Source organism: Gossypium arboreum, chromosome 13, assembly GCF_025698485.1.
Source record: "Gossypium arboreum isolate Shixiya-1 chromosome 13, ASM2569848v2, whole genome shotgun sequence".
Lineage (NCBI taxonomy): Eukaryota > Viridiplantae > Streptophyta > Magnoliopsida > Malvales > Malvaceae > Gossypium > Gossypium arboreum.
Genome location: NC_069082.1, coordinates 121,268,868 through 121,340,956, shown reverse-complemented (window position 1 = coordinate 121,340,956; position 72,089 = coordinate 121,268,868). Strand labels below are relative to the sequence as shown.

Here is a 72,089-nt window from a genome sequence, read left to right as displayed (position 1 = left end):
AATAACCAATCGGTTTTCTTTGAAGGAATTCGGTTCCCTCCATGATTTTCTAGGTGTTGAGGTTTTCCCTTATTCAGGTGGCCTTCTATTGTCCCAACAAAAATGTATTGAAGGTCTTCTTCATACTGTCAATACGCAAGATAGTGAATGCGTTCCCACTCATATCCTCCACTGCACTTCTCAGACTCTAACCTACTAGTCCTATAATTGATGCCTTCTACTACTGGCAAGTTATTGGATAATTGTAGTGTCTATCATTTTCTCTTCTTGACTTCGCCTTTACAATTAACAAGCTCTCTCAATTTATGCACAGCCTGCTTGGCGGTCATTGGAAAGCGCAATGGAATTTCCACCCATGGCCTTCATTTCACATCAGAAGATGAGCCACGACTTCTTGTTTATTCTAACTCAGACTGGGGCGGTGGTTCTGTTGACAATGCCTCCACCATTAGCTACATTGTTTAGCTTGGCAACACGCCCATCTCATGGTTTTCCAAGAAACAGCGCTGTCTCTCACTCCTTTACTGAAACGAAATATAGAACGGTTGCTATTCCCTTGCTGAAACCAATTGGTCACTTATCTACTAAGAGAACATCACTTTCCGCTTTGTTTTTGTTCTTGGATTCTTTCTGATAATGCTGGCACTACATACCTTTGTGAGAATCCGGTGTTCCGTAGTAGGAAGAAACATATTGCTCCATTTGGTTGATATTTTTAGGTGCAAAACAAGGTCTATTCAACGGATCAAGTGGTTGATTTACTTACCAAACCAAGCCACTGCATCATACTCCATTTGGTCGCTTATTTTGGTTGTTGACACCACTGCCAACTTCTAGGGGCCTAAAAGAGATTTTTGAGGGATTTATTTTATATATCTTTCTGTATATTTTCAGCTATCATTTTGTGTGTAATTATTTTAAGGGACCAAGCTGCTCCACGGCGGGCATTGTTTAGTATTATATTATTTTCTTATCATAATCGTCCCCTTCTTTTTAATCTTAATCAAAATTCATGCAATGATTCGTATTATGTTTCATGATATAAAGAGAATATCAGATGAAAACAAGTTATTGGATGCATTAGCATCAACAACTCAAACTACATATAAAGATACGTAACAATGTAAACTTACAAAACATATACATTTCACATTAATGCAAACCACTTAATAAACAAGTCCCTACTAAAAATGAAACCACCTAGTTATACTCAGTTTCAGGACATCCATATGGCATGGCAGTGCGGGAATTCAAGATTATTTCCCAGCTTAATAGTTAGTAAAAAAAAAAAAAAAAAACTAGATGTTCATGATTGAACAGTGATGTTAGCATTACTCGGCTCAATGATTTTAGTAGGTGCAGCTTTCGTTGCCTCTTTTACCTGTTTTGCTCGCTCTTTTGCCTTGCCAGCTCCATTACTGGTCTGTCCACTAACCCGACCTTTACTTTTGAACTCATTTGCTGTAGTGGATCGTTCGGTATGGTTACCTAAGCTGCGGCGGTGAGTCTGACAGCAAGCTTTTGCCTTTTCGTCTTGAGATGAGCGGACTGCATCACCGCAGCTCTTTCTCCGGGTAAAATTTGGTGACTTTGGCCGAGTCAACGGCAGCTGAAATGAAATAAAAGCAAGAATGAAATGTTCAATTATCCACCAAAGCTGCATGAAACATATATAGCCAAAAGGGTATATTTGATCTGTACTATGAAGGAGATACAACAGGTAAATATTTTCCTGGATAACGACTTTGAGGACTCGAAACAAACGAGAAAAGATTAGAAAGAATACCTTCTTCAATTCAACCTTTCGTGGAGGTCCTTCATAGTAGAAATCTGGTACTGGATTTGCTTTGACAACCATGCTCTTTCTAAGCTGCTTAAGTGCTGCTTCTTGCTCTTCCTGGAAAAAAGCAAGGAGGCCTGATTTTGTTAAAACTAACCAAGTCTAGCATAAATATAAGGATGAGAAATTTTAAGTGCCATGGACCTTGGTCCGGGCCTCAAACTGGCTTCTCTCCGCCTCCAAAGCTCGGTGTTTTTCCTCCAACTTTTGGTAAAACTGGATTGAAAAAAACAATATTATAATTTGGATAGTTTGAAAATGAAATGAAGAAAACATCAATGACTGAAAAAAGCATCTAAACTGTTTGGACTAAGAACGTACCTCCCTCCGTTTCTCAGCACGTTCAGCACTTCTAAAAGTAGGAGCACTTCCAATAGTTACCCTCGATCTAGCAGTTCGAACAGATGCAGCTGTACTAGATACCGCTAAGGAAGAAATATGGTATAGAGTTCGGGTAGGGAAGTTCCACAATATAATTAAAAGAAAAGGAAAAAAAACCGACAAGCTCATAGCATTACATATTAACTTCTTAACACCAAAGAGAAGGATATGAGGAAGTGAGGGACCAGTTATCTTCATCATCAGGATGCTTCCGGTCATAAGGTTGCAGTGGCTTCCTCAAGATCAAAGGAGTTATTGGAGAGTTTGGCTGAAAACAATGGTAAAATCTAAAAGATTAGCACCTTGCATGTATGAGCAAATAAGCAACATCACTGATATTAAACCAAACAATTTTACTAATTTAGAGTTGGAGTTACCTCTGATCCCTTTGTGGTAACAGGGGAGAGTGCAGAGTTAACATTTGCGGTGCCATTTGCGCCAGTTTTAGAGGTAGCATGGTGAGCTTGTCCAGCACCAATGGTTTTTGATGCAGTTGCGCTAAACTCGTCATTGTCCATGCACTTCTGATCTTCAGGGATGGCAGTACCAAAATTGGTGCTTTTAACACCCAGCGCTTCTTGCTTCTCATGACCGTTGTCCACTACCGAGTTTTTTGCAGTGCATTCCTTGACCTCATAGTTATTAGACTCGGAGCCTTCTGAAACTATCAGGTTGCCATTTGAATTCACCACACCATTTGCCTTACCGTCCATGTCCACATCCGTGAGTTCCCTCCCCATTCCGCTACATAAAGAGAAAAAATCTATGTCGATATATGCATAAGATCTTAAACAAAGAAACCATTGCCGACCATATTAGGCTTAGCAAGTACACTGAGAATGACAAGTACTGTAAGATAATAAAAGATCTGAAACAAGTTTCATATATAATTCATGGCTTTTTTCACATAAAACTGATTTTTCAAGCAGATCCGTGAATGATCTGCACTCTGAATTCCAAATCTAAGCTAAAACATGCAATCCTAGCTAAGATTAAATAAGAATTGCATTACATTCAGTGTTATCCAACTAAGTCTCCTCTTAATAGGTGGAGTACACCATGCACATCAAGTCATTAAAATATATTTCCAAGCAATGCTTTCACTTTATTTCAACCTTGGAAGACAAAAAGGTGACTAGGGTATGCCCCCAAAGAAGAATCTAGAAGAGGATTTATGGAATTTCCAATGAAATGGTACCTTCAAATACAAATGTTAAGCAATTTATGAATCTAATTGTAACAAGTAAAAAAAGAAAAGAAAAGGAAAACATATCTAAGAAAAAGAAACAAAAACTCTCCTTTTGAAAGAAATCAAAAAATGAAGATGTTTAGTTAGCTTATAAATGATTGGACAAGCAGAGGACTAAAAAAGAAAAAAAAATGTTCATTTAATTTAGAAACAATAAATCAAAGAACCCAAAAATTTAAAGAAGAATCTTGCACGACCCAAATATTTATAAACTCATATTAGGAAAAAAAAAAAAAGCTTTAGAAAGGCTTCTCATTTATTAGCAAAATTAACACAATAAAGAAAAAAAAAACTTTAGATTTAACTTAAGAGAGTAAAAAAAAAAAACGATTTCCCACAAATCCAACACATTAAGACAAAACTGAGAAAACCCAGAATATAAGTATCCCAGATGGATAAATAGAAAAGCAGAAATTCACCAAATACTCTTCATTTCTTTAGCAAAACACTCACATAAAACCTTACAAAAGACAGCAACAAGAAAAACCAGTTAAACATATGAACCGCATTGCTCATTTTAAAACCAAAAACCCAAAACAAAAACAAAAAGACAAAGAAACTTTATACAAACAATATATATATGTATCTTACAGGTTTATGTAGCTTGACTTGATCTGACCAGATCTTGAAACCCTCTTGTTCTTCTTCTTCTTGGGTTTTCTTTTTTTACAGTTTCTCTCTCTTCTATCTTGTTTGTGTCTTAATAGCAGACAAAGTGTTGTGTGTGATTTTTCTTTTCTTTAGCTCTCTCACTGAAACTCTGTTTTCTTTATTTTATTGAATTGCTGGTTATTTATAGGGACTGTTTATTTGTTTATTTTCATTTTTCCATTTTAACAAAACCAATTAACTGGGCTATTGATTTTACGTTGATTTATATATAAAATTTCATTTTATAAATTACTAATAATATTATCTAATTAGTATTGTTTTAGATTGATATATTATATATCAAGTAAAAATTAATTTTTAATAATGTTAGCTGTGTAGTTCACGTAATAGTCCATATGTATTTTATATTAATATGATACTATTTATTTTATATGTCACTTTAATAATAATTTTAAAAATAAAAAATAGATTGTCATTTCTGCTGTCCGTGTTTAAAATTATACATGATCTTGATTTAATGTGCAATGTTTATACATGTATTTTAATTTTGTGTAATTTTACACATAAAATTTTAATTTAATTTAATTTTCACAAATCACGAACAATATTAGTGAATTAGCACAGTTTTACATTGATATATTACATTTACAAATAATTATATTAACCCAATATGACATTTCTTTAAATATATATAAGGGAATCAAAATTAATATTTCATATATACATATAAATTTAAATTTTATGTGTATAATTACAATAAATCAAAGTTAGATATATAAAATTGATATATACCCAAAAGTATAAAAATATTGCTTGAATAACAATGACTTGTGCTCATTGATTCTAGTCTAGTTAACAAATTTGTAGAAGAATAAGTAAGATGGCAGTACATTATTAAGATTAATTAATGTACCATTTGAATTAATTTATCAAAACATAGTTAGCACTAAGATATGTTCTAAATAAGTGAAAAGCCAAAAATAAATTAGATCATGCAATTCATCAATGCTTCGATATTTAATGTTTTTCATATTATAAAAATACATCATCATTATTATAAAACACAACACAATCTCATCTTTTATTTTACTTTGGTAACCTTCTGGAGTCTAAACAAGGTGGGGCTTAACGGTGGTTGACACCGTCATGAAAATTGTCTGGTCTTTGTTCAGCCTGAATCTCCCCCATCTTTCTCTTGATGACTATTTGTCGGAGAGACTCACATAAAGTGACAATTCAATTTAAAAATAATATTGAATACACAAATAATCGTATATGCTTTTTTAAGTTTTTTTTTCCTCTTTTTACTTTTCTAGGAAATATTTTTTAGCTTTATGTTTTTTTTTTTTAAATTTCCATCAATAGTATAACACATATATTGTGTTGAGTATGAATTTGTGAGTGAATTCGAGATCGACAAAATTTTAATTAAAGTGACAATAAACATTATTTAATGTGGTTCGATCCTTTTAATCTATGTTCATATTGTGATTTCATTACAACTTTTTTAGATGAATGTTGTATTATAAATTGCAAGTAAAAATTTTAAAATCGATTGTAGATGCATATACCATAGATAATTTATTTACAATGTTTTTTACTTTTGAAAAGAAAAGAAAAAAAGGACTAACTTAAATTATACGAGAGTATTCTGAGAAAGAATCAATTTCCTTTAATATATCCGAATCAAAAAAATCTTAACTCTCCATTGGGGGAGAGTCAAAAATTCGCAACTCCTCTTTTATTTACTAAAGCCAACTTTGTTAAGCAATATGTGACCTGATTTTTCTTTATGAGAATGTAACGTAGAATCCATTAATCTTCTTAGAATAAAATGTGCTATATCTTCTTATCAGAGCAGAATTTGAAAGAATAGCAAAACTTCCTTGAATGGCTTTCACAACTTCTAAGTTTTCTGATTAGATAATCACCTGTTTACAATGTATATTTAGAATTCAACAAACTCTTCTATTTGGAGGAAGAACAAAGCTAAAATTTTAATACTCAACAAGAAATGTTCAAAAGATGAGCTTTTGATGTGTGTGTGGGTGGAGAAAACTACCAGTGAAAGGTATGTATAACTATCCAAGTTAAAGCTAGTAAATAAATCATTATGATTTATGATTTAGCTAAATACCTTTCATTTCCAACAACAACAATAATGTGTAATTCTTGAAACCCTCTTTTCCTTATTCTAAAAGCTAAACCCTACTACTTGAGTATAAAAAAACTGTATACTGTTCATTCAGATTTTCTACCTATTAACGACATCTATTTTAATCATCAAATAATCCCTTAACCATTAAATCTTTTCAAATAAAAAGTAGGGTTAATATTTAACATAAAATAGACTTTGATGGCAGATTCTTTTTGGTGGGTGATTTGAAAATAAATTTGACAGTAGCAGGAAGTGCTTGGAAGGTGGGGGAAAAAAGGTTATAAAGCGGTAGATTTTGAATTTAAGATGAGAAAGTGAAAGTGGGAGGGAATTATGGAGGTTGGTTTCCTAGTAAAAGTGGGAAGGTGGCCATCCAAATGATTAATAAATAGTGAAATATAAATCTACCACATAAGTATAAATTCCCAAACATTAGAAAGATGAGATGATTTTGTTTTCTTTTATGAATTTTACTAATCAATGCCCTGAGATTATATATATTAATCATTTCCACCAGCACATTCTAAACCATTAATAAACTTATTCTAAATAATATATTAATCAACTTTCGTAACTTTATCTCGAAGTGAATCCTCTTATAAAATTATAAAATTAAATTTATTCTCATTGAATTTTGTAAATCTCTCAATGTTTTGCCACTTTCAAGTATTCAGTTGAATATTTAAATTCACATCCCAACACATATAAATATATTTTCTCACCATTAATAAGAGCGTATTTGTTTAATTTTATATTCAATTTATCACACACAATCTCAAGTTTGGGTCGGTTTGAGAAAGTTAATAGATAATATTATTAATTAATTATAAATTTTCATCAAATTAACATTAAAATTTAAATTGAATGCTAAAATATTGACACTATTACGTTCAAATATTAAAATATATAATTTTATCAAATCAGATACCATGTTAAAAAATTATCAAACTCAAATACTCTTATTGCAAGAATTTTCTTTTATTATAGGTGTTTGTTAATAAATGTACCAATACTATTTATTAAGGTTTTATTTCAACTTTATACATAAATTTTCGTTAGGTATGTTATAGGGACGGAAAAGGCTCGAGTATTTTTGTTAGATCTCATATAATACATGCTTAAATAATATTTCATACTTAAATTTAATATTTTTTCTTAATTTAGTATTTAAATTTGACCATTTTTAATTTAGTACATGAACTTGACACATTTTCTTATCAAAAGGAAAACCATAATTTTAGGTATATTATAGGGATGGAGAAAAGTCTTGAATCTAGTATAATATAGACTTAAATAATATTTGATACTTGAACTTAATATTTTTTCTTAATTTGGTATTTGAAATTTTATTCAATTTGATACTTAGACTTGACATATTTTCTTAATTTGGTACATGAACTTGACACAATTTCTTAATTTGATATTTTTAAACATGAATTTCCTCTAATACTAATGATATTTTTGTAGCATAACATGACTTTTTTAACATTGCTAGTTTAAGTACTAAATTAGGAAAAAGTATTAAGTTTAGATATTAAATTAGGAAAAAAATTCAAGTTCAAGTAATAAATTGGGCCAAAAAATTTAGGTATCAAAAAAAAAAAACTTGTCAAATTCAAGCAACAAATGTTATATTAATCCGTAATATATTATAAAATTTTATTCAAACTCAAATAAATAAATAAAACTATAAAATATTTTTATTATCTTGATTTGAGATATTATTTAATAAATAAAATATTTATTAAAATTTAATCACACAATAATAATATTTTAATATATTTTAAATAGTAAAATGAGTTTTAGAGTCTTAATTTATAAATTTATAGATGGCCCGATGTACACTAGCCTAAAGAACTAATGAAGTAAATTTTATATATTTTTTAAGGAAAAACGGTAAAAGGTTATGAAAGTTTTTGTATTAAGAGTTAAATTATATTTATTTTTATATTAAAAAGGTAAATTAGTCCCTATCGTTATATTAAAGAGTAAATTGATCATTATGTTAAAAATTCATCCATTATTATTATTAAAAACTGGTCCTTATATGCCACGTGCAATTTTTTGATTATTTTGTCAGCTATGCTAGTTTTTAATAGTAAAAATTGTTAAAGTTTTTAATAGAAATGATCAATTTACTTTTTGATCTAAAGTACAAAGAATAATTTATTCATTTTTTAATAAAAATGACAAAATGTAATCTAACTCTTACTACAGAAAAACTGTTTTAAATGGTAGTAACAGTACACTTCCATAGCTGCAGGAGTTAGATGATATGCAAACAATTTAATTTATCATAGGAACAATGTTGAGGTGCTGGGGATAAACACCTCAACAAAATGTTTTGAGTTGGGAGGTGATTCTCTCTCTCTCACATTATTGCTTCTTCGGTTGATATAAATTATTGTGTCATTATTTACCTTAACAGTGCATATATGATAGGCAGCCTCTATGAGTTCTAAGCTTTTGTAGGTAGAAAATTATGAAGTTCGTGAGGAATTGAATATGGTGGTATCGATTTCGTGAGTGTAGTAAAAGTTTTCCATATGTTATAAATGCAAGAGTGGGGCTTTAGACGTGTGGGAAAAGCATCTAATTTAATGACTCAAAATTAGACTAGTTATGATGGATCTAAATAAAGGCTTGAATGGAAAGAAAAAATTCTAATCAATTCAGTCTTCAAGAAAAAGATATTACCCAACCAAGCTATTAATTCAAGATTAACACTTATTTTAACCTTCCAAATTGTGTTTTTCACTAAAAAATTTGAAGTTTAGAAATTATTTTACGGACTTTTCTCTCTACATTATTTATGGTCATTTTTAAATTATTTAATAATATTTTAATATTTTTTCTCTATTATTTACACATAATTTTGGTAATCTTTTTTACTCTAAACCATGAACTTTGAATCCTAATCTTAAATTTAGAACCCCGAATCTTGAGCTTAAGATTCATGGCTTACACATGGGTTTACCCTAAACCCATGTGTACATAATTTGGGGTTTCAAGTTTGGCTTGGAGTTTAGGGTTCGAGTTCGGGCTTTGGGGTTCAAGTTTTAGGGTTTGAGATTCGATGTTCAAAGTTAAAAAAATTACCAAAATTATGTGTCAATGAGATGAAAAACATTTGTTGACATGTCATTATATAATTGGAAAGGGACTATTGATGATGTGTTGACAATGGTCCATAAAATAATTTCTCCTTGACGTCATTAACTTTTTGCTGATTGGACTGATAACAGTTAAGTAGAAAAATACATGGGGTTAGAAATTTAATTAATCATCAAGAAATGAGTCTTAGTCTTGATTGTTAATAGTAGATGATACTTCTTAGAGAACCACTATTTAAACCCCTACTCTACCCATTTTCTTCTATTTTATTTTAGCAACCAAGAAACCAAGGTCAACTACGATATATAATAAATATGGTAAAAATAAATCTAGAGTGGGTAACATTTCAATGGTCTAGCACTATCCTTCTTCCTTGCACTCAAGTTTAAGTCATGCTAAATTCATTTCCTTTATTTCTTTTTCTTCATTTTCGACAAAAGGGGTATTTTACCATTCAACCCCTCAAATTGAAACCATAACTACTTAATCTCTCTTTCTAATTAAACGTGAATTTCTACTTCTTTTTCAACCCTAACTAGAATTTTTCCCTCTCTTCTCTTTAAGTACATCTTTTTCAATTATTCCGTTTCTTCTTTTCATAAAAAAATTTACATTCTTTTCTAGAAACTAATCTTTTGAAATCTCAAATCAAAATCGATTCATGATTTAGCCAGTTCTCCCTCCGAGCATCGAATCTATCATCGATCATCTTCGAAATCCCATCAAAGATTGGTGTATTCTTGTTTCCAATTAGGTAGAACCCGAAAATTCTAGAATAACATCGTTCTTGTCAAATCTTTCAAATCAATTACGAATCTTTTACGAGTTTTCTCGAAAATCTTGATAATTTTGATAAATCTTGAAAATCGATATTAATTTTCGTGTAATTTTCGATTGAAAGACTCGTTGTAGGTATCTCGGATCAGACTTGGACGTAAGGACTGTTGTTCGAAACTTCAGAAGTCAGGTGTGTGTTCTTTTATGAGAAAATCGAGGTAAAATCGAGCCTAAGTTAGAACACACGGACGACCACATGGTCCTACTGGGCCACCCGTGTGGACCACACGACTATGTCCCCCCTAAATCCCTATGTTTTCGCTTCTCACATGACCTAGGACTCCTTACATGGCCTGCCACACGACTGTGTCTCCTTTATAGGTTGAATTTTTGAATGCTACACAACCACAACCTCTCACATGGCCTAGCCACATGACTGTGTAACTCCTCCGTATGATCTAGGGCTTCCCACATAGTCCAATCACACAATTGTATGTCCCTTGTAACTCAGAATCTATAGTTTTGACCTAGAATTTTATGTTTTGGATAGATTATTCCCTGAATATGTTTTGACCTGCTTTTAGTAAATTAAAATATGCAATTAGGTTTTTGATGATAAAAAAAAATGCTAGAATTTAGGATTAATCGACTTATTATAGTATTTATTTATATTTATGAATAATTTCATGAATTATGAATAGTTTATGTTACTTCTATATCTATACTTGTGATTGTATGAAATGACATGCCTATGATACTGAAAACAGAATACATGAAAAATCATGACTATGCTACTGATTTGCCTTGTGTTAGTATTGCATAGGTTGTGACGATATGTACGGAAGAAAAACAAGCAGTCTAACTGCAAGAAAAATAGTGGTGCAAAGTGACAACCATGCGACAATTCTTACCTGCAAACTGCTGTGTACCCATAGCCAAAGGCCGATTCTAATGGCGGGTTTATGCTATAAAATCTACAGCCAAAAATTAGGTTTCATCTGCAGGACTTTTGCTGTAAACCTATAGCCAAAGGTGGATTCCAACCGCGAGGACTTGTTGTGTGTTTATAGCCTAATGGTAATTATTATCTATGAACCAGTAGTGGTTTGTCCATATCCAGATGTGTAGCGGTGGGGTAGGATTTATTCTGTTTAAATCTGAAGTTATACGACATCATTTAAATCATGTGCATACAAATATGAAAAATTATGTTATGATACATATGTGCGTGAATATGATTACTATGGAAAATTTGAGAATTTTGGTAAAAATATGGTAAAAATAAATCTAGAGTGGATAATAGTTCAATGGTCTAGCACAATCCTTCTTCCTTGCACTCAAGTTTAAGTCATGCTAAATTTATTTCCTTTATTTCTTTTTCTTCATTTTCGACAAAAGAGGTATTTTACCATTCAACCCCTCAAATTGAAACCATAACTCCTTAATCTCTCTTCCTAATTAAACGTGAATTTCTACTTCTTTTTCAACCCTAACTAGAATTTTTCCCTCTCTTCTCTTTAAGTACATCTTTTTCTCTTATTCCATTTTTTCTTTTCATAAAAAAATTACATTCTTTTCTAGAAACTAATCTTTTGAAATCTCAAATCACAATCAATTCATGATTTAGCCTGTCTCTTTCCGCCCATCGAATCTATCACCGATAATCTTTGAAATCACATCAAAGATTGGTGTATTCTTGTTTCCAATTAGGTAAAATCCGAAAATTCTAGAATAACATCGTTCTTGTTAAATCTTTAAAATTAATTATGAATCTTTTTCAAATCTTGATAAGTTTGATAAATCTTAAAAATTGATATTAATTCTCGTGTAATTTTCGATTGAAAGACTCATTGTAGGTATCTCGGATCAAACTTGGATGTGAGGATTGTTGTTCGAAACTTCGAAAGTCAGGTGAGTATTCTTTTATGAGAAAATCAAGGTAAAATCGAGCCTAGGTTAGACCACACGACCAACCACATGGTCCTACGGGGCCACCCGTGTGGACCACACCACCATGTCCCCCTAAATCCCTATGTTTTCGCTTCTCACATGACCTAGGACTCCATACATGGCCTGCCACACGACCGTGTCTCCCTTACAAGTTGAATTTTTGAATGCCACTGTAGAGGCCCAATTTAGCCCGGGGCCCATAAACCAGAAACCAAAATAAAGATAATAAACAGTCCATTTTTACAACGGCCCAATAGGCCCAAAAACCTAAAACCCAAGCCCAAAGTAGATAGCCCAAAATTACAACAGCCCATAGCTTCAGCAAAAAGAGGAAGGCAGAAACCCTAGCTCCCATGTGCGCCGCTCCTCCTCGGGCGCACCGCCTGCGCCTCGTCCCGAGGCCTGACCCCTTTGCTCAGCCTTGCACCGAAATGGCAAGGTCTCTTCTCCATTGACCAAGCAAAACCTGCAAAGAACACAAAAGCAGAAACAAAGCAAAGAAATGGCAGCAAGCAAATAAAAGCAACAAAGTAGTAAAAATAGGCAGTGTAGTTGGTTATAAAGCCACCAAAAACTGAATGTAAAATGAGACGATTTTGAATATAAAAAAACATTGTATTTTCACACGCACATCATAAATCAAAAGCAAAAAAAAGGTTGATTTTAATTTCTTGTATTCCCTTTGTTCATTTTTCATTTTTGTTTTTTTATTTTTTTTATAAATCTATTTCAAACAAAAAGGGAGAAGAAGAACTTACCGGAACCTCGTGGCCGTGTCGTCGGGGGTCTCCTCCGTCATTAGATCTGGATCCAGACCTGAAATGGGGTTGAGGCCCTTTGCTTTCTTGCTTTCTTGTTTGATAGAACTCTCCCTCCTATTTTCTAAAGCAAAATAGGATTTCAAGTTGTGTCATCTAGTTTTTTTTTTTCTTTTTATTGGTGTATGAAAATAAAGAAATAAAAAAAAGGGAGCTCACTTACCAGGCCTTCAAAGTCATGATCTCAGGCCATTTTCTTCCCGCACCGTCGGCTACCAGATATGGTGGTGGTCCGGCGTCATGTTAGGGTGAAAACCTAGCAGAGAGGAACTTTGGGATTTTGTTTAGAAAAGGGATTTGTAAGCTTAAAAAAATATAAAGGTTTCAATAAAATTTAAAAAGCGCCATTAAAAAGGGAGAGGGGGGAATCTGCGAGTGGCTTGATCCACAGGCTAAATCCAGCATTCTCACTTTAAGTGGGTAATTTGCGTGGCTAGTCCCTTCCATTTGTGCTGCCTTTTAATTAAACCCTATTTTGTTTTTTTCATTTTTACCCTGAAATTTGTGCATCATCTCAATTCGGTCCGCGCTAGAGTGCTGCATTTTGGTATTTGGGATAATTTTGTTTTTAATCCCCATTGGTTGGCGTGCATCGTATTTTGGTAGTATTGTTTTCATAATTTTATTTGTTTGTAAACCGTTCCTGCGATTTTATTTTTATTTCAATGGAGTATTTTTATTTTTTATTTTTTTTCCTTTCTCTTGTAATTCTTTTATTTTCTTTAAAATTTATTTATTATTCATCTTTATCTTGAGATTATTTTACTGATTTTGCATTGTTCTATTTTGTCATTTTATACTTTTGTTTATATGTATATATTATTTATTTTTTAAAAGAGATTGTTTTATTTTATAATTTGTCCATCTTAAAATTCTCTTCTATATGATTCTATGTTTTAAAGATTAATATGATATTTATTTTCATACACTGATATTTATATATATATATACATAATTTAATTGAATTACTTATTTAAATTCCCTTGCAAACATGTTTATATTTTTCCCTTTAAATCTATTTATGTATACCATTTGTTTCCCAATTTTAAATTATACTTTGTTTATTTCAAACACTTGCTTATATTATTATTATTATTTTTATACAATGTTTATATTAAGTTTTATGCTTTATGTATCTTATTAATTGTTGGTAAATAAATCTTGTTTCAAATTATTTTGTATAATCATTGATTTTATATTATATAGAATGTCATTTGTATATTCTTTTGTATATTCTTATATGGTTGCATTTATATAATTCATATATGTTACAACTTGCTAATATGTGCATTATTCATTTTAAAATTTTATATAGGTACACATTATTAGTTTTATGTACATAATTTATATTATATATATATATATTTTAAATATTGGTTTTAAATTATTTTGCATAGCACTAACTTTAAATTTCCTCTTATCATACTTATTTTGAAGTTCATTTATATGTTAAACTTTATATTTTATGTATTATTTATTTTATTTATATTTATTTTACGATCTATTGTAAATTTTTGTATGTATTATCTGCTTATATATATATATATAATTTAATTACTTTTAAATTGTTTGTTTTACTAATGTAGATTTCAAGTTTATTTGTTTTAACATTGCTTATTACCTTTTAAAAGTTTTTCTTAAAATAGATTTTTATTTAATCATTATTTAGAAACGTTGAATAGTGTATGTGGTAAGATTATTATCATTGGGCGTATTTTGATTTTCATGTTTGTATTTCTCAATAATTTGTATAATATGTTATTCATGCATGTTTTCAAAATTTGTTACTTTGTTTTACATCTCCATGTATTGTATTATGATTGAGGTTGGCAACCTATTTGCCTGAAATTATTCATTTCATTTTCTTTGCTTCAAACAAATCGAATAAATACATTTCAAGTCTGCTTTCGTAATTGCTCATTTTTAAAATTTATTTTCGCAAAGCGAGGTAATATTTCGTGTTTGGTAATTCGAGAAATCGTGCCCTAACGTGTTGGGTTTTGATTTTCTGTTTGACCAAATAACTAAATATTCTCTCGAGATTTCGTCCATGTTTTCTTAAATTAAAAACGAGACAATATTTCGTGTTTGGAAATTTCAAGAAATCGTGCCCTACGTGCTGGGTTTTGATTTACCGTTTGACTAAACAACCGAATATCCTTTTTAAAATTAAAACACGTGAGTTTTGAAAATCAAAAGACCAACTTATTCTCAAGGGTTTGAAATGTTGTGTCCTAACGTACTGGATGTGGCATTTTATTACTTCGGGACAAGAAGGTCTTTAGAATTCATTTCGATTTACTCAAGCAAATTCTTCGTATAGATCAACAAAAAAAGGATCATATTCTAAATTCTTTTCGAGTTTTTAAATTTCGACATTAAGACATTAATTGATCAATTAGGTGCCAATTTTGGGCGTTATGAGGGTGCTAATCCTTCCTCGTACGTAACCGACTCCTGAAACCCGTTTTCTCAAATTTCATAGACCAAAATCGTTGTTTTAGTAAATCAAAATGTTTTATTAAAATGACTAAATTTCTAGGTGATCCGATCACACCTAAACAAAAAGGATTGGTGGGGACTCCCAATTTTTGTTTTCTTTTCAAAACTAAAGTCGATCTCCGTTTTTTCAAAAAATAGTTTCGACAGCTTGGCGACTTCACTGGGGAATTTGAGAGTCGAGCCATAAATTGATTAATTTTTGTCTTTTGTCTAAAATTGAAAATTCATTTTTCGTTTTAAATTTACGATCCTTTCATTGCATTTCATCCGTTTTTCTTTCGGTTTTCATTATTTTATTCATATTTTACTTCAAGTTTTTTTTATATATATCCTCGCACATTGTATTGCATGACCGTTGTGGTCTCACCTTTTAAGTGGGAGTGAGAAACTATTCCTTCGTGAGGTTTTCACCTCCGTGCAGGATAGTGGATCACTTTCGGGATACATCCGTACCTATGTCTTCGTGAGATTTTTGTCTCTGTGCAGCCATAGGGAATTGTATTCCCCTGAACTGAACTCGGTCTATATGAGCCTGTAATAGGTGAGGATCGAGGAATCTGCTGGTTCGGGTACCTTTTCTTTTAGAACCAAACCCCATATAGCGAGCCTTAGGAGCCCATCCTAGGTAGAGCCACTCCGAACCCTTAGTGGTCACCCGGATAGGTACTCTATTTTGCTTATTTCTCCTGTGCTAACATGTTTTCTTTTGTTTTGATTGCATTACATTTTCATCATAGAAATTAGGTGTTGATTCATATTTGATTGCTAAATAAAATAGCTTCTCATAAGAAAATGGATTTCTTGATAAAGTGGATTATAATACGGTTGTCTTAATATGGTCCGAGCAAACAACAAGAGAAGGCTAATAGTTCATGAAGGAATACACGACTTTGCTTCATTACCTGAGGATTTAAGCTAAAAAAGATTATTCGAGAGCCGTCATGTCTTAAAGAAGCTAACGAGCATCGCGGGGATAAGTGAGCAATGGGCCGCAATCCAGATCGAGCAGAAAGAAAATAATAGAGACATCTTTTGGAAAATTTGCAAGACTCGACCATAACATCAGGATATTAAGAGGAAGATAGGTGTCTTCGCCTGGAATATGAGGGTAAGGCTGCATATTTCATAGAGTAATACAAAACTTTGTTTCATTGCCCAACGATTCAAGCAGACTAAGATTATTCGAGAGCCGTCACGTCTCGACTTTCTTAAAGAATCTGACGAGTATTGCGGGGATAAGTGATCAATGAGTAGTGACCTGGATCAAGCAAAAAGGAGTTAACAGGGACATCTTTTAGAGAATTCATAACATCTGGATATGAAGAGGAAGATAGGTGTCTTCGCTTGGAATATGAGAGAAAGGCCGCATATGTAATCTGTTTTATGTAAAGGAATTTGTTTTCTAGAAAAGTTGTTCTAATAGAATTGAATTCAGAATCAACGCATTTCTTTCATTTGCATTCATTCCATGCATTTGCATTGCATTGCATCATTTGCATTAGATTTTCACAAAAAGACCCTAATTAGGTAAAATTATTTCAATTAACTTAGGAACCGACAAAGGTCAAACGATTAGGCATTATTACGGTACTTGTACAATGGATGGAGAGAATAGAGCAAATGCAAATACAGATGCAAGAGCAATTGACCAAGATTCAACAAGATATGTGGGAACAAATGCTAGAATTCCAAAGAAATATGATGGGTCAGTTAACCCAGTTACTAGTCAGAAAACTTGAAAAACAGAGTGGCCTAGTGATCAATGGTGGGGATGATATTGAAGACATCACCTATTCTCCAGGTTTTACCCCAATAAGTATCTTAACCCAACCAGACATGCAAGGGGTACCCGTCATTATCGAACCCCAATATCAGGCTGATACCTCGGCACTGTTGAACTTCCCGATGGGTTCAGGTTTTAACTCGGAAGATGATTGAGCCAAACCGGTTGTTCTGGCAGAAACAAAGAAAATGTGAGAGTGGATTTTAAAGGCCCCGAAGAAGAAGGAAAAAGAAACGTGTAAGAACCCAAATTTACCCGAGCCCAACAAGCCCAAATGAGACACAAAAACAAAAACAAAAGAAAACCAATTAAAATTACAGCCCACAAAAAATAAATCAAAATAAATTAAAGGCCTAGTGGCCCAAAAATTAACCCAAAGCCTAACCCTAGGGTTTCCTAGTGCGCCGCTGCTTCCACATGCTGGGTCAACGCGCTCGTCGCCCGAAAACCACCGCCCCTGGTACTGCTTGCACCAAAATAGCAGCTCCTGCCTCGTTGATTTTGCCTGTAAAAAAAGAAGAAACAGAAACAAGAACAAAAAGAGCAACAAAGAAACAACAGCAGAAAAAGAAATAGTAGCAGAGAAATATCAAATTAGAGCAGTATGAATAGTGGTTAAACAATAGAAAAGTAATGACTTGTAAATCGGCTATATAAGACCGAGAAAAAAATGATTGTTCACACAGACGATTAAGCAATCAAAAAGCAAAAAACAAAAAAGGTTGATTTTAAATCCCATTTACTTGTGCTTTTTTTCGTTCTGTTTTCCTCCTTTTTTATTTATTTTTCTATTTTTAATTTATTTTTTGATAAAAATATAAAGAAGAGGAGAAGAGGAAATTTACCCGAACCCCGGGGGTCACGTCGTCGGAGCCCATCTCCGTATTCGAAATCAGACTCAAAAGGGGAGGAGAGACCTTCTTCTCTTGATATTTTTTGGGTTAAGGAGATGGCCTTCAATGGTGTTCCAAAACTGGGGTAAAAAAACCCCCTTTCTTCAGGACAGCGGCGCAAAGCTAGGGTTCAAACCCTAGCAGAAAAAGAGAAAGGCATAGGGAGAAAGCAAAAGGGCTCTCTGTTGTTTTTTTTAAAAAAATAAGTGCAGAAATGAAGTTTTAAAAAAAATTATTTTTATAGGAGAATGAAATGGTGCCGTTTTGCACCTAGGTCACCAACGCCAAAACGGCGTCGTTTAAGGTGACCCACGCGCGACCCGACCTGCTCCAGGGAGATCCGCGTGTTTCACTCATTTGGGTTTATCGCGCTGGGTCCTTCCATTTTCAGGGCGCTATAATCTGGTCTTCATTGGTTTTTTTCTATTTCTTTTAAATTTCACCGCACATTTTGTGTCTATTTCAGTTTAGTCCATCTTGAAACGCAGCGCATAGGGGTTAGGGATAATTTCCTAATCGACCCTTCATGTGTTTCAGCGTGTTTCACCTAGGTCCCCGATGGTCTATTTTCGTTATTTATAATTTTTCCCTAGAATTTTAACTTGATCTCAGCCTAGTCCTAACCTATTAATTTATCTACTTGTTTATTTATTCAGTTTTTAGAACTGTTTTAGTTTCATTTGTTAAGTTATTTTATTTTAAATCACTTCATCATTATTATGTATATTGAAATCAATTTCGCATATTCATTTATTATTATTATTATTATTATTATTATTATTATTATTATTATTATTATTATTATTATTATTATTTATTTTAAACTATCATACATATTTTTATTTGGAGATTATACATGTATTTTACGTTTAAATTTCCTATATGTCATTTAATTACATTTTACATGCTAATTATTTTAAATTCTTTTATTAGATATTATAAATTTATTTGTCATTATTTGTTCTAAGAATTCATATATTACCTATATTAAATTGTTTATATATATATATATATATATATATGCATCTTTATATATATTATTCACTTTAAATCTACTTTTCACATATTATTTTTGTTAAACACCTTCATGCCATCTTCAAATATTTTATAAATTATTTATTTTAGATTGCCCTATATATTATTTTGTTACCTTGAATATTAATGGTTTCTAATTATTTTATACCATTTACTTTAAATCATTTTTATAGTATCTATTCTAAACTTGTTTTCCATACCTATTATCTATTTAGAATTGTCTCATTGTTTATTTAAATTGTCTTATTGTTCATTTTATTTCTTTTCGATTATCAATGTGGGTGCCCAAATTACTTGTGTTGTATGATTATTGCCATTATGTATCGAAGTTCTTTATTCATATTTTCATGCATTCGTGATTCATTATTATGACATTCATTCATAAATTATTATGTCATGCTCGATATTGTCATTTATTTTCATTTCCTTAAAGTCATTTCAAAGACCATATCAATGGTACATTCGTTTTATTCAAAACAAGGTAATATTTCGTGTTTGAAAATTTCGAGAGATTGTGCCCTACGTGTTGGGTTTTGATTTGTCGTTTGACTGAACAACCAAATATCTTTTTTAAAATTTCAATACATGAGTTTCAGAAATTATGAGATGATTTTGGTATCGAAGGTTTGAAATATCGTGTCCTACGTGTTGGATGTGATATTTTATTTCTTCGAAACAAGAGAATCTTAATCGCTTCATACTATTACATTTTTATTCAAGATTTTTGTAAACAAGGCAATATTTCGTGTTCGAAAATTTCGAGAAATTGTGCCCTATGTGTTGGGTTTCGATTTATCGTTTGACCGAACGACCAAGTATCCTTTTTAAATTTTGAATGCATAAATTCTGGGAATTATGAGATGATTTTGATATCGAAGGTTTGAAATGTTGTGTCCTACGTGCTGGATGTGATGTTTCATTTCTTCGAAATAAGAGAATCTCAATATTCACTTCAAGTTATCTAAACATGCATAAAAAAGGGATCGTGTTTAAAAATTTATTTTAAAATTTTCAACTTTTGACATTAGGACATTAATTAATCGATTAGGTACCAATTTTGGGTGTGACAAGGGTGCTAACCCTTCCTCGCACGTAACTGACCCCCGAACTCGTTTTCTCAACTTTCGTAGACCAAAATCGTTGTTTTAGTAAACCAAAATATTTTATTAAAATGACCAAACTCCTTGGTGATCCGATCACACCTAAACAAAAAAAGATTGGTGGCGACTCCCAATTTTCGTTTTTTGCTTTCAAAAGCAAAGTCGATCCCCGTTTTTTCAAAAAATGGTTTCGACAAAGCAAATAGTACGAGTAAATATAACAAGGGCCACTCAAAGCTAATTACAGTAAGCCAGCCAAGGACGATAACTACCAGCCATCAGGTCTCCCCAAGGCAAGAACCCAATGAAAGATCGAACTCTGAAAAACCCCAATTCACGCCTATCCCGATCACGTATAGGGAGTTGTACCACATTTTGTTCGACGCACATATTGCATCCCTTTTTTACATAGAACCAATACAACCTCCATACCCTAAATGGTACGATGCAAACGGCCAAGGTGAATATCATGCGGGAATCACGGGGCATTCCATCGAAAACTGTACCTCCTTTAAAAAGTTAATCGAAAGACTTATCAAATTAGCTATCGTGAAATTTGATGATCTCTCTGAGGCAGAAAACCCGTTACCCAACCTTTCTGTTAAATCGGTGAATATTATGAGTTCCATGATGGATATTGGCATGAGATCTAAGGGTACATCAAACTCAGGACTCTAATGTAAGACCTGATATTGGGGAATCTGAACATTAACGACGTATCAGAAGAGGGAATCTGGGAATAAAATTTTTCGAGCATCTGCCCTTACGTACTTGGAGTGTTTTGAACAATGAGACTGTGGAAGAGATCCATTTATTTTTAGAGCTAATCTAGAGTAATATTCAAAACATGCTTGTTACTTTCAGCCTAGAAGCAACAAGAACCTTTTTGTTGAAATAGGCTTGTATCCAAAATCTTTATTTCAATAAAATGCATGTTTGTTATCATTTTGAGTAAATATTCTTTTATTCTTTCTGTTTCATACTGTACAAACAATTATTCTTAGATTCTTTCAGTTTTTGGACATTCATTCGAATATTCTTTATTCGTGATCATACCATACAAATAATCATTCTTAGATTCATTTTTTCTTTGAAATCCTCCTTCGTACCTACACTAGGTTCCCAGATATCAATGACATGAGCAATGTTGCTATTGACCCAGAATCTCCTTTTGAGCGAGATATGTGTCTAAAGTGATCTCAGGACCTTGAAGATGATAGAGATTGTAGCCTATCTCCTGATTTTTCAAGGATGGTAGAACAATATGAGAAATAGATCCTACCTTACAAAGGGGCAATAGACATCGCGAACTTAAGAGAAGAGAAAGAGGTAAAGATTAGAGTGTATACCACCACAGAGACAAAGCGAGATGTCAAGAATACAAAGATATTTTCGCATGATCGTATCAAGATATGCCTGGGCTACTAAGGCCTGTGGATGCTAAAAATAGTCTATACGAGTATCAGAAGGACACATGCTAATAGTTTTACATTAGCCAGGCTAATTATGAGGTTCGGGTGCTGCTGATCCACCATGGAATGGGATTGTATCAGTCAAGCCGTGAATGCCAAACGAAAGAAGAACAAGACTTTTATGCTTCCTCAATTTCTTCACAGATTTTTTTTATGTGGGGCATGGATATTATAAGGCTGATCTCGTCAAAAGCTTCTAACCGATACTGATTCATCTTTGGGGTCGTCAATTACTTCGCGAAAAGGGTTAAAGTCATTTCATATGCCAATGTTACTAAGTCGACAGTCATCAAATTTAAAAAAAAAAAAGATACCAACAAAGAATGCCAGAAAGGATCATGTCTAACACAATTGCACAATGTCAAAATTTTACAGTATGTTCAAAAATTAGGCGCTATATTATAGTGCAGTAAAGGCAATAAAAAAAACAACTATATAAGGATCATACGAAAAATGACTGAGACTTGTAAAGATCGGCGTAAAGAAGTTACCATCAAACGCTGGCTAGGACCTTCGTCAGGGCAACACATTTCTCATGGGTTTATGGGATAGAATCGGTTTTGAAGACAATATTCCTTTTCTCTGAGTCTTGTCCGAGCTGAAGTTGGATAAGACAGAATGGACCCAACCCTGATAGGATCAGTTGAATTTGAAGAGAGAGGGTTGAAAGCAATCTGTCGAGGTCCAACACACCATAAATGACTTATACGAGCTTACAATAAAGATGTTCATCCTAGAAGATTCCACGAGGGGGACCTGGTGTTGAAAAAGATCCTTTTTATATATAAGGACTTTAGAGAAAAGTGGACGCCAAACTGGGAAGGACCTTATGTAGTGAAGAAGACCTGTTCTAGAGGAGAATCAATTCTAGTCAAAATGGATGGTAAAAACTTACCCAATCTTATGAGTTCGGATTCCGTCAAGAAGCATTTCACCTAGAAAGTGAGAGGCCAAAGCGTAAACCCGCAAAGGGTGCCTTGAGACAAAAAAAGAAGAAGAAGAAGAAAAAGAAGAGGCCAAGACAAAAACCCGCAAAGGGTGCTTTGAGACCGAAGGGGATTTGAGTTGAAAGCCTAAAAAGGGTGACTCAAATTTAGATCAAAGTGGGACATACAGTAGTCTTGCTATGCCTGAATTAACAATGAAGAAGTATGCTACGTCTTGGGGCATCAACAAACTGTTCTGGATCTCCTAAACACAGATTGAGCTCCAAATGGTCTTCAAAAAGTTGGGATAGAGATGTTTAAGCTGTGATATCTGAGGCACCTAGCTTCCATTTTACTCATTTTGAATTTGTTATCTTTAATTACCTTATTCTTTTAAAGATATGTCCCAATAAATTTCCTTCTTATTACATTGTTATATTTGATTAACTTATTCATTTTGAGTTAATTTCCTTCTTATTGCATTTGTAATCTTTGATTAATTTATTCATTTCAAGCTATGCTCCCAATAAATTTCCTTCTTGTCCATTGTTTTGATCTTTTTCAAGCATTTTGTATTGAAATAATGATTAGTGGACCAATAATACTTTCACACAAGAAGTTTTGCATATTACTCTGGAAGCTTCTAAATAGTATAGGAACCTAAAACAGGACCATTATTTAGAACTCACCAAGCCTAAGGGTTGGAAATATTTGAGAGAAAGGAGTCTAAAATTGTGGCTATCTCTTCAAATTCTTTGTTAAAAGATATCAGTTGCACTAAAAAATAAGATATTGTGTCGGTGACGCAACCTTGATGAATAACAAGAAATGTCGACTCAAGTGTAAAAAGGGTCGCTATCGGGAAAAGAAAAATGATACTCTGCATTCATGTAAATATCAGACATATACAACTGGTCATTACACCCATGGAATGGTGTAACAGATCAAATTTATTGAAGATGAAACAAATCTTATACCTTGAGTTGCAGTACGTTGAAAAAAAAACTCTCTAAAGTTCCAGTGGGGCAAGCTTGCTGAGCAGATTGTGATTGTTTTTTTTTTGGGTTTTCTGTCAAGAATGCCAGTTGAACAAAATGGCAGCGTAATACGTCAATATAAGGCCCTAATGAACAATGAGCAATGAACAAAGCCTTTTAAAAAGGATCATTTTCATTTCTGCATTCATATATCATTCATAACACATCTAGTTAGGAGCATTTGATTCATTTCGATCATAGCATCCTAATTATTTGGCATAAGCTACAGCTCATGTCTCTAGAGGACGGCGTAGCAACATCGGTGAATTCACAGCCTTATTTCTCTGAGGTAGCAAGAGAGCAGGTTGAAGATTAAAGTATTATCCTCCTGAGGTAGCAAGGAAGCAGACTGAGGATTGACCATCCTATCTCCCTAAGCAGTAGTGGAGTAGGCTGAAGATTACAGATCTTGTCTCCCTGAAGTTGCAGTGGAATAGATCGAAGACGACGAATCTTGTCTCCCTAATCAGTAATGGGGCAGATTTAAGTCACCATCCTATCTTCCTAAGCAGTAGTGGAATAGGCTGAAGATTGCAGATCTTGTCTCCTTGAAGTTGCAGTGGAACAGATCGAAGACGGCGAATCCTATCTCCCTAACCAGTAGTGGAGCAGATTTAAGTCACCATCCTATCTCCCTAAGCAGTAGTGGAGTAGGCTAAGATTGCAGATCTTGTCTCCCTGAAGTTGCAGTGAAACAGATCGAAGACGACGAATCTTGCCTTCCTAACCAGTAGTGGAGCAGATTTAAGCCACCATCCTATCTCCCTAAGTAGTAGTGGAGTAGGCTGAAGATTACAGATCTTGTTTTCCTGAAGTTGTAGTGGAACAGATCGAATACGGTGAGCCTTAACCCCCTAAGCAGTAGGGTTACAGGCTGAAAATTACAGATCTTATCTCCCTAAGCAGCAGTGGAGCAGATCAAAGACGATGAGCCTTAACCACCTAAGCAGTAGGATAACAGGCTAGAAATTGTAGAGCTTATCTCCCTAAGCAGTAGTAGAGCAGATCAAAGATAACAAATCTTGTCTCTCTAAGCAATAGTGGAGCAGATTTAAGCCATCATCCTATCTCCCTAAGCAGTAGTGGAGCAAGTTGAAATCAACAATTCGTATCTCCTTAAAGTTTCAGCGAAGTATATCGAGGCTATAAATCTCTTCTCCCTGAAATGACATTAGAGCAGACTAAAGATACCAATTTTATTTACCTAAAGTTACAGTGGAGCAGATCGAAGCCACTAACATTATCTCCCTGAAGTTGTAGTGGAGCATGTATTTACAAGTTTTCTCTCCTTGAAGTTGCAGTGGAGTAGACTGAGAATAGCGAATCATATCTCTCTGAAGTTACAGTAGAGCAGAGTAAAGCTATAAATCATATTTCCCTAAAGTTGCAGTGGAGCGGATCGAAGATAGTAAATATTATCTCTCTGAAATTGCAGTAGAGCAGAGTTAAAGCTATAAACCTTATCCCCTTGATGTTGCAGTGGGGCAGGTTGAAGTTACATGTCTTATTTCCCTGAAGTTGCAGTAGAGCGGATAGAAGATGGTGAATCTTATCTCCCTGAAGTTGTAGAGGAGTAGATTGAAGCCACAAACCTTATCCCTCTGAAATTACAGTGGGGTAAGTTGAAGTTACAAGTTTTATCTCCCTGAAGTTGCAGTAGAGCAGACTGAAGAAAGCAGATTTTATCTCATTGAAATTGCAATAAAGCAGATCAAGTATAATTTAATACCACAAACCTCATCTCCCTGAAGTTGTAGTGGAACAGGTTAAAGCTACGGGCAGTCACAGTGGAGTGGATCAAAGCAACAGGTCCTCTAGGGATACAGTGGATTAGAATAAGGTTACTTGAAGAAGAGAAACACCGAAGAAGTCAAGATTCTACAAGACCAGGCAAAATTGGCCCTCTTTAAAGTCTTTGCTCCATTTTCGTTACACGACAATGAGTAAAGAGGGGTAGCTGTAGAGGCCCAATTTAGCCCGGGGCCCATAAACCAGAAACCAAAATAAAGATAATAAAAAATCCATTTTTACAAAGACTCAGCAGGCCCAAAAACCTAAAACCCAAGCCCAAAGTAGATAGCCCAAAATTACAACAGCCCATAGCTTCAGCAAAAAGAGGAAGGTAGAAACCTTAGCTCCCATGTGCGCCGCTCCTCCTCGGGCGCAGCTTCCGCGCCTTGTCACGAGGCCTGACCCCTTTGCTCAGCCTTGCACCGAAATAGCAAGGTCTCTTCTCCATTGACCAAGCAAAACCTGCAAAGAACACAAAAGCAGAAACAAAGCAGAGAAATGGCAGCAATCAAATAGAAGCAACAAAGCAGTAAAAATAGGCAGTGTAGTCGGCTATAAAGCCACCAAAAACTGAATGTAAAATGAGGGGATTTTGAATACAAAAAACATTGTATTTTCACACACACATCATAAATCAAAAGCAAAAAAAAAGGTTGATTTTAATTTCTTGTGTTCCCTTTGTTCATTTTTCATTTTTGTTTTTTTTTATTTTTTTATAAATCTATTTCAAATAAAAAGGGAGAAGAAGAACTTACCCGGAACCTCGTGGCCGTGTCATCGACTGTCTCCTCCGTCATTAGATCCGGACCCGAAATGGGGTTGAAGCCCTTTGCTTTCTTGCTTTCTTGTTTGATAGAACTCTCCCTCCTATTTTCTAAAGCAAAATAAGATTTCAAGTTGTTTCATCTAGTTTTTTTTTCTTTTTATTGGTGTATGAAAATAAAGAAAGAAAAGAAAGGGAGCTCACTTACCAAGCCTTCAAAGTCATGATCTTAGGCCATTTTTTTCCCTCACCGTCGACTACCAGGTATGGTGCTGGTCCGACATCATGTTAGGGTGAAAACCTAGCAGAGAGAAACTTTTGGGTTTTGTTTAGAAAAGGGATTTGTAAGCTTAAAAAAATATAAAGGTTTCAATCAAAATTTAAAAGGCACCATTAAAAAGGGGGGAATCTGCGAGTGGCTTGATCCACAGGCTAAATCCACGCATTCTCACTTTAAGTGGGTAATTTGAGTGGCTAGTCCCTTCCATTTGTGCTACCTTTTAATTAAACCTTATTTTGTTTCTTTCATTTTTACCCTGAAATTTGTGTGTCATCTCAATTCGGTCCGCGCTAGAGTGCTGCATTTTGGTATTTGGGATAATTTTGTTTTTAATCCCCATTGGTTGGCGCGCATCGTATTTTGGTAGTATTATTTTAATAATTTTATTTGTTTGTAAACCGTTCCTGCGATTTTATTTTTATTTCAATGGAGTATTTTTTTTTCTTTTCTCTTGTAATTCTTTTATTTTCTTTAAAATTTATTTATTACTCATCTTTATCTTGAGATTATTTTACTGATTTTGCATTGTTCTATTTTGTCATTTTATACTTTTGTTTATATGTATATATTATTTATTTTTTTAAAAGAGATTTTTTATTTTATAATTTGTCCATTTTAAAATTCTCTTCTATATGATTCTATGTTTTAAAGATTAATATGATATTTATTTTCATACACTGATATTTATATATATATACATAATTTAATTGAATTACTTATTTAAATTCCCTTGCAAACATGTTTATATTTTTCCTTTAAATCTATTTATGTATACCATTTGTTTCCCAATTTTAAATTATACTTTGTTTATTTCAAACACTTGCTTATATTATTATTATTATTTTTATACAATGTTTATATTAAGTTTTATGCTTTATGTATCTTATTAATTGTTGGTAAATAAATCTTGTTTCAAATTATTTTGTATAATCATTGATTTTATATTATATAGAATGTCATTTGTATATTCTTTTGTATATTCTTATATGGTTGCATTTATATAATTCATATATGTTACAACTTGCTAATATGTGCATTATTCATTTTAAAATTTTATATAGGTACACATTATTAGTTTTATGTACATAATTTATATTATATATATATATTTTAAATATTGGTTTTAAATTATTTTGCATAGCACTAACTTTAAATTTCCTCTTATCATACTTATTTTGAAGTTCATTTATATGTTAAACTTTATATTTTATGTATTATTTATTTTTATTTTTATTTATTTTACGATCTATTGTAAATTTTTGTATGTATTATCTGTTTATATATATATATATATATAATTTAATTACTTTTAAATTGTTCGTTTTACAATTGTAGATTTCAAGTTTATTTGTTTTAACATTGCTTATTACCTTTTAAAATTTTTCTTAAAATAGATTTTTATTTAATCATTATTTAGAAACGTTGAATAGTGTATGTGGTAAGATTATTATCATTAGGCGTGTTTTGATTTTCATGTTTGTATTTCTCAATAATTTGTATAATATGTTATTCATGCATGTTTTCAAAATTTGTTACTTTGTTTTACATCTCCATGTATTATATTATGATTGAGGTTGGCAACCTATTTGCCAGAAATTATTCATTTCATTTTCTTTGCTTCAAACGAATCGAATAAATACATTTCAAGTCTGTTTTCATAATCGCTCCTTTTAAAAAAAAATTTGCAAAGCGAGGTAATATTTCGTGTTTGGTAATTCGAGAAATCGTGCCCTAACGTGTTGGGTTTCAATTTTCTGTTTGACCAAATAACTAAATATTCTCTCGAGATTTCGTCCATGTTTTCTTAAATTAAAAAAGAGGTAATATTTCGTGTTTGGAAATTTCAAGAAATCGTGCCCTACGTGCTGGGTTTCGATTTACCGTTTGACCAAACAACCGAATATCCTTTTTAAAATGAAAACACACGAGTTTTGAAAATCAAAAGACCAACTTATTCTCAAGGGTTTAAAATGTTGTGTCCTAACGTACTGGATGTGGCATTTTATTACTTCGAGACAAGAAGGTCTTCAGAATCCATTTCGATTGACTCAAGCAAATATTTCGTATAGATTAACAAAAAAAGGATCATATTCTAAATTCTTTTCGAGTTTTTAAATTTCGACATTAAGACATTAATTGATCAATTAGATACCAATTTTGGGTGTTATGAGGGTGCTAATCCTTCCTCGTACGTAACTGACTCCCGAAACCTATTTTCTCAAATTTCATAGACCAAAATCGTTGTTTTAGTAAATAAAATGTTTTATTAAAATGACTAAATTTCTAGGTGACCCGATCACACCTAAACAAAAAGGATTGGTGGGGACTCCCAATTTTCGTTTTCTTTTCAAAACTAAAGTTGATCCCCATTTTTTCAAAAAATGGTTTCAACAGCCACACAACCATAACCTCTCACATGGCCTAGCCACATGACCGTGTACCCCCTCCGCACGGTCTAGGGCTTCCCACATGGTCTGATCACACAACCGTATGTCCCTTGTAACTCAGAATCTATAGTTTTGACCCAAAATTTTATGTTTTGGATAGATTATTCCCTGAATAGGTTCTGAACCGCTTTTAGTAATTTAAAATATGCAATTAGGTCTTTGATGATAAAAAAAATATGTTAGAATTCAGGATTAATCGACTTATTGTAGTATTTATTTATATTTATGAATAATTTTATGATTATGAATAGTATATGTTACAACTATATCTATACTTGCGATTGTATGAAATGACATGCCTATGATACTGAAAATAGAATACATGAAAAATTATGACTATACTACTAATTTGCCTTGTGTTAGTACATTAAATACTATCATATTTTGTCTGAATTCAATATGTCATAATGCATTGCATAGGTTGTGACGATATGTACAGAGGAAAAACAAGCAGTCTAACTGCAAGAAAAATGGTGATGCAAAGTGACAACCATGCGACAATTCTTACCTGCAAACTGTTGCGTACCCATAGCCAAAGGCCGACTCCAATGGCGGGTTTATGCTATAAAATCTACAGCCAAAAATTAGGTTTCATCTACAGGACTTTTGCTGCGAACCTATAACCAAAGGTTGATTCCAACCGCGGGGACTTGTTGTGTGTCTATAGCCTAATGGTGATTATTATCTACGAACCAGTAGTGGTTTGTTCGTATCCAGATGTGTAGCGGTGGAGTAGGATTTATTCTGTTTAAATCTGAAGCTGTATGAGATCATTTAAATCATGTGCATACAAATATGGAAAATTATGTTATGATACATATATGTGTGAATATGATTACTGTGGCAAATTTGAGAATTTTGGTTAACCCCGAAAACTGTTATTGTGAGTTCTGCCATATTAATGATGGTTGCACTTGAAAATTTTGATAATATGAACTGAATTACTAAATACAATTATTTTATGCAGTGTTAATTAATTTGTCTTAATAACTATCACATTGGTTTTATTGTAATTGGACTCACACTTAGTGTCAAAGCTCACTCCCTTAAATTTTCGTCCTTACAGATAATCCACCAGGTTAGCATGCGGGCACGACATCTGAAGGGTCTTGACACTGTCTATTTTATTTCCAATTTATTAAGGCTTAATATTTTAATTTATTTTATTTTATTATTTAAATATTGTAATATTTTATTTCAAACTGTGGCATGGGATTTAGGACTTAGGTTTGTTTTTATTCTGCATGACATTTTATTTGAATTCTTAAGATACTATGCTTTGATTATTAATTAGCATCCATGGACCCCAATTTTATTAAATGCGTAAATAAATGTCATCTTTTCCACTACGAGATGATAATTAAAATATTAAAGAGTAATAAAACGAATTTTAAACTAATTAAATAGATATTTTAAAATAATTATTTTCTAATTGATTTTCGTCTATAACGTATCAAAAACTCCGATTACCCTTCTAGGTCATCTCATTCTCCCGAATTCGGGTCAACATTTAGGCCAAGTTGGGAAGGTTACAAATCCCCCCACAAAAATTCATATTAGTTTGTTCTAATTTGATTGACCATCAAATGAGTTGATGAGTTTCGAGTATTTGTTCTAATTCATGAATTGATTTTGCAATAAATTTGGTTACTTTCGGTGGGTTCGCTTCAAAAAAATGATATACGAAAAATATATATATTATATTTCTTTTACGAAAAATAATTCGACCAATAGAAAATGAGGTCAATAGAAAATAAACCATTTTTTTTAAAAAATGACTTGCTTTTTTTTTTGAAGCATAAGTTCGGAAGCAATTTATTTAATGAATAGTTTTATTTTTATATAAAATTAACTTGAATTAAGTATAATATTATTATATTAATAATAAATTTTAAAAATATAAAATATTAATAAATAATTTTAAAATTTCAATATTATTAAACATACATATTTAATTATTTATATTTAATAATACAATAAAAATAATACATATTATTATTTTAATAAATTATTTAATATTAAAATTTTATTTTAAAAATAAATTTAAAATAATAATACTATTCATATAATATTAGAAAATATTTATATTAATGATTTAATAATAAATATGTATTACAATTATAAATATATTAATAATAAATATTTTATAGTGTAAAATATGAATATTTTAATTATATAAATATGGGTATTTGTATAAATTATGTTTAGTTTCATTTATTCCTTCCAACTCTAATGTGTCCATATCCACTCTTATACTTGTAATATTTCATTAAGTTTTAATTAAATATGATTTATTATTAAGTTTATATAAGTGTTATAAAATATTATCTTATTATAAAATAAATTTTGATTGTAAAAAAATGCTACTACAATATTTTGTAACAAATATATTTATGTTGTATTTGTTTCATTAATAACAATTTTTAAAAATGATTTTAAAAAATTTGTCAAACAACGGAAAAAATATTTTACTTAAAATCATTCAAACACCAAAAAATATTAATCAATTTTTAGAAATAATTTTTACTTTTCAGTGAAATATAGGCAACATTAGTCGTTCACATGGTAATGGAAAGATCCAAGGCTATTTATAAACTTTTTTGTTTTACAACATTAGGGCCATTGTTTGGAATATTCTTGGTTGTAGTTGAGGTTGGTTGGAGGGAAAAAAAAATCAATAGTTTTTGAGTTGAGTTCTCATTTGAAAATCTGATTTTGGAAGGTAGGAAAAAGAATCAATTTTTACAACTACTGATACTAATGCACTTGTTTTAGAAAATTAACTAGGAATTAATCAAAGTTAATATAGTAGATGAGTTTTTCCTTTAATAAAAATTGTTAGGCTTAATTCAAAAGTTAGCACTTTGGACTTAATTAAAACTTGTATAAATTTAGTTTAAGAAGGTAATCCCCACATATAACTTAATTAAAAAAAATTAGCTTTACTTTGGTAAAGATTTATATATATATATATATATATATATATATTTAATTACAGAATTAAAATCTATTTATTAAATAATAATCCATAGATATGTCAGTAATTCACATTAAAGTTTTTTCAGACTTGCACCAATTCAAATGCAACATATAGCAATCTTTATCTTCATAGTTGAGATTTATTTGAATTTTAAAATTTAAATTTTATGATTTACTTTTACCTGATAATGACAGTATAAATAAAAGGATCTTGCTTTCTTTCATATATATATATTCCTCATTTGGTTTTAATAGTTCCATTGCTCAATGGCTAGTCCTAATTAATGATATTGAGGCTTGAGAAGTGATTTTAGCATATAAAATTTGAAAATTTTAGGCACCTTTCTATAGACTATGTGATTCCACATTCCTATCATTTTCCCAACAATAATGGGAGACCAAAGTCTAGATTTACAATATCTTTTTTAATCTTCAAAAGCTTTTTCTCCACTTCATATTTTTATTTAAACTTCACCAAAGTTAAAATTAAAAAATATCTTTTTAGTAAATTTAAACACTCCTGCTTAAATTCTATAAACTTCTTTGAGCTTTTCTCAAAATAAAAAAATAAACTTAAGGCTAAACCTAAACATAAATACTTTGTGAGCAATATCTCCACTAATAAGAGAGATATATGCCCTTAATAATATTGTATCTAAAATTATCAAATCTAAAACACCTAAAAAAAAAACTTTTATGTGAAGAAAGTGAAAGTGAGGTTCATGCAGATTTTGTAGGAACCAATTTTTTTTAAAAATAATGTATGGACCAAATTGGAACAAAAATATAGGGTTTATATATGATATGGAATCTACTTATTTGTTGGTTTGATGTGATAAGGATCTAATTGTAGCCAAACCATTGTTTTAATACTTATGAAAGGGAAAGACTAATTAATGAAGTTGAGTTTACAATAAGGTGGGTTCCAATTTTAAGCGAGCTACCCTCTGCCTGCCCCTCCCTTCCTTCTGGTCAAATACGAACTATCTATTTATTCTTAGTAAAAAAAAAAAAAAGAAGATATTGGTAGACTAAATGATTTAGTTACTTTTGGACCAAATAGTGTATAGTATCGTTGAGTAATGTTTAATGGGAAAGATGTATTGTCGTTTCAAGGATAACGATTTAATTAATTAAAAGAGGTAAACTTATCAATCAAAATCAAATAGATGACATGAAGCTATTATTAAAGTTTAATAAATTGACCTCTCATAGGATCATACGTAATTGCTTAGCTAATTTTGATTTGATGAAATAGAAGGGACAACAATTGCAGTTGGGTAGGAAGTTTTTGCCCAAGCATTTGAGAGATATATCCAAACAAAGGCTCATAAGGTACGTAGTACAATGTTCTATCCATTTCACCAAATTATGTACATTTTTTTTCTAAATTTGAAGGATTATTTAAAAGGTTTTAAAAATAAATGTATGTTCGGAGTTAAAAAATATATTTAATTTTTTCTCTCATTGAATTTTAACTTGATTGGTATCGATATTGTTGCTAGTACAGGAGGACATAAATACGAGTACACTGAAGTGTATTATCCTCCTATTTAAAGGTTGTGGAGGGGCTGTGGGTAATTATAGACATTATTTAAAAAAGAGCAAATATAATCAAAATCTATATTGAGATTGTTCTATATATATATATATATATATATATATATATATATATTAATATGTCAATGCAATATTATAAATGTTGTTAGCAAATGAATTTAATTTGACTAGAAGTAAATCAATTAGAATTTAATTTAAAATGATTTAAATTTATTTTATTTAGGGTAAATAATCTTAAAAAGTAAATTTAATCAACTAAAAATTTTAAATTATTTTTAAAATCAAAAGTAAACCCAATAAAATAAATTGAATCTTCTTAAAGAATGCATAATAATTTTTCTATGGAATATTAAAAATAAAAAAAGATTATGATATATGGAAATAAAATTAAAATGTCAAAATAAATAAATTTAAAAATTTAATAAATACAGTGTTTTTATAACATAATTTATTTTGTCTATTTTATAATCTGAACATAATTTATTTTGTCTATTTTTATAATCTGAGTTTTGATGAACAAATATTTATTATATTTTTATATGCTTTTTTTCACTCACATTTGCATTGTTGTTAAGTGATTTTTAGTTAATTTTGAGTTATTGGTAGTTGTAAAATGAGATTTAGATTATTTTTATTGCTTTTTATTCAATTTTTAATGCTTTTTAGTACTTTTAAATAATTAAATAATTTTAATGTCTTTTGTAGTAATTAGATCGAGTCCGAAAAAGAATAACTGGATTTGGAAGAAATAGAGCAAGAAAAGAATGGAAAAACGAAGAAACATGAATCTATCTTCCAAGGTTGCTGCGTGGATCTAGAATATCGCGATCTTGGACCAAAAATTTATACTTGAATTTATTTTGTGGGCTTTTAAATATTTTCCAAACTAAATCGAGATCTTGTCTTAGAAAAGCTTTGGTAAATAGTAGAAACATGGAGGCTTCAAGAGATTTCTCTTAAGACTTTCAATTCGATTTTCTTAGTTTCAGTTTTGTAGTCATTTTCTACATTCAACTCTCAGTTCTCTTGTGAATTGCAATAATTCTTTTGGAGATGATATGTTTTACTTTTATATCTTTTGTTGTTTGCCCTTTTACAAAGAGTTTAATCATTTATGTATTTGAGAGATTCATAAATTAGTGGTGTAATAATCAAAATAGGATTCAAATTGGATTTAGGAATAAAATTGCAATTTAATATTTTGGTCTATATATATGTGTGTTAATTCTTGGTGATAGCATGATTAATTGAAATTCTAAAAGGAAAGTAAGTTGAGAAAGCTGCCTACTCTACTATAGTGATAAGTTAGAAATTACCCAATATCAGTTTCGAGTAAAACGGCCAACTGAGGACCCTGTTGCACTTGGTATTAGGTTGGTATAACTATCAACTTAGTTAGAGGCGTTGTGAAAAGGTGTGGCTTGTGCTTTTAACACTTGGCTTAAATTTGGAGGCTCATCTAGGTTATGAGACTTAGATTTGGTTGAATCTAAAATAGGTTTTTAATTATCATTAATTGAAGAAAATCTTTAATTACAATAATGAATTGAGATTGAATCGTAATTACATGTTATTATTATATTGAGTGTTGCATTTTCACACTTCTTAATATTATTGATTTTTACTTTATTTATTTTGTTTTATCATTTATATTAGTAGCTTAGTAAATTAGCAAGTTAAGTAATTTGATTGATGTTATTTGTAATATTTTCTTGTGGGTTCAATCATTGGAATGCATTATAATAAATTTATTTCATTATAATTATTACTTGATAACGATATCCTGTACTTACAATTATCGAGGGAATAATTAATATTATTTTAAAATTAATTAAATATTTATTTTTGAACTAAATTTTATACACTCTTTCCACCAATCAAGTTTCAAAGTCTAAATTCTTTTCTTATAATGCATCATATTTTTCTTGTTAAAACATTCTTATTAACTTGGATGGATTAAAATGTAATATATGTTACAACGAAGAATGCAAAACATACATCCATTTCAGCAAAAATATATAGAAAAAGGACACAAATAACGCTGTTTAAAAATTAAAATTTCTAATTTACTTTTATTAAGAGATTAAATTGAATAAATGTATAAATCACATAAACAATACTGATACATTGAAAAATAAGGTGAACATTTGTTTGAAATTTTAACTATGTTTCATTAATATCATATCTTGATCTTAAATTTTAAAATTGTTATATTCTTTCTATAATTTTTTTATAATATTATTGATTTGCTAAAATAATTTTTAAACTTTAAAAGAGTTTAATTGATTTTTTAAAAAATTGTTACTAATTTTAAAATTTTCTAATTTACTTTCAATAAATGAGTAGGGTCAAATTGAATAAATGTGTAAAGGTTGATGGCTAAATTTGTTATTATACCTTACATTAAATACCAAAATTTAACGGATGAGCTGTTTTGCTCACTCATCTAATGTACAAGGGCTAATTTGTCAATTTTCACATATAAAATAAGAATAATTACATGTTATTATTTGTTATCCTAAAAACTTAGCTCAAATTAAAAGTGATATAATTTGATTAAGGTTTTAATTACTTAATAAAATATAGGCCCAATATATGTAAATACTTTAGTAATTAATTTTAATTAATGATGATTTGATTAGATTTTTAAAGTTAAAGGTAAAAGTTATATATTAAGGTTATAATTCTCAAATTACACATATGGCATCCCATATTCAACAAAAAGAACTCCACTTTCTGTAAGATATTTGTGTGATAATTTGAAAGATCAAAATTACAATAAATTTAAATATACTTTTGTATCTAAATTTTATTTTTATGATTTGACATAATTAATTCTGATTTATCAAGTTTTATATCAAAATTTGAGGGTTGTATATAATATTTATAATTGCAAGAAGCAATAGTAAATTTTAGTTGTAACTTTTTTACCTGTAACTTAGAAAAAACAATGTTATGATTGTACATATAATCATAGCCGACAACATATTTCGTGAACAATGGGACAAAAAAAGAAGAAGAAGCAAAACTCCCAAATTTACTCCTACAACAACAGCTTAATCTTGGAGCAGAAGCACACTCATGGAAAATTTTTCTTTTAGCTTCGTAGCCAAGTATTTAATTCTTTATGCTTATTAAATTAAATACTTAATTATTTCAAATAAACAGAAATTTAATTTTATTATTTTCTATTAAATCCCATTTTGAGATTTAAGGCCGAAAATTTTATCCAAAATCACAATGATCAGAAGGTAATTAAAGTTAGGTATACAAAAGTAAAGATCATAAATTATGATATAAGTGGTTTTGAAATGAGATGGGTAAGGTTTCAAATCATCGTGGAGATTAATGAACAATAAAATCATAAATATTGGGCATTAATCATTGCAAAGGTTGGAACAATTTAGTTGAGGAGTCAAGGTCCTTAATTAATATTAAATGACACGTTTGTTTCAACAGAAAATATTTACAGTTCTGAATCACCCAGTTTGTTGATTGATTTTCATTAAAGTTAACTAAAATACACTTTCAGTTGAACAACTTTGTCACACAACTAACAAAATTTAAATGCTAAACCTATTCATGGATGGAATTTAAGTGGAATTAATCAAGGGATTTTGTGATTCCAAATAAGATGGAATTCTAGGAATTCTATCATTTTTTTTGTTATATGATAATAAAACATTGTCAACATCCTGTTCTAATTTTCAGAAATATCCAATAAATCTTTGAATTTAGGTAAATAATCTACTAACATTTTTATTGTCAAAAATATTATAGTTTTATATCTAAGCTTATCATGTTATTTTAGTTAATGAATTTAACAACTATAGTTTGAGTTAAGATTGAAATTTCTAAATTCAAAAGTATACTGAATTAAAAATGATCAAATTAGAGAATATGAGTCAAACAACAATATAATTTGACTAAACAGATTTAATTGATATTATTTGGGTGAAGATTAAAATTTTAAAATCTTTAAAAAAAATAAAATTAAATAATGTGAAAAATATATAAACTAAATCTACAACCCAAAAAGAAAAATAAGAAGAAAAAGAATTATTGTCCCCATTTAATGTTTCCCTAGATAGTTTTGCATGGTGGATAATAGAAAAGAAATAGAGAAATGAGAATATAGGGATGGTAGTCCCAATTACATTGAAATGGGATTTCATGCTACCAAACTCTAGATTATATTCTTCAGCAATGTCAATTTCAAAATCCCCGACAAAATTTTCATACTCTTAACTTGTAATCTTTTGTGGGGAAATAATAATTCAATTGTAGCGACGTAAAAATTTTACTCTCGGTTGGTCGCTAATTGTGGCGATTTATTAAACATTTGAAAACCAACTTTCGATTTTATTAACAAAAGGAGCCGCTACCGATCCTTTTTATAGGTGTGATCGGACACCTAATAAATTTATTTTTAAAACAAAAAGAAGGCCAAGTTTAGGTCTACGTGACAGTCCAGAGAAAAATTAGGGTTCGGGAGTCGGTTACGCGCGAGGAAGGTATTAGCACCCTCGCGACACCCAAAATTGGTATCTTATAAACAAGTGTTGTCTTAATTTTCGAAATTGCAAGTCCAAAGTAACATTGAATCGTGATCCGATCAAAACACGAGAAATTTCAAGTTTCGTTTTCTTTTGAGAAGGATATACCGTTTTAACACGAGTCGATTAATATTCACCAAACATAGCGATGAAATCGATGACATAGTGTTTAAATCGTACGTTGCCTTGCTTATTGAAATAAATAAAAACACGAATAAATATTTTAAAATAATGAAAAACGGGGTAATATATAAAAATGGGCGGGAAACGAAAGATAATAGTTGGAAATACATCAAGGCACATAATACATACAACAATAATATTAAAAACAATGACAATGCACGCGATATTAAATGTAACAATAGTATGAAATACGAGAACACAATGAAAACACGATGAATATACATATAAAGATAATTAAGAGTATATATGTAAAATATATATATGTATATATAAATAGTAATAGTGTTAGAAATATACTATATATAGTGTTTGAAGTATATACATAAGATAGTAAAAAGGTATATGTAACTTGTATTATTAAAATATGTACATAGGGTAATATATACAAAAATTTAACTAATAATATTGAAAATACATGTTCATAATATATATAAAACATATATATAATATAATATTAAAACATTTTACATAATATATACACATATAATTACAATGTTAAAAACATATTAATATTAATAATAATACTAATATTACATAAAGATATACTTATATATATATATTAAAGATATGTGCATATATGATATAATACATGAATAATACGATATTTAATATATACGTAATATGTATAATAAAATAATAATATACATAATATATAAAATATATACGTATATAACAAAACATATACTACGGTTAATGATTATAATAGTAATGGTATTAAAATACAAAAAGAACAATGTAACATAATAAAAATACTATATATATAAATCTATGTATTTAAATAGAAATATACACTATTATAATAATAATAATAATAAATATAATAACAATATTGAAACACAAAAACAAATACTATAAAGATATTGAAGTAAAGTAATAAAAATAAGCCTATACGTAAATATATATATATATATATATACATATATACATAAAAATATATAAACATTGGTAATAATAATAATAATAATAATGTTGAAATATAAAGGCAAGTATAGCATTAAAAATATTAAAATAGAATAAATAAAAACCTAATACAAACACATATATATATACGCATATAACAAAAGTACATAATAATAATAATAATAATAATAATAATAATAATAATAATAATAATAATAATAATAATAATAATAATAATAATAATATGAAAATAACAAGGATATTTAAATAAAAAAATGAAAATAAATGAAAACAGGACTAAAATTAAACTAAAAACAAAGTTGTGGGGCAGATTTGAAAAGAATATAAGGAGGAGAGGACCAAATTGCAATATGCGCGCAACATGGGAGGACCGAAAATAGAAATATCCCCAATCATTAAAGCGCAGCGCTTGGTACGGGGCTAAATTGAAAACCTCAGAGAATTAGGTGGCCAAATTGCAAAATCATAGGAACTTAATTGCGAATCCTCAGAAAAGCGGAAGGGCCAAATGCGCAAATTGCCCTTTCGCTAAAAAACACGCGGATCCTGACCTAGAGCGGGTCGGGTCAACCCGACCCGGAGTGAAACGGCGCCATTTTATTCAAAAAGGAAGGGGGCCAAAACGGTGCGTTTTGGCCCCTATATAAGACAAAATTTTTTTAAAAAAAAGGAAGAGAGGGGGAGAGGAGAGGAAAATCCGGCCCTGGATCCGGTCACCTGGCCCTCATCGGCAGCCGTCCATCGTCGGCTCTGGCCACCGCACGCGGTGGCCGAAAGTTCAAAAGGTAATTTTTTTGTTTTTTTTTCTAGTTTTTTTAAAATATATATATATTATGTTTGTATTAACAGAAAAAATAAAGAAATATATGTATATATATGCGAAAATCGGAAGAAAAATAAAAAAGAAACCTTTTTTCCGTTTGCTTTTGTTTTCCTCCGAATACTCACTATTGCTTCTGTATTTTTAGATTGTTTAGGTCTCAATCTATGCTGCTTGTAAATATTGATGGTCACTATTTTTTTATTTTTGATTGCCGAAAATAATAAGAAAAGAAAAAGGGAACCCTTTTACATTTGATTTCATGGCTCTTATAGCCTTACAATTTTCTTTTCTATTACTTTCAGTCCTTTCTCCTTACTGTGTGCAGGGATGGTGGCCGACATGGTGGCATGGAGGGTGGGGCGCCAGGTATGGTCTTTGCAGAGGCGTCGTGGCGAGTATGGGGCTAGGGTTTCTTATTTTTATTTTTTGTTTTTTATGTTGGGTTGCTTTAGTTTAATCGGTATTGGGCTGGTGATATTTGGGTTTGACGGGCTTTGGATATTTGGATTTTAGTGTAAATGGGTCATGTTGGGTTTGTGGGTTTAGGGATTGGGCTATAAATGAGTAGTTAGATTTAATTGTAATGTATTTGGGCCTGAGTAGTTTATAAAAGGCCCAAAATTAGCCTATAACAGCTGCCCCTCTTTGCTCATTATCGTATAACGGGAATAGAGCAAAGACATAATGAAAGGTCAATTTTTGCCCCGTATTGTCGAGTCTTGACTTCATTGGTGCTCTTCTTGTTCAGGTAGTCTCTTTCCAGTCCACCGTATTGTAGCTTTGGTTCAATCCATTGCATCTTTCGATATGACTTGTAGCTTCAATCTGCTCGCATCTTCAGGGGTATGAGGTTCCTAGCTTCAACCTGTTTCACTGTAACTTTAGAAAGATAAGATCTACAGCTTCATTTTGTTCTTCTATCGCTTTTAGTGCGATAAGGGTTGGATCTTTTGCAACTTTAGAAAGGCAAGATATGGTATCTTCGATCAGCCCCACTGCAACTTTAGGGAGACAATGAAATAAAGTACATTGAACTTCGGAGGCAGGATTAGGTCAGGTACCAAACTGAGTTCTTTAGCACCTAGTACCGAGAAGGCTTCAGTGCCTTCTATTGCCTTGAGTCTTTCTTCCAAACTCCTATACTTCTCTTGAGCCTCGTGATCATCTATTTTCAACTTGGCTATTTCGACTGGATCATCTAAATCTGGAACTACAGGATTGGCAGGGGTTGCTCTGGGATTTGACATAAATGTTCCTTGCCCTAGATGAGCAAATGGCATAGGTCGTTGTTCAAGCCTCTGGATTCCCCTTGAGTATACCCTCTTTGTGCTACGTGGGCATGTAGTGGAGTGGATCTTGGGGGATAGAATGGATCCTGGTCATGATTAATTCTTGATTGAGGTTCCATACTGTCGGGGTTCTGTATGGGTCATTTTCCTTTGACCAAAATTGATATCATCTCCATCATTCTAGCCATTTGATCCTTTTGTTCAAGTGATTCCTCTCGAGATCTTACTATTAAATCCCTCGTTTCTTTCTGTGACTTAGCCAGTTGTTCTTGTAATTCCTTCTGGACTCTTTCCATCCATTCGATTCTTTCATTGAACTCAGCCTCCATTACTCTAGCTTGTCGACGCGTTTTATACGAATGACGTGGTTCCAGATTTGAAGTGTTACAACTGCGAATTATATGATTCTAACCTTAGCGAATGATTATGGGATATGTATATGCAATGAACGAATGAATAAATATTGAATGAATGTCAGTCATGAAAGAAATGCGAGAAATTGGTGTTGATCTCAAGATAGTCCCTATTAGGTATTTCATTCATCAAAAGAGTTCATTACAAAACATTTCGCCATTTTTTATTCGGCCATTACACAAACTTCCTAGCTATATCGCTATATTTCTTTACTCGCTCTAAGAACTCCGATATGCTCGATTGTTGGCTCGGTGGGAATTGGCAACTGAGATCCTCTGCTTCATCTGATAGTTGTACCATGTGCACAGCCGCTTCACGGATTTTGTTGATTAAAAAGCCAAGTTGCATTTCTCTTTCTTGGAGGTTCGTTTTATAAGCGTGAGTGCCTCTATCATATTGATCATTCTTTTCTTCCAAGGCTTTTAAGAGAGTATCCAATTGTTGCTGACGAGCTCACAACGCATCTTCTAGATCCCGTACTCTTTCTCTTAAGCTTTGACGTTCAGATTGACTGGTTGTCCATTTGGTAGACATAGCTTCGTGTTCAACTCTTTTCTTTCTCAATTCTATCATAACCCGCGCAGCCTTTTCCTTCTCCTTCTCTGCCCTCTTTTTCTAAAATTCCATTCCGCCTTTAGCATTGTTTAATTCTTCTCTCCATTCTGTTGACGACTTACCCAACCCACTATTCTTGATAGTGACTCTTAACTTTTTATTTTCCAGATGAAGGTCCCTTAAGTCATTTCTTACGACTTCAACTTCTTTTTGTACTTTTTCGGTTTTAGACCTTTCGATCTGGACGTCGATCTTCAACTGGTAATTTTTTTCTTGAGGAATACTAATGTCCCGCAACATTTTGACCTTTTCGCGCTCAAATTCCTGTCTTGCTATTTCTAGCTCGGATAACACTTTTGTCGAGAAAGGATTCTGGACGGTGTAATTTGTCAACGAGATTTGCTGGGTGTTCACCCGTTGCTTTCTCCATATGTTGTAATCTTGGGTGAGGGTATCAGTATAAAGAGCTAATTCTATGTGATGAATTCTCTTCCAAGACTTTGTAGTATCTCGGACCCTCTTCATATATCCTTCACCCGCAAAAGCAAACTCTGATTGTGCTAATCCTCCGGTGGCAGGTACGAATTGTCGTGAAGAAAATTGCCTTTGGACCATTAACGGAGTATATCCAACTCCTCCCCATAACCCGAGTAGTGGCACCCAATCTTGATCTCCGACCTTGTATAGCAGAATTGACGGGCGTATCCATGGGGCTCTCCGAGTTATGTCATCGGCGCGAAGATTCTGAAAGACTGAGACCCAGTGTTGTTCGGTGACCTCCTTCGGCCATTCTTTTTTTAGATAAGCTTCTAACGGGGAGAATGTTTTAGAAAACATATGAAACGGTGTGCGCTCTACTTTCCAGAAGTGGCTCAGAATCCAAACATTGAGTAACTACGTGCATCAGATAAAACGACCTTCCTCTTTCTTCCTACAGCTACTTAGTGATCTGAAGGTTTCGGCCAGGATAGTTGGGACGGGGTTAATTCCTTGTTTTAATCTTTCGAAGAAATCTACCACCGCAACTTCTATGTGTTCAAGGACCTTCGGAAAGATGATCAAACTGTAAATGGCCAGAGCGAACATATTTACCCTTTTCAACATGTCGGGATGGTTCAAAACCAAGTCTCGTATGGAAGACCGTGGGATGCAAATGGTTTCATTCTTCTTCTTTATCTGTTTTTCGACCCACGTGTCAGTCATGTCTGTCAATTTTACTAACTTTTTCTTGAAGGTCATTGGCTTAGGCTCCTTCACATATATCTTATAGGGTTGTACATTATCGACACGGAGCAAAACAGCGTACTCCTCTATAGTCGGAGTCATATCTTCTTGGTTGAAGATAAAACATGCGTAAGCCGGATCCCAAAATCTGACCATGGCTTGGATCAATCGTTCGTCTACGTTGACAGCAATCAAATTGGCTATGTCTCCATATCTCTCGGTGAAGATAACTCTAGTATCCGAGTCCCACTGATTCCAAACCCGAACCAAATCTTCAAGGTTATTCTGGCGAACATTTACAGTTACGTGCTCGGGCAAATTGGCAATACATCCCTCCACTAGACTATCCCCTCTTTCTTTCTGAATCTTTAGAGACTAGTCTCGTACCGCGGCATTCCTCTCGGTTGTTTGTATAATTGACTCTTCCATTAGAAACCCATTTTTTGGCAACCGATCTCTAGTTAACACCTTCCTAATATGATGCCTATAATGCATGATGTAAAATAAGAATAAAAACAAACAAACTTGGTTAGCACAACACATATGAACAGAGAAAAACTGTAGACAATCTAATAAATTAAGCTACCTGGTCCAATGGACTCGATTCCCTTGCATAGAAAGCGTAAATGTAAAAGAAACAGAAGGTAAGATGTGTTTTTCCCGTGTACTTATTTCGGTGACTAGTAAACGGATGGAGGTTTGGCACGGCTCTAGTTGGATAGCTCGTATGGTTCACTATATGCGGTTTTGCTTCTAGATGGGTACTCGAATCGTCTGTACTGTCATCTACTAAGATTAGTACAGAGCCTTGGTCATGGCCCATCATAGGCTTACGAGATCAATTCGAGGGATTACATTCACTTATGCCTATGCGGAGGGACAAGTTAACTCACGAAAGCATAAGTCATATGTAACCCGAAAGTATTCACTAGCCTGTACGGAGGAACGAGTTAACTCACGAAGGCGTAGCGTTTACTTTCACTTAAACGGACGAGGCCCCGGTAGAGAACTCATGTTATGCAAAATGCATGTGCATGGTGTGTGGGGAGAAACTTGCAAACCTTTAATTTATTTTAAAACTACAAAACTAAAACCATGAAACTTAAAACTGAAAAACGAAAGATAAAATAAATTAGGAGATATGTATGTATGATTTTTTCGAAAACAAAACTTAAGGATCATGATTAAATATTAATTTGAACAAGGAACTTTGAAAATTTTGACAACACGCGTTTAATTGAACTCGACTCTCAAAAATCATCCTCAGTGGAATCGCCAGCTGTAGCGACGTAAAAATTTTACTCTCGGTTGGTCGCTAATTGTGGCGATTTATTAAACACTTGAAAACCAACTTTCGATTTTATTAACAAAAGGAGCCGCTACTGATCCTTTTTATAGGTATGATCGGACACCTAATAAATTTTTTTTAAAACAAAAAGAAGGCCAAGTTTAGGTCTACGTGACAGTCCAGAGAAAAATTAGGGTTCGAGTCGATTCTGCGAGGAAGGTATTAGCACCCTCGCGACACCCAAAATTGGTATCTTATAAACAAGTGTTGTCTTAATTTTCGAAATTGCAAGTCCAAAGTAACATTGAATCGTGATCTGATCAAAACACGAGAAATTTCAAGTTTCGTTTTCTTTTGAGAAGGATATACCGTTTTAACACGAGTCGATTGATATTCACCCAACATAGCAATGAAATCGATGACATAGTGTTTAAATCGGTACGTTGCCTTGCTTATTGAAATAAATAAAAACACGAATAAATATTTTGAAATAATGAACAACGGGGTAATATATAAAAATGGGCGGGAAACGAAAGATAATAGTTGGAAATACATCAAGGCACATAATACATACAACAATAATATTAAAAACAATGACAATGCACGCGATATTAAATGTAACAATAGTATGAAATACGAGAACACAATGAGAACACGATGAATATACATATAAAGATAATTAAGAGTATATATGTAAAATATATATATGTATATATAAATAGTAATAGTGTTAGAAATATACTATATATAGTGTTTGAAGTATATACATAAGATAGTAAAAAAGTATATGTAACTTGTATTATTAAAATATGTACATAAGATAATATATACAAAAATTTAACTAATAATATTGAAAATACATGTTCATAATATATATAAAACATATATATAATATAATATTAAAACATTTTACATAATATATACACATATAATTACAATGTTAAAAGCATATTAATATTAATAATAATACTAATATTACATAAAGATATACTTATATATATATATATTAAAGATATGTGCATATATGATATAATACATGAATAATACGATATTTAATATATACGTAATATGTATAATAAAAATAATAATATACATAATATATAAAATATATACGTATATAACAAAACATATACTACGGTTAATGATTATAATAGTAATGGTATTAAAATACAAAAAGAACAATGTAACATAATAAAATACTATATATATAAATCTATGTATTTAAATAGAAATATACCCTATTATAATAATAATAATAATAATAAATATAATAACAATATTGAAACACAAAAACAAATACAATAAAGATATTGAAGTAAAGTAATAAAAATAAGCCTATACGTAAATATATATATATATATATATACATATATACATAAAAATATATAAACATTGGTAATAATAATAATAATAATAATAATAATAATGTTGAAATATAAAGGCAAGTATAGCATTAAAATATTAAAATAGAATAAATAAAAACCTAATACAAACACATATATATATACGCATATAACAAAAGTACATAATAATAATAATAATAATAATAATAATAATAATAATAATAATAATAATAATAATAATAATATGAAAATAACAAGGATATTTAAATAAAAAAATGAAAATAAACGAAAACAGGACTAAAATTAAACTAAAAACAAAGTTGTGGGGCAGATTTGAAAAGAATATAAGGAGGAGAGGACCAGATTGCAATATGTGCGCAACATGGGAGGACCGAAAACAGAAATATCCCCAATCATTAAAACGTAGCGCTTGGTACGGGGCTAAATTGAAAACCTCAGAGAATTAGGTGGCCAAATTGCAAAATCATAGGAACTTAATTGCGAATCCTCAGAAAAGCGGAAGGGCCAAATGCGCAAATTGCCCTTCCACTAAAAAACACGCGGATCCTGACCTAGAGTGGGTCGGGTCAACCCGACCCGGAGTGAAACGGCGCCATTTTATTCAAAAAGGAAGGGGGCCAAAACGCACCGTTTTGGCCCCTATATAAGACAAAAAATTTTTAAAAAAAAGGAAGAGAGGGGGAGAGGAGAGGAAAATCCGGCCCTGGGGCCGGTCACCTGGCCCTCACCGGCCGCCGTCCATCGCCGGCTCTGGCCACCGCACGCGGTGGCTGGAAGTTCAAAAGGTAATTTTTTTGTTTTTTTTCTAGTTTTTTTAATATATATATATATATATATATATGTTTGTATTAACAGAAAAAATAAAGAAATATATGTATATATATGCGAAAATAGGAAGAAAAAAAAAGAAGAAAAATAAAAAAGAAACCTTTTTTCCGTTTGCTTTTGTTTTCCTCCGAATACTCACTATTGCTTCTGTATTTTTAGATTGTTTAGGTCTCAATCTATGCTGCTTGTAAATATTGATGGTCACTATTTTTTTATTTTTGATTGCTGAAAATAATAAGAAAAGAAAAAGGGAACCCTTTTACATTTGATTTCATGGCTCTTATAGCCTTACAATTTTCTTTTCTATTACTTTCTGTCCTTTCTCCTTACTGTGTGCAGGGATGGCGGCCGACATGGTGGCATGGAGGGCTGGGGCGCCAGGGTATGGTGCTGCAGAGGCGTGCGTGGCAGAGTATAGGGCTAGGGTTTCTTATTTTTATTTTTTGTTTTTTTTATGTTGGGTTGCTTTAGTTTAATCGGGTATTGGGCTGGTGATATTTGGGTTTGACGGGCTTTGGATATTTGGATTTTAGTGTAAATGGGTCATGTTGGGTTTGTGGGTTTAGGGATTGGGCTATAAATGAGTAGTTAGATTTAATTGTAATGTATTTGGGCCTGAGTAGTTTATAAAAGGCCCAAAATTAGCCTATAACAGCTGCCCCTCTTTGCTCATTATCGTATAATGGTAATTTTTTTGTTTTTTTTTCTAGTTTTTTTAAAAAATATATATATATTTTATGTTTGTATTAACAGAAAAAATAAAGAAATATATGTATATATATGCGAAAATCGGGAAAAAAAAGAAAAAAAATAAAAAAGTAACCTTTTTTCCGTTTGCTTTTGTTTTCCTCCGAATACTCACTATTGCTTCTGTATTTTTAGATTGTTTAGGTCTCAATCTATGCTGCTTGTGAATATTGATGGTCACTGTTTTTTTATTTTTGATTGCCGAAAATAAGAAAAGAGAAAGGGAACCCTTTTACATTTGATTTCATGGCTCTTATAGCCTTACAATTTTATTTTCTATTACTTTCTGTCCTTTCTCCTTACTGTGTGCAGGGATGGTGGCCGACATGGTGGCATGGAGGGCTGGGGCGCCAGGGTATGATGCTGCAGAGGCGTGTGTGGCAGAGTATGGGGCTAGGGTTTCTTATTTTTATTTTTTTTGTTTTTTTTATGTTGGGTTGCTTTAGTTTAATCGGGTATTGGGCTGGTGATATTTGGGTTTGACGGGCTTTGGATATTTGGATTTTAGTGTAAATGGGTCATGTTGGGTTTGTGGGTTTAGGGATTGGGCTATAAATGAGTAGTTAAGTTTAATTGTAATGTATTTGGGCTTGAGTAGTTTATAAACGGCCCAAAATTGGCCTATAACACCAATTTGTTTCACAGAAAAAGGGAAACCCAATTTCAATCCTCATCCAATATTTAGGAAAGTTTTTGGAAAAAATTTAAGCGTAAAAATTTGTAGATAACAAAAAAAAAACGTTTAAAATATAGATCGATTTTAAATTTTATATTCAAAATTCAGACTTAGCTTGATTCGATTTTTTCAATTTTATAATATATATTTTTTTATTTTATATATTATGTAATTTATATCATACAAAAATTTAATATACTATACTATAATATAAATATTAAAAATATTAAATTTTTAATTTTAAAAATTTAATAAATATATATAATGATAATAAAAGAAGTGTTATACATACTATTACTTAATAGTAAATAAAAGTAATATATTTTAAAAATAAAAATAATATGGATGAGCCTAAATATATTATGGTTAGTTATTTATATATATATTTTTCTTTTCCCTCTCCTAACATTGTAAGATAAAAGAAAATATGAAATCAGCTCATAACCTATATCTATGTGTATATATTACAGAGACTATCAAAATGCAACCTTATGCAAGTTGAGTCTTGAATACAATATTTTAATTTAAAATTTTGAGTATTACTCAACTTAAATTATTATTTAATTAAAAAAGTGTTTGAAATTGATTATTATTTATAAATAATAAAATCGCTAAATATGTCAATGTTCAGGGTTTATGGTTGTATCTCCTAATAATATCATTAAGATTTAAACTTGGATTCTCCTTTGAAAATGCAATGTGCCTTACCACTACACCTAACACTTGTTAGTATTTATACTACGTTTAGTCCATTGTAATTAAATAGAGTCATGTCGATAATTGAACTGTTTGGTTGAATGGAATGATGTTGTAATAGCATAAGGAAAAAATTGAAATGACTAGAGTACCCTTAGCATAATTTATTTTAGGTGGATGATTATTGTTATTGTTATTAAATTTTAATAGGATTATTTTTAAAATAATTTAATCATATTTTAATATAATTATTATTAAATATAATTTAATAAAAAATATAATTTAATCATATTTCAAATTTTTATTTTTATATTTTCTAAATCCAAGTTTTAAAGGACTAATCTAGAATTTTTTTTTTGTTATTCAATGTTACATGGAATAGTCATTCTTTGGTGATACAAAAAATAACTATTACAGGAAGACAAATAATAAGGAAGTAATGGTAATTCCATTAAATGAGTATTACGTTCAACCAAATAAAAGAATGGTTTATTGTTCAATGAATAAAGGGGAATGCTATTTCATTTCTCCCAACTAAACATGGTATTATATTTGATGTTGTAATAGCATATAATTTATACATTATTAATGGATTATAAAAATTCCATGTTAAAAATATTTTCATTATTATTTATTTCAATGTAACCCAGTTTGATAAATTTTAGTATTAAATAAAAAATAAAGTAGGCCCAAATTTGATTATTAGAGTCCTTCCTTTTTGTTTTAGCCCAGTAACTCACTTCCTCACTCTGTTTCCAGCAACAACAAATTTACAAACTAACCCTAACTGCCGATGAGTCAAAGTCAAAGATTATATGCTCCCTTTACAATGCCCAACAAAGGTGCTCCCGGTTAATGGCTTTTATTTAGCTCCACCAATTTTCTTCTTTCGGGTAGCAGAAGATGTTGCATCAAGTCTTTCCTGGAGAAATGCAATGGAGCCCACCACCGGATGGTTGTGTGGGTATTTGTGTCGATAGGTCTATTCAGCGATGGATTTAGGATTTATTTCAATGTCTCCGATCACAATATTTATTTAAAATTGTCTAATTATATTCTTCTCAATGTATGCCATTGAATAAGTCAAAAGAAAATCATCTTTCATATTATTTCAAAACTTTGTCTTTATGATTTTCATGACCGAAAATGTTTACTCTATTATTGCAATTGACACTTGAAGAGGTAGCACAAGATGAATAGTTTTATTAATTATTATTCAATGTATCTGTAACATTCATTTGTTTAATTAATATCTTTTTTCTTAATTTTTAATTATTTTGAGATGGGAAAAGAGGTTAAAGAAATTAAGTAACCAATGAAAGATTCGTATTACCCAATTAATATTTATTCAATCCAAGTAATTTAAACAAAAAACTTATAAACCAAGATGCCTTATTGGATGAAACAAAATCTTCATGAGAAACAGGCTAACTCATAAGTTTGCTTTACATTTTTGTTGAATGTTTTCATGAGACTCCCCTTGTAGATACCAATTCTTTTATTTATATGACACAGTCTTAGATGTGATGTATTAAGTAAGCTTCTATATATATTAACATGTAATTTATAACACATGGTTCTTAGGTATGGATTCGCTTACATGATAACGTGAATCATCACGTGCAAACTCATATATATATGCGAACTGTATAGACTATCACTACTAAAATAAAGAGGATCGGGTCGTTCCTATTTAAATAGCGGATCAGTAATAACGAACAATATAACAATTTTATTTATGTGATGCAATCATATAAACCTCACATTCAATACCTCATACTACCCGCTATAACTAATATTCAGTCAATTGATTCTTAGTTTTTAATTTTAAATGGATATATAAGCATCTTTTTAGCTCTCTATTCTGTAAGGGAAAGAAAGAATCCTGGGAAGAGATTAAATTTCATCTTAAAATTTAATAAATATCACTATTTCAATTATTTTCTAATCCGAACCACTATACCGGATTCATATTCGGCAATGAAATTATTCCTATATTATCTTTCACTAATTTAATCCGTTCTCCACAATAATCCTCTGCCTTGGCACAATCTTTTCTGTCTATATATATACATTGCAGTTTTCATGGCCAAGTTAATCAAGGTAGCTTAATCTAGTTAGAGTTTATAGAAGAATTTAGAGAAGAACGATGGCAACTGGCCAACTACTCAACCCAGGTGATCACATCTATACCGAATGCCTTGGAGGTTCCTACTATCACCACGGTAAATATACTTAATATTTAATGTATTCACCGCCCAAGTTTGATATATAGTTTTCAATTATTATTATGATTTTTTTTATAAAATAATTTAGACCATTTCTTGATTTGTGCATATCATCGTTGCATAGAAACCATGCTATAATTTTTTCTATATTGTTTCAATTGTGTTGCATGTCTCTAAAGAGATTTAATTATTATTATGTTAGTTAACTTTTTATTCCTTTAAGGATCATAATAATCTGTTATCATTTTAATTTCTTTATGTTATTTTATTGAATTTTATTATAAGTACCTTGTTGTATAGGCTTTGTTAGGATGTATGGCATGTAAAGCACCCTTAACTTACCTCGTCAAGGACAATTGTTGAACTCTTTCGTGCATGGCTCACATGTAAACCTCACTAAGCTTACTTTTAGATTTCATCCCATCACCACTCACCTAGAAGTTACTTTGTCCCCCAAGAGACTGATGACCTTGATAGGACATGTACTATACATGAAGCACCCTTAACTTACCTCATCAAGGACAATTGTTGAACTCTTTCGTGCATGGCTCGCATGTAGACCTCACTAAGCCTACCTTTAGATTTCATCTCATCACCATTCACCTAGAAATTACTTTGTCCCCAAAGAGACTGATGACCTTGATGGGACATGTACTATAAATATGTCCATTCACATCTATAAATATGTCGTTCTGACATGAGGAAGGAATCTTCTTCCTCTTAGTCACCTCCTTCTGCCTCTCAACTACACAAAAGATTCTCTAACGTCCTCCTTATGTCTCTCTGCTCATAACCGCGTGAACTATCACCCCAACCTCCTACCACCATTTCCCTCAACAAATCTATATTTCATACACTAATAATTACGTAGAATCATAGTCTTATCTCGTTATTAATACTTTCGTGGTTTGATTGCTTAATTGAGTTCAGGCATATATGTAGGCAGAGGCCTGGTGACAAACCCCAACACTGGAAAAACCCGAACCATAACAAATGCAGTCATTCATTTCCTTGGACTCGACACCGAAGGCAAAGCTAAAAAAACTAAACCCCAATGCCAGACATGTTTTTTCAAGCCCAAGGGTCAGGGAGTTGTATTAACATGCCTTGACTGCTTCCATGAAGGTAACGGGCTGTATCGCTACGAATACGGTGTGTCGTTATTGAGCTTTACTTTTAAAACCAGTGGGAGTTGCACTCCTCGGAGCTGTTCTGATCCTAATACCGTAATTAAGAGAGCATATGATTACCTCCGTAACCAAGACTTCGGAGACTACAACTTTGTGTTTAACAACTGCGAGCACTTTGCCACCAAGTGTAAAATGGGGAAGGCCCGTTGCAATCAGGCCTTGTTGGGAACAGGACTGCCGGGTGCCCTGGTTTATAATGTTACAAGACGCCTTACCAAAGATATACTCTGGTAGAATATGTGCAATTAATATGTAAGTATGTGTGTTTTTGTTAGTTTGATGGTATTTTGATGTCCATCAAGTTCAGAAAATGCTTCTGTTCTTGGGTTTGTAATGGCAAATAGGGTGGTTAATTGTAATAATAATTTAGTGTTTCCTCTATCTCTCTCAAAGTTAACCTAATTTAAGGTGTGTTTAAAAATTCACTTAGTAATTAGATTTTAACATAATTTACTTATATTTACACATATATGTTGTATGTTTGAATAACTTTATATTATTATTAGATTCTATTAAATTGTGTGTAATTAGAATATCTTGATTACTTACTTCAATCCTTATAAAAGGGTTAAGAATTAAGTGTGAGTAAAAATTAATTAATCAGTTAAATCAAAGTGAATCAAACTATTATCTAAATTTAAAATAAATATTTTAAAAATAGAACATCGATGGGTAATTTTAAAAGTAAAAATAAAAATAACGTAAAACAAAAAAAAAAAGTGACCCGTATAACTTTTGTAAAGGTTTGGAAAACTTCAAAACTAATATTTTAGAATTTTTTAGAATCCTTTTAAATTGTATATAATTTTTTTATAAATTTTAATATTTTAGATTTTTATAAACTTTTCAAATTTTTGAATGAATAACTTTTAAATATTTTTAAACTTTTAAATATTTTTTAATTTTTATTTTTGATTCTTTAAATAATATTTTGGAAATTTTTAAGAAGTTTTTATTTACTATTTTTGAATTTTTATAACTTTAAGAATTCTTGTTCTATATTTTGATTTTTTATTGATGTTTATATTTTTAGTATTATATGTTTTTATAAAATTATGGTTAATAGAATTTAAAAAAAACTTGAAAATATTTTGAGGGATCAATTTGTTCGAATTTAACATTGACGAAGACCTAATCAATATTTATACCAAAGTATAAAAATAAAAATAAAAGCTTAAATCTTAAAATGATTGCCATTTTAATTAATCGAATTTTAAATATTAAAGTTATAAAAATCAAATCAAACTTTAAATCAATTAACTCAAACCGAAAAATTCAATTCCAAAATAATGAATCTTGGGATAGAATTTGTCCTACAACCCTCTAATCAATTTGTGATTAGTAATGATGATTATTTGACGATTCTATCAAATCTTGAAAAAAATATAATAATTTATTCAACTCTTTAAATTTTTAAAACTAAAATTATTTTAGTCCTTCATTTTATTTTATTTATCTCTTTTAGTCCTTAAATATATGTTGTTAGCAACCAAGATTCTAGAGATAAGATGAAGAAATTGAAGACACGCAACTTTGAAAAATTGATAAGTAATTCTCAACTTTAAAACATAAAAAAAAAAAAAAAGTAATCCAACGTTTTACTTAATTTATACTATTTATTAAGTTTTTATTGAATTGATGTCACCTATCAATTTAGTCACAACTCAATTACGAAATTAAACATTTTAATTACCATTTGAGTTAAAGCAACTTTTAGTTTTTATTTTAAATTTTAATAAGTTTAATTTGTGTTCTAAATTTTATATATTTATGTATCTATACTATTTTTAAGTCTTTTATTGAGTTTGCGTCAACTATTAATTGGGTCTCAACTCAATTAGGGTGTTTTCATCTTTTATATTTTTATATATCGTGTTCTAAATACATAGTTTTCACACACATACGTGTGCAATAGAATTTTAGAATTAATAATGCTATTGATTGAGTTGGTGTCACAATTTAATCTATTTTTTATTTTAATATCACACATATTTTTGTGTTATTATTAATTAGTTTCAAACCATATGTTTTATTATTTATTGTATGCTATTTTCAAACACACTCCTATGTTCTAAACATATGATTTCCACATACATATGCTTGTGATAGAATTACTAGTTCTAAATAAAATAAATAAAGTAATGGATCAAAATAAAACTCTTAAATAAACTATATTAATCAATTAAGGAGTTTTATTTACTATTTCTCTTTATTAATTAAAATAATGCTCTTTTAAATAATATGTATGTTAAGTCCTAATTGAATATGTATATTGATAATTTGAATAATTCAAATAACTCGATCAGATTAATTTTTTGAAAAAATAAATATTTTAGTTGAATCAAGTTTTACTCAACCCATAAAAGAAGATATAATTACCATCTTAGTAATTTTTTTGTATGGCCAATGTATTATTTATGTCGGTTTTACGATCCATAAAAACTAATCCTTTTGTGTCTTGTAATTGCCCTTCCCGTCAATGTCATTTTCAAAGTTAGAACTTAAGTTCTCTCCTTACAAAAATAATTCGTCTTATCAAGCAGGGTTCATGGGCTGGACCGATGCCTGATTCCAAAAAATTGTCAAGCATAGGTCCATTTTTGGGCCGGCTACTCTGTTCAAAAAACTCATTTTACTATTCAAATATTAATAAAATATTAAAAATATATATTTAGTTGATATTTTATATACTTTTAAATTTAAATTTAAAATTTTAAATATATTTTACTATTTAAATTGAATTCAGTCCAAACTAATTTGAGATATAAAAAATTCTTATCTAAACTTGATTTAAATTGGGTCAAACCTACCTAACAAGACAAACTATTTGATCTTTGAATATGTCTAATCTTATTTTTACACCTCACACTTATTATATTAGTAATTAATAATAGGGTTTAATAATACACTCTTTTATTTTTAATTATTTTGTGATGTTTGAAACCCTTAGTGCAACAAAAGACATTTAATTGACCCCAACGTTTATGAATAATTTTTGAAATAGATATTTTATTGACAATTAAAAGCGAAGGCATAAAACCATTGTTAGGAAAGAGAATTATAAGCAGCTCAGCTAAAATCCTACCTAATCTTGCAACAGAGCAGCAATCCAACATTCACCCACCCATACTAAACCAGAACTAGAACTAAAGGGAAAAAAAAGGATAGAAACTTTCATCTCATTCATCCATAATCCCCGAGAAATGCATCTTTGTTGCATGTCCAAGCAATGGTGTTTCAATGAAATCCAGAGGCCCCTTATAGCAGCCTTCAGCAAATCAAACAGGGACACTAAACACCACAAGTTTTTATTTATCTATTTATCAATTTGAATTTGTTTGTAAGTTAGCAAATTTGGATCTTGATTGAAGTGAAAAGCCACAAGAGCTAAGAGAGAACGAGAGAAGAACTCTTTGATTCAGTAAAAACAGGCAGCTCATAAATGAGCTTAATTTGCATTTTATTTAGCTGATGCGAACAGGCATACCTCACATTCAATACCTCATTTGATTCTTTGATTTTCTTTTATTGGTGATAAGGATTCTTTTGTTTTAGCTTTATCGATTCTCAATTGTGTAAGAACCAAGAAATAAAATCCTGGGGAGAGTTTAAATTTGATCTAAAAATTTAATAAATTCTCTATTTTCATTATTTCTGACCAAAATTCTTAATAACTTTGCATTCCACTACAACACATTCATATTCGGAGACGAGATCTTATTCCATTATGATCTTTCTTTTTATTTTAATCGATTGATTCTTATAATAATTCTCAACCTTGGAATATATATATATTGCAGTTGTTAGTTCCATGTCATCATATAACAAAATTGTTTTCTCTATTTGAGTTATCGATTTGGATCTTGAATATGTTTCAATTAAATTTACTTGAATGTGATATATTTGACAAAACTAGAAGCATAAATCTTTCAATCGACTCCTTTGAAGTGATTTGATCAACATGAAATTTTATGATTAAAGAGCTATTTTTTAGAGATGGATATCAAATTTATTCAAAAAGCTTTTCAAGGATTTACCTATTAATTGAAAAATAATTTATCTTCTTGTTATAATAACCTATAAAAAGGTTTCATTCTCTCTTGGTAAAGAACAGGAAGATTTTCACTTTCTTTAGTTTTTCTCGTTACGAGCCTTTTTTTTGTGTGTGTATTGAGAGCAGTTTTAGAGTGTTTTTATTAACGACTTTACTGTGTATTCTTGTGATTATTTTATAATATTCTATTGTGAAATAATTAAGTGATTAGTTTGTAATAACTATTAATATAATTTGCTTACGAAGAAAACATGAATTATTGTAACTTTACTTATTGGAATAAAATACTTAGGGCGAAATATAATTATTGCACTATAAAACTTAAACTTAATTTTGAAACCCAATTAACATTTTTTCAATCCAAGTAATTTAAACAAAGCATTATTGGTAGAAACAAAACCTGCATGATAAACAGGAAACTCATAAGCTTGCTTTACATTTTATTTATGTGATGCAATCATATAAACCTCATACTACCAGCCATAACTAATATTCAGTTAATTGCTTCTTGGTTTTTAATTTTAAATGGATATATAAGCAACTTTTTGTCTCTCTATTCTGTAAGGGAAAGAAAGAATCCTGGGAAGAGCTTAAATTTCATCTTAAAATTTAATAAATATCACTATTTCAATTATTTTCTAATCCGAATTCCACTACAACGGATTCGTATTCGACAATGAACTTATTCTCTACAATTATCCTCTGCCTTGGCACAATCTTTCTTTCTATATATACACATTGCAGTTTTCATGGCCAAGATAATCAAGGTAGCTTAAACTAATTAGAGTTTATAGAAGAATTTAAAGAAGAATGATGGCAACTGGCCAAGTACTCAAACCAGGTGATCACATCTATTCTAAATGCTTTGGAGGTTTGTACGATCACCATGGTAAATATGCTCAACTCCGAATTTTGATTTATAGTTTTCAATTATTATTACGATTCTTTTATAAAATAATTTTATCATTTCTCGATTTGTATGTATCATCATTGTGTAAAGACCAGACTAATCGTCTTTATATTGTTTCAATTTCATTGAATATTCTTGAAGGGACTCTTGTTACGTTAGTTAATTTTTCTTTTAAATATCATAATAATTCATTTCAATTTCTTTATGTTATTTTGTTTAATTTGGCGATAAGTACCTTGCTGTATAGGCTTTGCTAAGATGCATGGCATGTAAAGCACCTCTAACTTATTTCACCACGGACAACTGTTGAACCCTTGAACCCTTTCGTGCATGGCTCACATGTAGGCCTCACCTAGCCTACCTTTGGGCATTGTCTCATCACCACTCAGCTAGAAGGTTGCTTTGTCCCTCAATAGGCCGATCTTGATGAGACATACATTGTATACATCTTAAGATCTTAGGTGAAAAAAGACCATCCCCACCTATAAATATGCCGCTTTAACTTGAGGAAGGAATCTTCTTCCTCTCAACTACACGGATATTGCTCTAGCGTCCTTTTTATGTCTCACTGTGCATAACTCAATTTTTTTTATACGGGTTTAGTTGATTCAATTGTGTTGAGGGGGTTGATTTCTTGGGGAAAAGTTTACAAAGTATTGTTCACCATATAGTTGAATGGACCTCAACAACGTTAAGGTATTGTCCTGTGTTGAAGTTTTGTTTCTCACCTTCGTTGGGATCTGTGCACAATTCACAGAAAGAGAGTATCTCAATTGATGGAGATGCAGAAAGGTGACTTACAAGATTCAGAGATGAGATGTCAACATGTGTAATAGTAATTATTTAATTACTTTTATCCCTTTCATGAAGACAATATCTTACCATCATTGAAAGTCCTATCTCAGTGATCACACTTAAAAGATTTCTTCCAAAAGAGTATGCTACCTCAACAAATAACTATCAAGTTAAACTATCAAAGCTACTACTTCCTAATTCAACGACTACTTCCATATTTTAATCATTGGCTTATAACTGTTAAGACTTTTGATTAAATTGGGTACCCCGAGGCATATCTCCTCAGCTGGGAGTTTGTTTTTGACTTTGTATCATCTATCCTTATTAATAATACTTGGTGGATTTTGGTTTGCTTAATTTGGGTTCAGGCATATACGTGGGAAAAGCCAAGGTGAAAAACCCCAGAACAGGAAAAGAAGAGCAAATAGAAAATGCAGTGATTCATTTCCTTGGACTGGACAAGAATGGGAAAGCTAAAACATATCGACCCCAGTGCCCGAAATGTTTTCACGAGAGCCATGAACTGGGAGTGGTATTAACATGCCTTGACTGCTTCTATGACGGTAATACAATCTATCGCTACGAATACGAAGTGTCGTTATTGAGCTTTACTTTTAAAAGCAGTGGGAGTTGCTCTACTTTTACCTCTTCTGAGCCTGACGTGGTTATTAAGAGAGCATATAGTTTCCTCCATAAAAAAAACTTCGGAGAATACAGCCTTTTTTTTAACAACTGCGAGCACTTTGCAACCAAGTGTAAAACCGGGACCACCCTATGCAATCAGATCTTGTTCGGGACAGGAGTGCCCGGTGCCATCGCTTATAATGTTGCAAGAGGCTTTACAAAAGGTTTATTCTGGAGTTAAAACTTTCATCTTGCACTTAAATGACGGGGATTCAAATATTGTCATCTTCTCTCCTATTTCAATATTATAATAAAAAAAATATTTGTGTATGTGCATGCGAGCTTGACAATTTAATGTTATTTTGATGTCAATCCGGAAATTAATGCTTTTATTTTAGGCTTTGTAATGTGGAATAAAGTGGGGGTGTATCTTGTACCGAGGACTACTGATTATCTCAACACATAAATTAATTGTTGGATACTGTAATTTTAAATTTCTAAATTATGTTTTTTAAAGAGCTTAAAATCACGGTAAGAAATACAAATCACAAAAAATTTTAATGGATTGAAATCAAAATGTATCCAAATAAAACACTTATAAATGATGAGATTTAAACTCAAAATAATTTGTGAGAGAATTTATCCATGACAAATAGGCGTAATGTGACTCAAACTTGAACATTCAAAGTCTCCATTCTCAACCTTTGTCAATGCCATTAAAAACTTCATTGGAAAAATAAAATAAAAATAAACAAAGGTTATGCTTGTTAATTTACTTACATGTGTAGTTTTTTCAAAGGTACTTAGTTATTATATAATATTCTGGATATATATGAATAAAGATAGTGTTATAGAGTTTAAAAAAAATAAAAGAGAGAATTATAAATTGTTTCGACTTGTATATAGTAGTCATTAAAATTTTTGTTAGACACTGATTTAACATGGACCCAAACCCTATCATCTTCATCTAAAAATTAATTCTCTTCTTTTTATTCTAACGTTTTATGGTGATATTAAAATTTATATTTATATATGTATCAAATATAGAAAAGAATATTATACTAACAGAATCTATGAATATTGAGCCACATTTGTGCCAAAAAAAACACTTTTTTTTCTCAAATTCAGAATAAAAAATGGCAACAACAATATGCAAATGCACCATGTAAGAGACTGGCGATTGATGCCAATCTTCTACATAAAATTAGCATCTGCTGCAACTCCAGCACCATGTGCAGATCACATTCAGCCACCTATATATGTAGACTAGACGAGCCATGATTCTTTAATTTATGCATACTCTTGATAACTTTTAAAAGCATATTAAAAAAAAAAAGGGAAAATGTGGAATAAATTTGAATTTTAACTCGAATAATAATTCGTACAGTTTTTTCAATCTTAATATTTGTAATATTTAATTCTAAAGAGAATAATACCGTATCTAGAAGAGCTTTTATTTAGTCACTTTAGGGTTTTTTTTTAACAATGTATTCCAACAAGAAAAAACTGGCCATAAAGCAAGCATATATAAAGAACAGAATTTACAAAGATAGTCAATAAATTCTGATCCCTGATAATCCCCACCTTAGCCAATTTATTAGTTTCAATATTGGTGTAACATCTCAAACCCGGCCTAGACATTATGGCCGAATCTAGTAATATCACATGATAGTGTGTTTGAAACTAAATTGTTGCGATAAAATCATTTTCATGTTATTATCTTTCTTTAACTTTTATCGAATCTAAAAGGAATTGTTTTTCCTCATCTAAATCATTTGTTTTTAAACACTTATCGTTGCAGAAGCTTAAATAAAAATAGCTTATGTGATCATGAGTTTTAGAAAAAAAGTACTTTAGCTTTTCGAAAACCAATTTTCCTTCCACTAGCAGATATAAATCCATAAAATGCATAAATAAGTAAATAAAAACCTAAATTTATGCAAAAGCCCTAGAGAGTCCTCAAATTACAACTCAATAAATCCAAAATAATTAGACCATAAATCATAAAATAAAATAAAACCATGAAAATCCAGAACTGTGGTCACCGCTGAGTCCCCCGTCGCACCGATCCGTCTAGGTCTAGGGATTACATGTGCACATTAAACAGAAATGTAAACTCAGTGTGTAATCTAGCAGAAACAAACAAACAACAATCATAATGCACAGTCAGAAGCAGTCTTGAGCCTAAGCCCTTTTTCAGTATCAGTATCAGTTCACACAAGGGCCTTAGCCCATCATAGTATCAGTAACAGATATACAGTATTCAGTAACAAAGTCCTACCCAACCAGCCTCTACACACCATCTCTGTCCAACCCTACACTCCATGTGGGGATTAAATCAACCCACCCATCCCTACTCTCAAGGAAGTACCAAATGCGGCACAAAACAATAATTTGCAGCTGAGCTGCCAGTATATTAGGCTTAAAAGCCTTTCAGTACACTTCCTCCAAATAATATCAACCCAACCCAATGCAATGCAACATACAACGAAATCTCATTCTATCACAGGTTTGTCAGATACACATTATGTTTAGTGTACATGTTTGTATATAACATGCTCAGTACATAATCCACACAATCAACATGACACAATTAAGGGTCTAAGTAGTGTTTACCGAACCTACGGTAGGTTCACAGTCGACTTGGACGACCCGTGCAACCTTAACAGTCATTTCAGTAAAAATGGGCTCACACGCCCATGTGGCCTGCCCGTGTGGCCCACAAAGTCCAAATTTGCCTTGGCCATGTGGATTACACGGCCTGGCCCAAAATCCCACATGTCCGTGTGGTTTACTCATGTGGACCCACACACCCAATTGGCCCACACGACCCAAATCAGTCTAGCCCTTGTGTCGCACACGGCCTGCCTGGCCATCACACGCCGTGTCTTGTGCGTACGACCTGGCTTCGTTGATCACACGCTCGTATTAGGGCACACGGCCTACCACACGGGCGACTATACACTCGTGTGGCATCGACAATGAGGTTTTCAGCTTTCATTGAAACCGTATTTTCTGTGTAATCGGTTACAAACCTGTATCGTTTTTACTCCTAAACGTAATACCGTATTCCCAGAACCTATGGTTGACATTACCAAAGCCAATTTTAGCAGCACATTCGCAAACCAACTCGGGAATATTACAACATCCTCTTAGAATCATCAAAAAGCGAATACAATCACTTACCGAATAACGAGCCAATATCCCTATTGTTTAAGACTCCATCAAGGCACTAATCGTTGCCTAATCCTCGTCTAAATTGATAGAACAAAAACAACCCTTTTTTAGAAACTAATTTCAGAACAACAGAATAATGATAAAATGAGCAATTACCGAACAAGCGACAAGAAACGTTGTACAGGAAGAAAGCAAAACGAAGATCAAAAAGGAGAAAAGAAGCAGAATTTCGACAGATTCTTGGGCTACACCTAAATCGAGAGTAAAGCAAATCCTCTTGTTAATCACCCAGCCAGAAAATCGCTAGGACTTATGACAAAACACAACTTATCGAACGATCAGGATTACGCGCAGTACAAAACAAATGAGATGAACTTGAGTAAGACAACGAAAAAGATGAGAGGAAGGGAGAGGTGGAATTTCGGCAGAAAGAGGGGGAGAAGAGAACATAATTTTGCAAAAAGAAAATTGAACAGAAATATTCTGATAACCCATTATCATCTCCTTATCTGATAACCCCCTATCCCAATTCCCCTTACTTTTCTCCATCCAACACCCCACTACTCAGAGTCCAACCACAATACAACTCTAGTCGAAAATTAGTCAAAAACAAAAATACTATCCCTTACCAATGCAGAGAATCAAACAGAGAACCTCCATCTCACCAACACTTCACTTATCCACCAGACCAATAGGCCCATTCTATTAATTACTTACCATCTTTTATTCAAAAGCCTATCAACCAAAGATTGGGCTTTATTCATAAAAATACAAAAATTTACCCAAGTCATGGCTTGAACTTGGGACCTCCCACATACACTCGGAACATAGAACTACTAAAGCAGATACACAATTGTGTTACATATTCGCAAAAATACAAATTTTAATTTTGAGGGCGTTACAATTGGTAAATGTGTATTTTTTTTTAGTATTTTTTAAAATTTTCAGAATTTTTCGGGTGATATCATGTTACAATATAACATAATTGTAGCGACGTAAATTTTTTTTTGCTTTCGGTCGCTAATTGAGGCGATTTATTGGAAATTTAAAAATTGACTTTCGATTTTATTAAAAAGGGAGTCGCCACCGATCCTTTTTTCTAGGTGTGATCAGACACCTAATAAATCTCTTTTTTAAAAGAAAATTTATTTTTTTAAACAAAAAGAAGGCCGAGTTTAGGTCTACGTCAAAAACCAGAGTAAAATTGGGTTCGGGAGTCGGTTACGCGCGAGGAAGGTATTAGCACCCTCGCGATGCCCAAAAATTGGTATCTCGTTAAACATGTGTTGTCTTGATTTTCAAAAATACGAATTCAATTTGACATTTAATCGTGATCCGATTGAAAAATGAGAATTTTTAGTTTTCGATTTTTTTAGAAGGGGGTCCCGTTTTGAATACGAGCCGACAAATTTCACCCAACATAGCGATGAAATCGATGACTTAATGTTAAATCGGTACATGGCCTTATTTATTGAAATTAAAAATATGAATAAAATATTTTTTAAATAAAAAATTCATAAATAAATAAACGGTGCAAACAATGATATAATGAGGTGATTAATAAAAATATTATAACATAATATTAGGATATTAGAGTAATAATAAATAATATTTACAATAAAAGAAAAAAGAAAAATGTATTAATACCATAATAAAATAATATATGTATAATAAAAAATAACAATATGCACAAAAGATGTATGTATATCAAATAATACATAATAATATTAAAATAAAATAATAAGTAACAATAGTGAAAATAATAAGTATAATAATAAATATAATGATATATAAAAATAATACTATATATAAAAAGTATATATATACACGTATAATAAAATATATACTAATATTAATAATAAATATAATAGGGTGTAAATAGGTATAATAATATATTAGATAATAATAAAAATATGTGAAGGTTGAGAAAATAATAATATAATAATAAAATCCAAGTTTTAAAATCATAAAGGGATATAAATAAATGGCAAAACAAAGTAAAATAAATGTATGTAAGAAAAAAGAATAGATAAATAAATATAAAAGAAATATAATAGTAATAGTAATAATAATACAAAGCTAATTAATTTAATAATATGATAATAATAATAGTAAAGTAAAAGGAAAATAATGAAAGGGAGATACGGGAAATATATATAAAGAAATGAATAATAGATGGATAGACAAATAAATAAATATTAGCAGCGTGAAAATGATAAAAATAACAAATATTTAAATGAAGATAATAAGAACAATAAATATTTAGAAATTAAGCATTAAAATCCTTTTGAAGGCCAATAAAAATCGTTTTAAATTTCATATTTGCTATTATTTCATAAAAAGAAAATTCTCTAATAAAGGCAATATTTCGTGTTTGGGAAATTCGAGAGATCGTGCCTTAATGTGTTGGGTTTTGATTTTTTTTCGTTTGATCCAAATGATCGAATATCCTTTTGAAATTTAAATGCATGAGTTTTGAAAATCAAAAGACAAGCTTATCCTCGATAATTTGAAATGTCGTGTCCTAACGTGTTGGATGTGACGTTTAATTACTTTGAGATAAGAAGGTCTTTAGCATCCGCTTCGATTTATTCAAATATTTTTGTAAAACGAACATTCATAAAAAGGGATCGTAAAATTTTGAAACAAGGCAATATTTCGTGTTTGGAAATTTCGAGAAATCGTGCCCTACGTGCTGGGTTTCAATTTATCGTTTGATCGAACAACTGAATATCCTTTTTAAAATTTCAATGCATGAGTTTTGTAAATCATGAGATGATTTTGGTATCGAAGGTTCGAAATGTCGTGTCCTACGTGCTGGATGTGATATTCTATTTCTTCGGAACAAGAGAATCTTAATATCCACCTCGAGTTATCCAAACATTCATAAAAAGGGATCATATTTTAAAATTTATTTTAAAATCTTGTCAATTTTCGACATCAAGACATTAATTAATCAATTAGGTATCAATTTTGGGCGTTACGAGGGTGCTAATCCTTCCTCGTACGTAACCGACTCCCGAACCCGTTTTCTCAAATTTCATAGACCAAAATTGTACTTGTTTTAGTAAATCAAAATATTTTATTAAAATGACCAAATTTCTAGGTGATCCGATCACACCTAAACAAAAAAGATTGGTGGTGACTCCCAATTTTCGTTTATCATTTTCAAAATCAAAGTCGACCCCCATTTTTCAAAAAAATGGTTTCGACTATTATATTAGTAATATTGTTATTATTAATTAAATTAAAGAAATGGTAAGATTTAAATTCATGGGTACTTACTAAGCTTTCATGAGCTTAACGTGTTATTTTCAACGCGTAGGTGAAAGATTGAATTGAAGTTTTCGTACGAAGTTGCGCCCTCCACACATCTTATCACATCATCAAAGCTTGGGAGGAAAAGGGGTATGAAATAAATTTCATAGTATAGAGTATGACTTATACATAGGTGAACTGATGAAGTGATAAAGAAAGTGTCTAGCTATTTAATATTAGTGCTTGATGCATTTGAAAACAAAATTTATGTCGTGATGTTGAATTCTCCGTGTCGCTACGAGAATCAGATAGTGAGTAATGTCACAACCTAGAACCCTCGAAGTCGCAACGTCAACCCAAAATTTTTTAAAACTTTACAATTTAATCTTTATTCAACTTTAGGTTATTAAAAGAACTTTTGTAAGCCTGTATAAAGATCGAATAAGATTGTGAATCATGTTATAAGTGTGTAATAATTTTAATTGCAAGAAGGAAATGTTAAATTAAATGGTAATTATTTGTAGTTGCTCCGGCAACAAATGTGACATCTCGGAGCTCAGACCCAACGATCGGATCAAGTATAGGGTGTCAAAACATCTTTTCCTTATGCATCATTAACTTGACAATGATCGATTTCAAACACAACTTTGAAGCCGTTTTCAAGCAACTGGCCAACACTTAACATATCATTGATTAGCTTTGTACTTGAAGGGCATCTAATTGTCACAGTGTCATTGCTTTTAACAACAATATAGTTTCCATTACCCATTTGTACTTTGAAAATTATCGAAGTATCTAGCTCCCTGAGGAAGTCACGATCAAATGTCATATGGTTTGTGCAACCACTATCAATAAGTCACAAGTCACTTGTCACTAGACCTACTAGTTGCAAAACAAGTTGCTACATAGAGTTGCTCCTCCTCTTTTTTGTTGCTCTTCCACTTTTCAACAAGAAAATAGTTGCTTCAAATCTTTCAAGAATTGTTACAATAATTTTTTTTGAACCAACCTAGAATCAAGAAATTCAGAGCCAAGTAATCTTACTTTGTTGGCTATGCTGAGTAATTTGTCAAAATATCTTTAAATGTCTCGAAGTCTTTCATCTTCTGAAGTTCAAATTCTCTGATAAGTTGAGAATGTGCATTCACTTGATCCTTTCATCTCCTTCACATTCTTCATTAAGGAAATTCCATACTTCAAATATTGATTTCTTTTTCATAATTCTGAAAATTATTTCTAGTGAGACTGCAATAAATAACATAGCTCTATCCTTGGGCTTTCTTGTTTTCTTCTCCTTGTGATTCTTTAGCTACATCATGATTGGATTTGCATCCAATGCAATGGAGGAACTTCGTAGTCCTCCTCAACAGTTTCTTAAAAATCATTTGCTTCCAAATGAGCCTCCATCCTTGCTGCCCAGACATGATAGCCTTCTCCATTGAAAATAGGTGGTGCAAGTGTAGTCAGTGGGGTTTCTAAATCCATAGAAGAAATTTTTTTCAATGATAAGTTCGTTAAGAAAATGGCTTTAATACCAAATTGTTGGAGTTTTTTAAAAAAACTTGCTGTAAAAAAATAATAAAAGCAAGAATAAAGTAGAAATAATTTTGATGGGAAGTGTATGTTTCATTAAACTGAAAAACTAATGCTTCTATAAGAAAAAAAATTAACAACCAATGACTAAAAATAAGTTGTTAAACTCTGAAAATCAACAAAAAAAATTGAAAATGGTTAAAAATAGCTAAATTATTTTGAATGCAATAGCTAGGTCAAATCTTCAACAAAACCCATGTGAGTGACGGGTGTTAAAGAATCTTCTGAACCACCACATCATCTTCTTCTTTCAGCAAACCTGATTGTGAATTCAAGCATTTCACAATATTTCAAGCAATTTCATGAGCTTTGTCAATGGTGGAGGCCTGTTCTCAACTTGAAATCCAAGGTTTATAAGTAAAAATAGTTTGTGTGTTTTTTTATTGGTTTTCATAATTAAAGGATTTTTTCTTTTCCTTTATTGATAATAGACACGAATAAAAAGGTGAAAAAGTAACTGTCACAGAGACAAAGGTATAGTTTTGTAACAAAATATACCAATGTGATGCACATGTAATTGTGTAAATAAGGTGACAAGGAAAGAATTACATCTTGCCATCAATGAAAGCAATTCTAAAATTCATCTCTCTATATATTATTGCATCCTCTATCATTCTCTCTATCCGTGTATCTTCTTATTATTTTTGTAGTAGGCCAATTTAGCCCGGAGCAACAAAAGCCCAGATGGACCAAGCCATTACCAATAATAATATTCCAAAAAATTGAAATATCAAGTTCATATACAATAAATCGTCAGCCCAAATAAATAAATACAAAGCCCAAGTCTCATATGCCCAAAACTAAAACCTGACCCAAAAAACACGGCCCAAAACATAAAACAACAGAAAACCCTAGTAACTTAGGGTGTCGCGCCTCCATGTGCACCCTCGGCACGCACGGCGCCCAAGATTCAAACCCCGTTGCACCAAAACGGCCATCTACAGCCTCTTTGACCTGTTGTGCGCCTGCAAAAGAAAGCGAAAAAAGGAAACAAAACAAGACAACAGAGCAAAAGGCAAAAGCAGAGCAGAAACGAAGCAAGAAACAAAAAAGCAGATAGAGAAACCAAATCACTTGTATTTTCGGTTATAAAAGCCCGAGACCTGACGTAATTTGTTTTTTACAGACTTTTGAATACACAATATTAATCAAAAAAATTCAAAGCAAAAAAAGAGGTGATTTTTCTTTTCGACTTAACATTTTTGCAGTTCTTTCTTGCGTTTATTTTTTGTTTTTATTCTTTTGGGACTATTTACAAAGAAAAAGAAAGGGATAAAAGAGAGTTACTCACCTGAGCTTTGAATCGTCAGTATACATCGGAGTTTTTTCTCCGTTAAAACCGGATCTAGCGAAGGGAGTGGTACTTTCTTTTTGATTCTTTGCGATTGTTGGTGTTAGATCCTCAAACGCGGATTTAAACAAGATTAAAGAACGAGTAGACCACCCTCCGTCGACCACCGTTTGTGGTGGCTATATGGCAGCTAGGGTTTGGTCTCTTTGAGGTTCAGAGAAATGGGGAAGGAGGCTAGGGTTTGTATCCATAAAAGAGGTTTGATTAATCTGATAAAAATTGGCTTTTATGGGCGTGAAGAAACGACGTCGTTTGGCTTGTTCCAATGGACTCAACGACGTCGCATAGGCAACCCATGATCTCACCCGATTGCCTCAGGGATCCGCGTGTTTTGGTGGAGAGGGGACATTTTCGCGTTGAGTCCCTCTTTTTCACGCTGACATTCAATTGGGCCTATTTATTCTTTCTTTGTTTATTTTTAAATTATCGCTATAATTTGCACACGAATTCGATTTAGTCCACGCCTAAACGCTGCGCATGAAAGGGTCGGGAATATTTCCCAGTAAGTCCCTCATTGTTTCGGCGAGTTTCATTTAAATCCTTGATGGCCTATTTTCTATTATTCACAATTTGTACCTTAAATTTCAATTTAATTTCAGCCCAATCCCAACATGTTAATTTATTTATTCACTTATTTATTTAGGTTTTTTTTTTTTAGGAACTGTTTTATCATTGTTTATTTTAAGTTTGTTTTCTTATGTTATTTGTTTTAAAATCATTTTACTATTGTGTATTTTAAGTTTTTATTTTTTTTAAAACTATTATTCATTTTGAACTTTATACATATTGTTTATCTTAAACCATTATACTTATTGTTATTTTGAAGTTTTATATATACCTTTTATCTTAAATTATTTTATGTATATATAATATGTATTTTAAAATTTATTATATATTATTTAATTTATACTAATTTATATGTTAATCATTTTAAATTCCTTTCATTATTATTTATTTTGAACTTTCTACATGTATTACTTATTTTAAAATATTTTTATATATTCCTTATCTTAAACTTTTATATATATATATATATATATATATATATATATATATTGTATCTTATTTATTTATTATTTTTCTTTTACATATTATTTTTTAAGTTCTTTTATATTTTTAAAAGGATTTTATTTTTATTTATTACTTTGTGTATTATTTTATTTTACATACTATTCATTTGAAATTGTTTTAGACATTATTTTGTTTCAAATTGTTTTTATATTTTATTTATGTCAAATCTTTTTCATATATTGTTTATTTTGAACCGTTCTTTGGTAGTATGAGTTTTAAATCTTGATTATTCCATTTGTTATCAATTTTAAACTTTTATTCTATTTACTTTGAATCATTTTTAGCATGTTATTTTACTTCGTTTGTCTTTGGTTATTGATAGTTATTAAAAGTAATATACATTGTGAATATTGTCATTACATGTGCTAGAAATTATTTATTAACATCTTCATATTGTGACATTCATTAATATTGTATCTAATTCGTGTTTCATTATTTCATACTCTATTTTACACTTTTGTTTTACTTGACTCAAATCATATTCCGTATTAAACCTAAAAAGCTAAATATCCTTTTATATTTCAAAATACACAAACTTCCGATAAAGATTAAAGGCAAACTTGCTCCCGAAGATTTAAACGTCACGTCCTAACTTACTAGATGTGACACCTTACTATCTTGGGACGAGTAAGCCTTTGATGCTCGTTTCAACGTAATTAGGCGTTTTAAAATTAGCATTCATGAGAAGGGATCGTATTTTAAAATTTATTTTCAACTTTCGACTTCAAGACAATAAGTAATCGATTAGGTACCAATTTTGGGCGTAACGAAGGTGCTTACCCTTCCTCTCACGTAACCGACTCCCGGATCCATTTTTTCAATTTTCATAGACCAAAATCATTTGTTTTGATAAATCGAAATATTTTATTGAAACGACTAAATTTCTAGGTGATCCGATCACACCTAAATAAAAAATATTAGTGGCGACTCCATTTTCGTTTTTAAACAAGTCCACGTCCTTTTTCAAAAAATGGTTTCGACAATTTTAATTTATGTGAATTTTTTGTGTTGTAACACGCACTACAGCCAACACAAGGAAATGGATCCTAAACTGCATCGAGCTATAATAAAAGGTGACGTAGCTTCCATGAGGGACTTGGCAAGCTCAGACTCAAGATTTGTTCTTCTCCAAGTGACACCGCAGGGAGACAACATCGTTCATGTTGCAGCCAAACATGACGTGAAGCAAATTGCAGATGCGTTGGTTCAATTTCCGCAGAGCAACTTCTGCATCAAAAGAACTCAAAAGGCAACACTCCACTGCACATTGCAGCAAGGATGGGGAGTTTAGAAATATGTCAACTCCTTATAAACCATATGAGTGGTGGCAAAATCGAAGCAGGAGAAAAACTGATAATGGTTGTGAATAAGAACCATGATACTGCACTTCATGATGCAGTAAGAAATGGTCATGAGGAGATAGTGAATTTGTTGATTACAAGAGATCCGAAGTTAGCTCTTCTAACAAATAATGTGGGGGAGTCCCCACTCTTTATCGCTGCGGATAAGCGACATGACCGAATTGCTAAACCTATCTTGAACGTGGCTCCAGATTACTCCATCGAGGATAGGAACAAAATGAATGTCTTACATGCAGCTGTTATTCGGTAATTTCATTCTTGCAAACCATCTGACTCACAAGGGCTTTATAAATCAGCAAGATAATGAAGGTAACACTGCTTTGCACCTTGCCGTTTTGCGAGGACATCATGGTAAGATCTTCAAATCTATGATCGAAGATGTTCGGGTAGACAAGGCAATCGCAAACTCAGCTGGTCACACCGTTATCGATATTCTTCTCATGCAAGAACAAAATATCATCTTCAAGGTATGACATGATCTCAAATTTTGGGTCCTGCTCCAATATTTTGCACCCTACTACTGATACTGAAATGCTATTTCTAAACTTGCAGTGGTGTATCACGACGTTTGTTGCAATCTATGAAGGCCTAGAAAGTTAATTTTGAAGTTGCAATCAACAGAAATGGTAAAAAAAAAACAGGAGGAAATAAGGCAAGAAAAAAAGAACAGGGCGAGACACAACAATCAGAGAGAAAATTAGAGCCTGCGACGGCAATTGACGAACAAGATTTAGTAGGCGAAGAATATGCTAGATTCAGAAAGCTTAATTTCAACCAAGTTCAGCAAATAGCGAGCACCAATTTACCGGTAATAACAATCATTGCAACAGTGTCGTTTGCAGCAGGTTTTATTATGCCTGGTGGGTACGTAGGTTATGGCCCAAATGCGGGAATGCTGATTCTAAGCCACAAGTTTGCTTTCAGGGTATCTGCTATAGCAAACGTTTTAGCCTTTAGCTTCTCCAACGTATCCATGAGTCTCCATTTCTACATTTCACTTAAACAGAAGCTTGATGTCCTTGCTTTCTACACAAACTACACCACACTCTTGACAAGCTTGGCTATTATTCCAATGGCCGTAGCTTTTGCTTCAGGCTCCTATATTTCATTATCCTTTACTCCCGCCTTCGCTAAAACAGTTCTTTCTTTTGGATGTTCCGCCTATGCGTTCCTTTATTATCTTTGGTTCTACTAACCCCAAAACTTTAAACCATCTAGCTCACAAACACACACATACATTTGTATCTCTAAAATAAAATATAACAAAATGAATTCAAATCACAGTTGTACCAGGAAATAAAGTATCTTTTTTTATTTTGCAAAGGCTCATTCGAAATATGCGACAATCTAATTAAAGACATGAGGTTTGAAAAATAGATTTGGAAAAAAAAATTTAATTAAAATATGAGACAGATTTAATATTCATTCAACATTTAAGGTCAAGTC

General features: G+C 31.4%; 4 protein-coding genes, 1 long non-coding RNA gene and 2 other non-coding genes across 9 annotated transcripts; 3 read left to right on the top strand and 4 right to left on the bottom strand.

The window, feature by feature from the left end:
- Positions 1-1,068: 1,068 nt before the first annotated feature.
- On the bottom strand, positions 1,069-4,263 carry LOC108461384 (protein WVD2-like 1). 2 transcript variants are annotated; one of them, XM_053024691.1, is made up of 7 exons: positions 4,062-4,263; positions 2,599-2,965; positions 2,393-2,489; positions 2,162-2,253; positions 1,985-2,056; positions 1,787-1,897; positions 1,069-1,609 (listed from the first exon to the last, which is right to left on the bottom strand). In XM_053024691.1, exons 2-7 carry the CDS (start codon positions 2,959-2,961, stop codon positions 1,307-1,309), a joined length of 1,038 nt encoding a protein of 345 aa, XP_052880651.1. In that variant the 5' UTR covers positions 2,962-2,965; positions 4,062-4,263; the 3' UTR covers positions 1,069-1,306. The 2 variants fall into 2 exon arrangements, with proteins under 2 accessions (XP_052880651.1, XP_052880652.1); XM_053024692.1 differs by lacking the exon at positions 4,062-4,263 and adding an exon at positions 3,234-3,363.
- A 7,959-nt stretch (positions 4,264-12,222) lies between these two features.
- Positions 12,223-12,943, bottom strand: LOC128286631 (uncharacterized). Its single transcript, XR_008277250.1, has 2 exons — positions 12,840-12,943; positions 12,223-12,547 (listed from the first exon to the last, which is right to left on the bottom strand). It is a non-coding gene; the product is annotated as an uncharacterized LOC128286631 (long non-coding RNA).
- Positions 12,944-51,127: 38,184 nt separating this feature from the next.
- Positions 51,128-52,864, top strand: LOC128286529 (protein LEAD-SENSITIVE 1-like). Its single transcript, XM_053023864.1, has 2 exons — positions 51,128-51,256; positions 52,190-52,864. Exons 1-2 carry the CDS (start codon positions 51,181-51,183, stop codon positions 52,681-52,683), a joined length of 570 nt encoding a protein of 189 aa, XP_052879824.1. The 5' UTR covers positions 51,128-51,180; the 3' UTR covers positions 52,684-52,864.
- Positions 51,338-51,442, bottom strand: LOC128287308 (U6 spliceosomal RNA). Its single transcript, XR_008278007.1, has one exon. It is a non-coding gene; the product is annotated as a U6 spliceosomal RNA (small nuclear RNA).
- Positions 52,865-57,252: 4,388 nt separating the features above from the next.
- Positions 57,253-59,334, top strand: LOC108462583 (protein LEAD-SENSITIVE 1-like). 2 transcript variants are annotated; one of them, XM_017762516.2, is made up of 2 exons: positions 57,253-57,392; positions 58,577-59,334. In XM_017762516.2, exons 1-2 carry the CDS (start codon positions 57,314-57,316, stop codon positions 59,071-59,073), a joined length of 576 nt encoding a protein of 191 aa, XP_017618005.2. In that variant the 5' UTR covers positions 57,253-57,313; the 3' UTR covers positions 59,074-59,334. The 2 variants fall into 2 exon arrangements, with proteins under 2 accessions (XP_017618005.2, XP_052880423.1); XM_053024463.1 differs by having other exon boundaries at positions 57,264-57,374.
- Positions 57,456-57,559, bottom strand: LOC128287297 (U6 spliceosomal RNA). Its single transcript, XR_008277996.1, has one exon. It is a non-coding gene; the product is annotated as a U6 spliceosomal RNA (small nuclear RNA).
- An 11,265-nt stretch (positions 59,335-70,599) lies between the features above and the next one.
- Positions 70,600-71,838, top strand: LOC108462584 (ankyrin repeat-containing protein At5g02620-like). The gene is made up of 4 exons (XM_017762517.2): positions 70,600-70,881; positions 70,940-71,110; positions 71,196-71,238; positions 71,285-71,838. The coding sequence occupies exons 1-4, from the start codon at positions 70,600-70,602 to the stop codon at positions 71,836-71,838; spliced, it is 1,050 nt and encodes a 349-aa protein (XP_017618006.2).
- The last annotated feature ends 251 nt before the right edge of the window (positions 71,839-72,089 follow it).

Bases quoted from the DNA above. Each gene is read 5' to 3' on its own strand.
- LOC108461384 (XM_053024691.1), bottom strand. From the start codon at position 2,961: ATGGGGAGGGAACTCACGGATGTGGACATGGACGGTAAGGCAAATGGT. The intron at 2,254-2,392 runs CATATCCTTCTC...CGGTATCTAGTA, and splicing joins TAACTGGTCCCTCACTTCCT to CAGCTGCATCTGTTCGAACT. The intron at 1,898-1,984 runs GTCCATGGCACT...GCTTTTTTCCAG, and splicing joins AGTTTGAGGCCCGGACCAAG to GAAGAGCAAGAAGCAGCACT.
- LOC128286529 (XM_053023864.1), top strand. From the start codon at position 51,181: ATGGCAACTGGCCAACTACTCAACCCAGGTGATCACATCTATACCGAA. The intron at 51,257-52,189 runs GTAAATATACTT...AATTGAGTTCAG, and splicing joins AGGTTCCTACTATCACCACG to GCATATATGTAGGCAGAGGC.
- LOC108462583 (XM_017762516.2), top strand. From the start codon at position 57,314: ATGATGGCAACTGGCCAAGTACTCAAACCAGGTGATCACATCTATTCT. The intron at 57,393-58,576 runs GTAAATATGCTC...ATTTGGGTTCAG, and splicing joins AGGTTTGTACGATCACCATG to GCATATACGTGGGAAAAGCC.
- LOC108462584 (XM_017762517.2), top strand. From the start codon at position 70,600: ATGAGTGGTGGCAAAATCGAAGCAGGAGAAAAACTGATAATGGTTGTG. The intron at 70,882-70,939 runs GTTATTCGGTAA...TTTATAAATCAG, and splicing joins TGAATGTCTTACATGCAGCT to CAAGATAATGAAGGTAACAC. The intron at 71,239-71,284 runs GTTAATTTTGAA...AAAAAAAAACAG, and splicing joins AATCTATGAAGGCCTAGAAA to GAGGAAATAAGGCAAGAAAA.